This window comes from Harpegnathos saltator, unplaced genomic scaffold (assembly GCF_003227715.2).
Source record: "Harpegnathos saltator strain DR-91 unplaced genomic scaffold, Hsal_v8.6 scaffold67, whole genome shotgun sequence".
In the NCBI taxonomy this organism is placed as follows: domain Eukaryota; kingdom Metazoa; phylum Arthropoda; class Insecta; order Hymenoptera; family Formicidae; genus Harpegnathos; species Harpegnathos saltator.
Genome location: NW_020230504.1, coordinates 3,060 through 67,179, shown reverse-complemented (window position 1 = coordinate 67,179; position 64,120 = coordinate 3,060). Strand labels below are relative to the sequence as shown.

Sequence of the window (64,120 nt, the reverse complement as noted above, 5' to 3'; positions counted from 1 at the left end):
GGGATCCCATCATTCTGAAATCAATCAAAGCAGAATCTCGAACAGGTTTAAACGAGGAAACCCGTAATTGTCTTCTGGCCAAATACGAAGTCAAAGACGACCTTGTAGTATTAGCCCCACCGAAACTCAATAAGGAGATCGCAGCGGCCTTAAATCCTTCTACCTTCAAGAAAGACGAGTATCACTCACTCTTACAAGCACAAGTAGGTGCCTGCCTCAGTGCCTTGTGTTCAGGCATGTCGTTTCTGTTGAAACCGCAGTCTTTACAGAAACTCAACGATGAGACAAAATCTGCCCTGACAAACCTGTCAGAGTGCATACACTTACTCTCGGACCACTATTATCGTCTCTCTTTGACAAGAAGAGCCTTTGTTAAACCTTTGCTCAATATTATCGGCAAGGACGCTGCAAACATAGCGTCTTTGGATGAATTCCTTTTCGGCCACAACTTTGCCGAAACATTAAAGGCAGCTCAGGCCTGTGAGAGGACGAGTCGCGAAGTTGCCAAATCGGCACCTCTTACAGGAGGGAAGACGCTGTAACCTGGTCGCCAGCAGGCGCCTCGTCGTCTGAAAACTCAGACATCCAAACCACAACTTCCGGGAAACCGCAAGATCCCTGTTCGCCTTCCGACGGCTCGGCAAACAGGAGCCTCTTGTAGCAGGAGCCGCCGTCAACGACCTCAGTCACGGACCCGGTCTCGTTATCTATATTAAGTAATGTAAGATTTGCCGGTCGCCTAAGTCTTTTTGCTGAGCAGTGGTCACATATTACCTCAGACCCCTTAGTTTTAAATATCAGGTGTAGTAAAAAGAAATCCATTATTTTTGCATGAAATTGAAGGCTTTAATTGCCATAGTTAGAATGATCCGATTTAGGTCAAATATGCGCCGTTTTGTTTGATAACATGTTGCTATTTTGAAGGTAATTTCATTATGCCTCTCTCATAGAAGCTCTCGTCCCTATTGGCAAAAAATTGAGACAGTCGATTTTCACAAGCCTCTCTTGAAGCGAATTTTTCACCAGCAAAATTGTTCGCCATGGACAGGAACAGATGGTAATCACTTGGTGCCAGGTCCGGACTATAAGGTGGATGCATAAAAACCTCCCAACCAAGCTCCCGGAGCTTCTGGCGAGTCACTATCGATGTGTGTGGCCTGGCGTTGTCCTGATGGAACACAATTCCTCTCCTATTGGTCAAAGCTGGCCGCTTCTGGGCGATTGCTTCCTTCAGACGGTCCAATTATTGACAGTACAGTTCCGAGTTAAGAGTTTTGCCGTAGGGGAGCAGCTCATAGTAGATAATTCCCTGCCAATCCCACCAAACACACAGCAAAACCTTCCTGGCCGTCAATCCTGGCTTGGCCACCGTTTCCGCCGGCTCGCCGCGATTCGACCACGACCGTTTTCGCTTGACGTTGTCGTAAGTGATCCACTTTTCATCACCAGTGACCAACCGCTTCAGAAATGGGTCGATTTTGTTGCGATTCAACAGCGATTCGCCGATGGAAATTCGGTCTATGAGGTTTTTTTGCGTTAACTCGTGTGGCACCCATACATCGAGCTTCTTTTTGTATCCAGCCTTATTCAAATGGTTCCAAACGGTTTTTTGTGCAATCTTTAGCTCTTTTGGCAATCGAAACAGTGCTTACATGACGGTCGGACTCGACAATGTCTATGATTTTATCGATATTTTCGACAATTGGCCTTCCAGTGCGTGGTGCATCTTTGACATCGAAATTACCGGAACGGAATCGACGAAATCAAAATTGCGCGTGATTGGCTGTTACAGTATCAGGACCATAAACACTATTCACATTTTCAGCCGCCTGGCTTGCGTTTTCGCCTTTATCGAAGAAAAACTGTAAAATATAGCGTATTTTCTCTTTGCTAGTGTCCATCTTTGACGCGCGCTCAAACAAAACTAAGTCAACTAATCAGAAAACTGTCAGAAAAGTTTTTTTAGTACGAAATCTCATCTTTCTAACGCCATCTAGTGGAACCCGATCGGACTTATACAACGCGAGATACAGATAACTAAAGCCATTTATTGGGAAAATAATGGATTTGTTTTTACTACACCTGATACAATCCAGGGATACCGCATTTCATGCACGCACCCACCTCCGCCGAGGGCTTCTCTCTCGCAGCCGGTATTTTCGCAATTCACTGCCTTGCTTTGCGATTTTGAAGTAAACCGCTTATTACTCAAGGGTGCTATTGAGTCAGTCGAATCATGCGAAGTCTAATTCTTATCACCATTTTTTCTGGTCGATAAATCATCAGGAGAGAAACGCTTTATACTAAACCTGCGTGATCTAAATACTTTTATTGAGCCTCCACACTTCAAATTAGAGGATTGGCGAACGGTTGTCCGACTCATGTTGCCCGGAACGTTCATGGCTAATATAGATCTCGAAGACGCCTACCTGCTGGTCTCAATTTTCGAGCAGCATAGAAAATTCCTTAGATTCCAATGGCGCAATTTAACTTATCAGTTTACCGCGTTGCCTTTTGGACTGTCCACGGCTACGTACATTTTTACAAAGATCCTTCGACCGGTCTTTACTTTCCTTCGGGAGCATGGTCATCAATCAGTGCCTCGGGGTCGACTTTGGACGCGCGGGGGAGGGACGCGGAGAGGCAGGTGAATGACCTCCTTCTCCCGCACTCCCTCTCGCGTCGGTTAGGTAAGGACAGGGGGGAGTGAGGCCTTCTGGGAAAGGGCCTCGCTCCCCCGCCCCTACCCCAGAGGGAGTGGGGGCGGGGAGGTGGGGTGGGTGTCCCCCCTCCCGAAAGATCACCGGAAGGCCAACCTGATCGGCTCAGCCGACTGGGGCGCCGCGTCCCGAACCTTCTTCTCAAGGGGAAGGGGGGCGCGGCATCTAGGCGTTGGGCTCGACTACGAGCCCTGGGGCCGGGGTGTCGGGGAGGGAATACTGGCGTAGTTCCCCTGACTCCCCCCATCTCGGTCCGACTGGTAGACACCCCGCAGAGGTTTTAGTGAGTAAGAGTCTCACATAACCCTCCGCCCCCCCCCTACCCAGTGGAGGGTACCCATGACGGGTTTCCCCTGCGTTATCAAAAAAAAAAGGTCATCAATCGGTTGTTTACTTGGACGATTTCCTTCTTCAAGCTTCGTCCGCTGAAGAGTGTCGAGCAAATGTAAATGGCTCCCTTAACCTGCTCCCTTCGATCTTTGGGTTTTGTAATTAACTATCAGAAATCTCAATTAGAACCGACCAATAGTTGTACTTATTTAGGCTTCGTTTTCAACTCAAACACACAATCTATATCAATCCTGCCTAACCGCCGGGAAAAATTGTTACGCTTAACAACAAGCATAGTTAACACCTCAAAATGCTATATTCGAGAGTTCGCTAGTTTTATCGGATCGATCGTCTCAATATGCCCAGCAATCCAATACGGGTTGCTTTATACTAAAAGATTTGAGAGAGCAAAATATCAAACCCTTCTTCACTCGGAGGGAGACTATTCAGCTTCAATGAACATCCCTTCGGATCTAAGTGACGATCTCAGATGGTGGATTAATATATTCTCAAATCCCCACTAATCGAATAGAATTCGTTCAGGTAAATTTATCTGAGAAATTTTTTCGGATGCATCTTTGAACGGTTGGGGAGCCTCTTGTGGAGACTCTCGCACACACGGCTGGTAGTCAGCAGAGGACAAGGCCCTCCATATAAACGCACTAGAATTGAAAGCGGCGTTTAATGCTCTTCGAAGTTTCGCAGCAGATCTAAGCGATTGTGATATTCTACTTCACATCGATAACACCACTGCATTGGCTTACATTAATAAGTTTGTTTCTGTTCAATATCTCCGTCTCTCTGCAATCTCAAGGGAAATCTGGCACTGGTGCGAAGAGAGGATTTTCATTTTCGCCTTATACGTTAAATCATTAGAAAATTCTATTGCTGATTGCGAATCTCGATGCAAAGATCCAGACACAGAATGGTGTCTGTCTGACGAGGCTTTCCAGCAAGTAAATAAGGCCTTCGGTCCCTTTGACATAGATCTTTTCGCTTCCGCGATTAATAATAAGTGCGACACGTACGTCTCTTAGTTTCCGGACCCGAGTTCGTTTGTAACAGACGCGTTTACTCTCGCATGGAAGGCACTTAATTTTTACGCCTTCCCACCATTTATTTTATTACCACGCATATTACGGAAGCTAGTAGACGACGAAGTAACGGGAACTCTGGTTGTACCGTGGTGGCTATCACAAGCTTGGTTCCCGCTGTTTCAACGACTCCTGATAACGGAGCCGTTAATTCTATCTCCTAGCCGTCTCTTACTTTCTTCACCTTTCAGAGACCATCATCCATCGTGGAAGACTCTTTCCCTGGGGGTCGCGAAATTATCAACGAGGCGTTTAAGGCACGCTTAGTGCCTCCAGCAGTCATTCCAGCACTACTATCCTCACTTTCGGAAGCAACCATAAAACAATACACCCGTACCTTACGTCTCTGGTGGCACTTTTGTCAGAAAAGTAAAACACATCTGTATTCCCCAACGACTTCTCAAGCACTGTAGTTTCTGGCTCAGGAAGCATTCAACGTTTCTTCCTAGTCGAGTCTAAATACCATGAGATCAGCAATTTCCCTAATCTCTCACAATGAGATTGGGAACTATCCTATGGTCAAGCGCTTCTGCAAAGGTATAGCAACGCTCAAACCACCGCGGCCTCGGTATGACTTTGTTTGGGATCCGGCCCCTGTCTTAACAAAGCTATCTACGATTTATCCATATGATTCCCTCTCTTTGAATGTCAATACTAAAAAATTGGTCATTCTTCTTGCGCTTGCCACAGGTTAACGAGTTCAAACTCTCTCATTGCTTAGAATTTCGCAAATCTCTATAGACGACAAGCTAATTCTTCGCTTTCTAGATCGAATCAAAACCTCAGCGCCGGGCTGTTCTCACCTCTTTTTCTCCTTCTCACGTTTCGAAGACCATGAGAGTCTTTGTGTTTTTCGCCTAGTTCAATGCTACTTGAAAAAGACTAGATCCTTACGACCTGCCGGTTGCGATGTCTTTTTTATTTCGCCTAAGAAACCCTTTAAGGCGGTTACAACACAAACGATAAGTCGCTGGATTCGACAGGACTTAGAGGGCTGTGGAGTTAACAATAACATATTCTCGGCTCATAGTACGCGTTACGCCTCTACTTCGGGCAGTCCAAAAGGGTGTCTCTCTGGACCTGATTAAACGCGCAGCAGGTTGGACGGGTCAGTCTCATGTTTTTGCGAATATCTACGATAAGCCCCTTATCAATATAGAAGATTTTAGTAATGCGGTTCTTTTACCATGATATTTACTTTTTTCTCTCCCTTTCGCTCTCTTGGAAAGAACACGGAATCCGGATAATCTTAGTTTAGTTATCCCTTCCTTCATGTAACCGCTACCTCTGACGAGGCTATGTCATTTTAATTTTATTTAATACACTTGATTGGTACACTTGATTTCAAGGCAAATCGCCAGGATTTAAACAACTACATAGTTCTCCATCCGGACGAGACAGTAGGGGGCATAATTGTTAGATTGAACAAACTTACCAGTGAAGTTCGATCCTAATTATGCCCTCTTGTTTCGTCCGGATGGACACCCTCCCGTTTATTCTGTCTTTCTCCTAATTTTCCCACCCCTATGTGGGCGATTTGCCTCAAAGCTTTAAACTCATGAATATCGATGGCGCGCGCAGCGCACGGAAGCACGAGGCGCCACGGCCAGGCGCGCCACGGCGCAGAGCAGCGTTTTCTTCTGAGTGGGGGTTTTTTGAATTCTGTTGCCAAGGCGCAGGGGCACGACTACATAGTCCCCATCCGGACGAGACAAGAGGGCATAATTACGATCGAACTTCACTGGTAAGTTCGTTCAATCTAACAATTAAAAAAAGAATAATTGATTGAAATATTGGGTGAGTGCAAAAATTCGTGCGGAGTTTCAATAGATGGAGTTATAAGCGTCGTAAAGTGTTGTCATTAATACTTCCATCTACATATTATATAACGTTGGAAAGGTGACGTCTTCAGCTGTTATTAAAAAAAAAATCATTTGTTTTCATACAAACTGCTTCGAGAAATATCACTTTAAAAATGAGTATCGATAAGGTGCATTTACGGCATGTTATGCTTTACGAGTTTCGGAAGGGAATAAACGTTGCCGCAGCCGTAAAAAACATTCAGGATGTTTATCAGGATGAAGCACCAGCTAAACGAACTGTGGAAAAATGGTTTGCTAAATTTCGGCGCGGAGAATTTAACTTTGAAGACGAGCCACGCTCTGGTCGACCTTCTGACATTGATGACGATGTCTTGCGTACTTTAGTGCTCAATAATCCGCGAATTTCAATAGAAGAAGTTGCTACAGCACTAAACGTTGACCGATCAACCGCTTTTCGTTTAAAAAAGATGGGATTCGATTTGAAGCTCGATATATGGGTGCCCCATTTGCTGAACCGAGAAGAACAAAATCAAGCGAATTTCTGCTGCCGTTTCTTTACTCGGGCGGCTCAATAACGAGTCGTTTTTGGATCGACTAGTGACGGGCGATGAGAAATGGGTCCTCTACAACAATGTTCAGCGCAAACGGACATGGAAACAATCAGGTGAGCATGGTGACGCAATGCCAAAGGCCAGTTTGCACCCGATGAAGGTGATGCTCTCTGTTTGGTGGGATTACAAGGGCATAATCTATTTCGAGTTTCTCCCCGCTGGCGAAACGATTGATTCGGACAAGTACTGTCGCCAATTAACCAATCTGAATCGAGAAATAAAAGAGAAACGTCCGATTTTGTCAAATCGCAAGGGAGTCGTCTTTCATCACGTCAACGCCAGACCACACGTTTCGAAAAAGACGCTGCGCAAACTGAAGAGCCTGAAATGGGATGTCTTAACGCATCCACCGTATTCTCCTGATATCGCACCATCTGACTATCACTTGTTCCGGTCATTGCAAAATTATTTAAATGGAAAAAACTTTGACTCTTTGGAGGCCTTAAAAAACGGCGTCTCTTCGTGCTTCGAATCTAAACCGCGCAGTTTTTATAATCGAGGCATCCGTATGCTGCCAGAACGTTGGGAAAAGATTATAGAAAACGATGGAGAATATATCATTGATTGAATAAAGATTTTTGTTTGCCTAATCACTGTGTGACGTTTACTCACAAACTCCGCACGAACTTTTGCACTCACCTAATATAAAAGAATAAAAGAATAAAAATAAAATGTGAAAGAATAAAACTAATAAAATTAAACAGGAAAATATTAGAAACGTGCGGACTATTCGAATTCGAATTGAATCGAATCGAATCTAATGTAATTCGATTCGAATCTGAATCCTTATGATTCGAATCCGAATAATTCGAAAATTTTGAATCGCAAAGACTCGAATACGAATCAAATACATTAGCGTTTGCGGGCATCAGCTATAAAACGGGCCATCTGGGCCTGTATGTTTGAACCCTTAACTTGTAATTAACTTAACTTATAATTAATAACTTAATTATAAATTACTTTAAATATTTAAATATATATTTTATTTTAATATGATATTACAATGGGTGCATTCAGTACTACAATCGCTCACTGAGCGCTCACTGAGCAGCTATTCGTGAGCGCTCAATGAGCGGTTTTCATGTACTAGATCGTATACTCACAATCTATATTACGTGTCTTCTATAGTTGACGCTTAACAGTAGAAGAGCCAGAAATTCTCTTATATTTTTTATTCGCTGTTAATCTTTATTTTGTATATTAGGAGAAAATAATGAATGTGGAACATATTATGTTCATGTTTGAAGATGAAAATTATGATGACATATTACAAATAATCGCACATAATTTATGTATGTATGTATGTATGTACTTTATTGATTCCCCTTGGGGTTACATTTCTTCCCTTTCCCCATCTTTTACAATCTACTTCCTTAAATCTATTCTTACAACTAATCTCCGCCCGCACGCGAGAGAGAGAGAGAACACTCCTTACCCCCTCCTTCCCCCCACCTTGTATACTCCTCCCATATGTACTTCCACGTCTCCTTCCTCCTTGCACACGGGAAAAAAAGGGTAATAGTGCTATTTGTCGACTTAAAGGCAGCATTTGATTCGGGGAATAGGGAGGTGTTGGGGAGGGTGATGAGGGAGAGGGGAATAAGGGAAGGGCTGGTTAGGAGATGTGAAGAGGCGCTGGGGGAGGTAAAGAATAGAGTGAGAGTAGGGGGGAGAGAAGGAGGGAGCTTTTAGACAAAAAGGGAATTGAGACAAGAGTGTCTGCTGAGCCCGATGTTATTCACATTGCTAATAGCGGTTATTCACATTGCTAATAGCGGATATAGATGAGGAGTTGGAGAGAGGGTGATGGGGGGTGAGACTGGGGGAAGGGAAGGTGTACACGTTGGCATACGCAGACGACTTGGCGATTTTGGTGGAAGTTGAGGAGGGCATGAAGAGAATGGTGACAAGATTGGAAGGATATTTTGAAGGGAAGGGGTTAGAGGTAAATATAGAGAAGACAAAGGTAATGAGGTGTAGGAAGAGTGAGGGGGATGGAAGAGGGTGGAATGGAGATGGAAATGGAAGAGAATATAGGAGGTGAAGGAATACAAGTATTTAGGATATGTGATGAGGAGGAATTGAGGGCAGAAGGCACAGGTGAAGGATAGGGTGAGGAAGGGAGCGAGGATAATGGGGCAAGTATGGGGATTGGGGAAAAGGAGATTTGGAAAGGACTGGGGAAAGAGGATATGGCTGTTTAATAAGTTGGTGTGGCTGGTGATAAGTTATAGGGTGGAAATTTGGGGATGGAGAGAGAGGAGGAATGTAGAGGAACTACAGAAGAGGTATTTGAGATGGGTATTGGGGGTAGAAAGATGGACGCCAGGGTACATGGTAAGAGAGGAAATGCAGAGGGAATTAATGAGGAGCAGAGCGGGAATAAGAGCGTGGGGGTATGAGAGAAGGCTCCCTATTCCCCGAATCAAATGCTGCCTTTAAGTCGACAAATAGCACTATTACCCTTTTTTTCCTCTCCACCTGCCTATTTATCAGGTAATTTAGTGCATAAATATTGTCCACTATCCCCTTTCCCCTCCTGAACCCCGCCTGACTCTCCGGTATTATTTTTTTCCTCTCCACCTCCTCTCTCAACCTCTCCACTAGTACCGCTGCATACACCTTATACGCCGTCTGCGTTAACGTTACCCCTCTATACTCCTCCACTCTCTCCCCCTCTCCCTTCTTCCTGATTGGCACTACCACTCCCTCACTCCATTCTTCCGGCCAACCCTTCCCCCTCCATATCCTTTCACATATTTCCCCCAAACATTTCCTCACATCCTGGCCCCCATATTTCCACACCTCGTTTGGTATCCCATTTCTTCCTGCTGCCTTTCCCTCCTTCAATCCTTTTACCGCCCTCCTTATCTCCTCCTGCTCAAGCCCTTCTTCCCCATCATCTTCTCCTCTCCTATTCATCCCCCTCTTTATCTTTCTCTCCACTCCCCCTAAAATTTTCCTAAAATAGTCCTCCCATTCTTTCAATTCTATCCTCTCCTCCTCCTCCTTTCTCTTCTTAGCATCTCCCATATCTATTGGTCTGTCCTCACCCCCTCTAGCTCCTTCACCCACCTCTCTCCTTGCTCCCTCTTCTTCTCCTCGCATATCTTCTTATATTTTAGTCTCTCTTTCAGATATTTTTCTCCATCTCCTCTCCTCTTCCTCCAATCCCTCAGCTCTCCCCTCAACCTCCTCTTCGCCTCTCTACATTCCTCATCCCACTATCCCCTCCCCTCCTTTCTACTCTCTTTCCCTTTCATCCCCCTCAACGTTCTTCTTATTCCATCCTCTAACCTCCTCCATTCTTCTTGTACTCTCTCCTTCCCTCCCTCCCTTCTCCTAAATTTATCCCCGAACCCTTCCAGTTCCTCCCTTTTCCATCAACTTCCCCCCCTCCTCCATCTCTTCCTTACTCCTCTCTCCTCCCTTCTACCCCTTCCCTCTCTTATCCATACTACTACCGGCTGGTGATCCTACTCCACTCTTTCTCCCACCTCCATTCTCTCCACCCTCTCCATTGTCTCTCCATTTCCCAACACATAGTCTATTACCGACGCCCCCTCCCCCTACGTACGTCCACTCCCCCTTCTCATCCCCCTTCGTATTCCCATTTAATATCCACCATCCTCTTTCTCCCAAAAATTCACATAGCTTTCTACCATTCCTACATATTTTCCCATCCTTGGAGTTCCTGCTCCCCTCCTCCCCTCTCTCCTCTTCCCTCCCTCCCACCACTTCTCCTCCCTCTCTTCCTGTCCTCGCATTCCAATCCCCCCACTATCGTTCTCCCTTTCTCCCCTCTTTCCTCCACCCACTTCTTCATCCGTTCCAATTTTACCTCCATATCCCCATTCACGTATAACCCTATTACTCTCCACCATTCCTCTGCCATTCTTACCTTCCTCACCATCACCCCCTCCATCTCTTCCTCCTCCTCCCTTCTCGTCTCCATCCCTTCCCTTACTCTCATCACCATTCCCCCTATCGTCCTCCCCTTCTTACTCCTTCTCTTCGCTCCCTGACATTCCTTTCGAATCCTTATCCTTTTTATATCCTTTCGGCAACTCCTTTCTCACTCTTCCCCACCCCCTCCCATCTAACCACGTCTCCATTAATACCATTACGTCCCACTCTTTCAGTCCTTCCCAAAATTCTCTACCTTTATTCCCCAGCTGCGTTCCAAAAAGCCACCTTATATGCCTCCTCCCCCTTCCCTCCTCTCTTCTCCTTCCTTTCTCCTCCCCCACTCATCCCCCAACCTCCTCCTTCCCTCCTTTCTCACTCTTCCCCACCCCCTCCCATCTAACCACGTCTCCATTAATACCATTACGTCCCACTCTTTCAGTCCTTCCCAAAATTCTCTACCTTTATTCCCCAGCTACGTTCCAAAAAGCCACCTTATATGCCTCCTCCCCCTTCCCTCCTCTCTTCTCCTTCCTTTCTCCTCCCCCACTCATCCCCCCACCTCCTCCTTCCCTCCACTTCAGCCCCCTTCAGTTTCCCTTCATCTCTCACCACTTTTCCCCCACCTTATCCCATCTCTTCATTTTCCCATCCACCCACATCTTCATATATCCCACTTGTACATTTTTTCCCTTTCTTCTCTCTGCCTCCGCCTCTCTTTCTATCCTCCACTTCGTCTTTCTCTCCTCCCTCGTTAAATCGTCCTCTATCTTTTCCTTTCTCCCTCTCAATTTCTTCTTCGCCTCCATCACCTTCCTTTTTTCCTCCGTACTACCTAATTTTACCAATACTGTCCCCTTCCCTTCTCTTTGCTCTTCCCCCAGTCTCCTCACCTCCTTCATATCTACCTCCAGTTCCATTCTCTTCCATATTTCCTTAATACCCTCCTCCATCCCTTTCTCCCCCATTTCTACCCTCCTCACCACCACATTTTTTCTCCTTTCCTCCCTCTCCTTTTTATCCATCCTTATCTCCAGCTCCCTAATCCTTCCTCCCTCCTCCCCTATTCCTCCCTCCTTCCTCCTCTACCTCTCTCGCTTCTCCCATTTCCCCATCCTTTCCTCCATCTTCTTTATTTTTTCCTCCCTCTGCCTCCTTTCTCTCCTCCATTCCTCCCATTCCTTCCTTCTCTCTTCTCTCTTCTTTCTCAATTCCTCCCTTAGTTCCCTATTCTCTCTCTCCCTTTTCTTTCCCTCCCTCTTAACTTCCTCTTTATACCCTCTTACTTCTTCCATCAGTTTCCATACAATTTCCTTTATCTCCTCCTCCCTCATCCATCCTCCTCTCTCCCTTTCCTTCTCCTCCTCCTCTACTTTCCCTCTTCCTCCCTCCCTATCCCCTTCATGATGCCTTCCTACCTTCACATTTCTCTTCTCTCTCCTCTCCTCCTCCTCCTCCTGCTCCTCCTCTTCCTCCGCCTTCCTTATCTTCCTTTTCCCTTCCCACATCATCTCTATAAAACTCCTCACACTTCCTATACTACTCGTGCTGTCTCTCCTCAACCTTTCTGCATTCGTCAATCTCACTCTCCTTCCCCCCTCCCCTCCTCTACACCCGCCTTCCCTCCTTTTCCTCCTTCCTCCATCCTCCTCACTCCTTCCTCCCTTCCTTCACCTTACCTTCTTTCGGATTTCCCGCGACTCTCTCTTAATTCCCGTCTCTTCCACCAGTTCGCACCACCTCTCTCTACCTCCTGCCTCCCTCCTCCGTTCCCTCTCTCCTCGTTTCCTAACCTCAATATCCTGCTCCGCCTTCTCATTCCTCCACCCTCCTTCCTCTGCTACTCCCCCCTCCTGCCCTTTCTCACCATCCACCTTACTCCCTCCCGCAATCTCCCGCACCCTTCCCTTCTGCTCCACTCTCACTACTTCCTGCTAATAACCTTTCCCTATTCTCTCCCTGTCACTCATTATCCTCACTCACTCGTCGCCGGAAACGGAAGTCCCACATAATTTATTTGAAACTGGTATATTAAGGAATAATAGAGGAGTACACATTCGAAATGAAGATTATTTTGAGGTAACAATTCCTCAATATAATTGAAATGACTTCCATGCACATTTTCAGATGCAACGCGCCACAATGGAGGTCAGTATTGCAAAAATAATGAGTATGTTCTAAATATATTTTCAACATTTATTTGAAAGTATAAAAGCAAAAATATAATCCTCTATAGTTATTAAAATCTCTATATATAAGAAATATTTTATAATGTACAAATCATAATAAAATGACTCATATTGAAATATGTTTATTCATAATTTATAGCGGCTTGTCAATGTCATTGGACAGCATATGGATAATAGAGAATATTATGTAGTTCCATTAGAGAAACAAGTAACATTATCTATTTGGATATTAGCCAAAGCAGAATCATTTTTAGCTGTTGGAGAAAGATTTAATATGGCTCCTAGTACAGCACACTATTGTTTTAAAAACGTAATAAGAACATTGGCTTCATTATTAGGCACATATATAAAATGGCCAACCAATGAAGCAAATATATAAAATATTATAACTGTAAGTAATATATTTTATTTTTCTGATTAATAAAATACATGTAGTCAGGAAAATAATACAACTGTTTAATATCTAGATTGAATGCAAAATATATTTTGAAATTAAATTATTACACATGTAGTTACAATTCAAAATGTTTTCGAGTTAAGATATTTAATAATTTTAAACAATTTTACTTTTTTTTTAAACAAAACAGAACATAATAATATAATACTTCGTACATATTAAAAAGTAAAATTTAAAATTTTAAACATATTATAAACATATTAAAAAGTAAAATTTAAATGAATGTAAAATTTATTAGAAAAAAACATTAAAAATAAGAAAAAACAAATAACTTTTAGTCTGTAAATAAACAACTTTTTGTAAGATATTGATATGCATTAAGATCACAATTGGGATCATATGTATATAAATATGACTGATATTAGAATATCTAATAAAACAATATAACTTTTTCCTTAAACGAAGCATAGAACATTAATGTATCACTTGATACATATTAAAGTTAAAATTATTTGAATACAAAAACAACATAAATAACTTCTGTTTTACTATTATAAATAAAATAATATAAATTAACTTTTTTAACTATAAATACACTAATATGTATTGAGATCATATATAATATTGTATATAACGCTTCATAGTTTTCAGATTTCAATCATTAAAACAAATGAAACTTTATAGCATTGGAATTTTTCCCTTTATTGGGATTTGTTATCTAATTTTTGTGATATATTTGCTAATATTTTGTTACGTTCCTTTTACAATGTTACCATTTCTTCTATTGATTTATGTAGTTTTTTACTCTCATTTACTTTCTCTTTTTCCACATCTAACATTTCTTTTCTAAATGCATCATAATTTCTTTTAACAATGTTAGCTTTTTTCTTGTTTGTTCTGTGAGCAATTGTCTCGTTCTCAGCATTATTGCATAAAAAAATATCTACTGTATTTTCTTTATCCATTAAGTCTACAGATTGAGAATTCGTTAAGTTAAGAGGTGGTAAATCCAACATCTCTGGATTCAAAGTTCCATTTTCTGACGTAACTGTCATGCTGCTCAGTACATGATCTATAGCAACAGCTCTATCATTATCAAAAATATTACAGAATATGTTGTAATATTCCCATGAAATTGCACCTCTTCCAGTACTACTTTTGTTATTGTTATCGTGAATTTTCAAATATGTTTTCAAATGTTTTCTTCATATTTCTAAATTTTTTATCTAGAGCTTCTTTACTTATTATGTGACCATGTTTCGCAAATTGGTTTTTAATTTCGGTCCATAATATTTTCTTTTTAATGCACGCATTACGAAATATCACTTTCCTTTTTTCATATTCTTGTAAAAGTAATTGCATTGTATTTTGTGTCCATATAAATGTGTCATCTGAAAAAGAAAAGGTAATTGTATATTAGTTTTACTTACAATTCTGTATTATCTTTGCAGGATTTTCAAAATCGTTCGCGTGAAATACCAGGAGTGATTGATGTCATAGATGGGTGTCATATTCCAATAATGCAACCACAAAATAATGTAGCGGATTATTATAACAGAAAAGGTTTTCATAACATTATTTTACAAGCCGTGTGTGATAACCGAAAACGATTTATAGATGTGCACATAGGTGTACCAGGAAAGATATATGATGCGCGTGTTTTTCGAAATAGCCCTCTCTTTCAAAATATTACACAGCATAATTTAATTCCGGTAACAAATCATTTAATCGGAGATAGTGCTTATCCATTAAATCAATTTTTAATGGTACCATATAAAGACAATGGTCATTTAACACATGAACAAATACACGGTTAAGCTCTATTCGTTCTACAATAGAAAAAGCTTTTGGCTTATTAAAAGGAAAATTTAGAAAATTAAAATATTTAGAAATGTACAACATGGATCTAATTAATTATGCCATTGCATCTGCATGCATCTTGCATAATTTTATCAAAATGGAAGATGATTATGACAATGACATTGATAATGAAGATATGATATAAAAGATGAAGAAAACAACATTGCAAATTTTGAAATAGAAGATGCAAATAAAATGAGACATTTTCATGAAGTTAATAATGAAAAAAGAAATACCATTGTACAAATGTTACAATAAAACAATTGCATACAGCAGCATATATATTAATATTTTATATTAACATTAGCATATTAATATTTCATTAACATATTGACATTTTTTATGTACGTTAGCATATATGAACATGTTCAAATATCATATGCATAAACTGTATAAAATATTTTGTTTAAATATTATACAAATAAAATGGATTTCTTACTTTTCAATTTCTTATTTAAATATAATCAATATAATATATAATTCAAATATAACCAATACAATCTATTTTGCATATAAATTCTATAAAATAGTATTAATTCAATCAAATGCTATATTATACTATTTAACTTACCATTTTGTATTTTTCTATGTATGTCCTCTGTTTCCATAATATTGTATATCATTCTATCAATTAAGTATTGTCCTTCCTTAAAAGCCATATTTCTAGGATTGTATTAAAATTAATATAATTTTATAAAATAGTATATACAGAGTGAATCATTTAACCTGGAATTTTGTAATATCTCGAAAAATACGCATCGTACAGAAAAATTTGCCGATTCGAAACTTTAATATCTCCAAGGGGGGCATCCGCTAGTACTAAATTACGCCCACCCCCACACCTCCTGTGGGCGGGTCGGGCGGCAAATTTGAAATCTTAAATAGGAACTCCAATTTTTTATTGCAGTTTCGGATTCTACGTCGAAAGCTACGTACGATTTGTCCGAAAAAATTTTTTCGATTCGCAACAGATGGCGCTGTAATCGCAAGAAATGGAACAGAAATCAAAAGAATAAAAAAACAGAGAAGCATGTATTTAGTATTTTTCGAAGACTATTCAATGATGTTACGGTTGCCCACCTCCTGTGGGTGGGGTGGTTGGTTACAATACACATACAGCATACATAATGATATGTTGAAAAATATTGATATACAAATAAGTTAGATTAAACTTGACAAAAAAGTTAAAGTTATAAAAGAACTTACTTGTAAATATTTTTTATTAAATATTTAATATTTATTTGAAACTTGCGTACTATTTTCCTCTAGAGACATATCACCATATACTATGTAACTAACTGAGCACAATGTGAACGATAGTGAGCGACATAAAATTACGCTTACAAAAATGGCGACCGCTCAGTGTGAGCATCTTAGTGAGCGTTTGTATTCAGTACATACAAGGGTGGTCCGATAAGTACTTAGCCTACAAAAGAAAAACGAAAATTTTGGAAAAGTGGCGATTTATTTCTCAACATAGTCTCCTTTTAGCTCGATACACTTGACCCAGCGATGCTCCAACTTCTTTAACCCGTCTGAAAAATACGTTTTCTCGAGGTCTGCAAAGTAGGCCTCCATGACAGCGATGACCTCCTCATTCGACTCAAATTTCTGCCCGGCGAGTGACTTTTTCAAGTTTGGAAACAAAAAGAAGTCGCACGGGGCCAAATCTGGAGAATACGGTGGATGGGGCAGCAGTTCGTAGCCCAATTCGATCAATTTGACCGTGGCGAAGGCGGAGGTGTGAGCTGGTGCGTTGTCATGGTGGAAGAGCACTTTTTTCTTCGCCAGATAGGGCCGTTTTTTCTGCAATTCGGCGTCGAATCGGCCCAATAATTCGGCATAGTACAGCCCTGTGACCGTTTTGCCCTTCTCCAGGTAGTCGATGTAGATCACACCTTGTGAATCCCAGAAAACGGTGGCCATCACCTTTCCGGCCGATAGGACAGTCTTCGCCTTCTTCGGAGTACGTTCGCCGGGTAAAGTCCACTGTTTCGACTGTTCCTTGGTCTCTGGTGTGTACCAGTGGATCCATGTTTCGTCGACGGTCACGAAACGACGCAGAAACTCCTTCGGATTGCGCTTAAACAGCGTCAAACACTGCTCTGAAGTGGTCTCACGGTTGCGCTTGTTGTCCGGAGTGAGCAAACGCGGCACCCATCGCGCCGACAGCTTTCTCATGCCCAAAATTTCATGCAGGATATGACCCACGCGGTCTTTTGAGATGCCTACTGTCTCAGCTATCTCGCGCACCTTCAATCGGCGGTCTGCCAATACGAGATCATGGATTTTTGTCATGTTATCCTCCGTGGTAGCCGTTTTCGGGGCACTTGGGCGTGGCTCATCAAAAACCGACGTGCGACCACGTTGAAACTCGTTAAACCAATTTTTGACGGTCGCCATCGAAGGAGAAGAGTCACCGTACACAGCATCCAAGCGCTCTTTGATTTCGCTGCGCGATTTCCCTTCCAAAAACAAGAATCGAATCACCGACCGATATTGCTCTTTTTCCATTTTTCTAAAATCCGCGGACACGCCCGCTTCCACACGCGGTCAAAACAAGACTACGAGTCCGATTCGACTGAAATTTCGACAGTAGCCGTCTACGAGAATGTACTACACGATAGTAAATTTCTCTTGCGATAGTGGCGCCATCGGGCGGTGAGGCTAAGTACTTATCGGACCGCCCTCGTAAATCTAGGGTGCTCACTGAGCACTCAGTCAGCGGTTGTAGTACTGAATGCACCCAATATCAATATTCCCTTTCATATCGTTTCATAAAATCTTCCATCATTATGTGCATGTTTAATAGTCATGTTAAATGTTTTAATGATTCGATTCGATTTCATTCGATTCGATTCGAATTCGAGTGAAATTTCATAGATTCGATTCGATTCAAATTCGAATTTAAAAAATGAGATTCTATTCGATTCGATTTGACATAAAATTCTTAATTCGCACATCTCTAGAAAATATAACAGTTAATGAACATTAATCAATATAATAGAATCACTTATAAATGTGAATAGAATATTTTTAAATGTGCATATGTAAGAAAACGTGGTAAAATGCACATTACATGAAAAATTATTAACGAATTTTAAATGAATATATTAAAAACAATAATAATGAATTTTAGCTTTTTAGAGATGCAGCGCCTAATTATCTATTTTTGAGTATTGATTATCTATTTTTAGTACTTATTGAAATTTTAGATCAGAAACTTTAAAACAGCAATATATAAAAAATCTCGCCAATTTAAGAAGCTTCTCTGGCTGGCTGCACTCTCTACAGGAGTTATTGTAGAGACTAGTGAAGAGCCGCAAAAGAGACAAAAACATTTTTGTTTATTGAGCAAAATATGGATACCTTGTAATTACAATATTTGTATAAAAGAAAAATTGTCTTTATGCTCTACACAGCATTTTTCTACAAAAAAAATGGAAATAAAAACAATGTAGATTATTTGAATGAGTTTGCACAGAAATGATGCATCACGAATCCATATTTTAATTTATTATAAATTTCTAAAGGCCTAATTATAAAATGTAACTTTGAACAGAATTGTGTAAGTTTACTCTTACGAAAAAATACTCAAATATTGAATGTTTACACTCAATTGTTGGAACTTATTCTCGAAACATTCAATATTTGAGTGTTTTTACCGTAAGGATATGTTCGGACTTTCTTATTGGCTACAAAGTATCTAAAGATAAACAAAAGATGGGCTTAAATATAAGACCTAATTATGAATATAGGTCTTAGAGGCACTTAAACAAGATGAGCAGCCGTCTCCATCGCAATATCGTGATTTCCGCTTCTCATTCTTACAAAATGAATAATTGTTTCTGCTGCAACATCGCAGCTGCCACTATTTGACCGTCTGTCAATATCAGATCGTCTCAACAATAGCGGAAGGTATCCTATATTCTGTGTAACCGAGCGATCATAAACTAGAGGTGGAGAATTATCGATCATACTGCCCATAATTATCAATAGTTTCCTATCGATATAGTTTTCCATTGGTAATAATTGAGATTTATTTTAAATTATTAATAATTTTCATTTTTATTTTTAAAATAATTGTAATACAAAATATTTTAATCATTTCATTAACAATTAATAAATTTATTTCGTTTGCTTTAGTTAACAAATAAATAAATAAATAAATAATTTATAAAAAATATATTTGCAAGTGTCTGAAATAGGTGAATATGGGTAGCCACATAACTGAACTGATAGTTCGCATAGAAACTTCTCAATTGTTTGCTATTTATGTATCAATAAAATGCATTTTTATTAAAGGTAACCAAATAATTTCAGAGCACTGTATAATCTAAAACCAAAAAATGTTGATACGCTGATATTTTTAAATGAGAATAAATAGTTGAGTAGAGAATAAATTTCTTAATTTAAATATTTTTGGAGTATTGAGTTTCATCTCCTTATATTTTGTTATTATTAACTGAAATCTACTGAGTTATAACAAATTAATAAAAAAATAAAAAAGGACTAAATAAATAATTAAAGTCTTCTTTTCATTAATATTTTTAAAAGCTATCGAACTTCCGAACAGAACTATCGAATTAATAATTATCAACTTATATATTATAACTTATATATTATACTATAACTTAATAATTATCAATGGTTATATTATAAATTATCATTAACTATGGATGAGATAGAATATCGACAGTTCTCTGCTTCCATCGCGTCTCATGACACTACCGACCGAGCGTCCGTCACAATAAGTTCAAAAATAACTGTAATCATTGTAAATATATAATGTATTTGAATTAAAATATATAGTACAATTTATTCACAAAAATGTGATCTCTTTCTTCCTCTCTTTATTTCTCTCTCTATCCTGATTCTATTCTTCCTATCATCGAATTTGAACACCAGCAAATCGATTTGAATGCAGTAACTCCGTTACAAATTAAATATTTATCAATTCCCAAGATTCCTATGAAAATGCAAAAAAATTGATAATTTGCACCTAATACAGTTTGCATGTAAGAACAATTATGGTTGTCTTTATTATATTTATTACCAGTATTAAAAATCTATAGAAAAAAAGTTAATTTTTTCTATATTATAAATTTTCCGTCCTTGTAGTGTATATCGGAATGCAACCTACATATATTTATGCAGTACTTATTATTCTTAAATAATGAACGTTTGTCATATATTGATTCTTTTTTGTTGATATTTATTGATATTTATTTATTGATACGTTATTATCAGATATTTATCGGTATGTTATTATTAGATTCTTTTTTATTAAAATGTGTAGGGTAAATATGTATAAACCACATACGTTCTATTAACAGAAATTTTGACGAGAGTACTCCATATAATTACAAATAAATATCCTGAAATGAATTTTCATTGACAAAGCAGTTTAATGTCAAAAAGTTTAATTAATGTTAAATATCTTTGATAATATTACATCAAATTTTGAGATAAATTTAATTACATTTACGATCGATTTGTCAATATTAAAATATATCACAAATATCGCTGAATTATTACTGAGTTAAAATTAAACTAAGTTACTAAATTTAAATTAAAAGATAGAGCAATTCTCTCTGTATTGTAGAGCAGGTTAAATTAAGTTAGATTAAAACAAATATTCATTTGTTGTCATGCAAAGTTCGTTTGGAGAAACTCTATTAATGTTAATTAACTCTAAATACTGTTCGCATGAACCTAAATGGTAGCGTTACAAACATAATCATGAAGTCACTAACGTGTACATCTCGTAACTACATTTAAAAGAAAAATGCTTTTCTTATTAATATAAGAACTACTACTATTATATGTACTTAATATATAAATGTGCCTTTATAGGTCATGTCTAGGCACATCGATAAAAGAGGGCTGAAAATATAAGCCTTTATCATTTACCATAATGTGTAAATTTCTTCTTCTTTTTCTTCATTATAATGACCTCGAGCCTTTAATATGAAACAGGCGACACAAACTATAATCAGAAAATTGAGGTTAAGCATGAAGTATTCATATCCAATAAAATTTAAATTGACATCCTGTTACTTTTAACTGTCGGTTAGATTAATTGGAGTCGGTGAAAGTCATCCTTAATTTAGAAAACTATTGGGGACTTGAATAAGTTTTCTCTGTTTCCCGACAGATGGTATTATCTTAGCCTTTTTGCATCGGGCAATACTACAGCCAACTTCATCGTGAAGCTCCACCATTAGGCTCGAAGTGACAGTATATGTTATTCCGCCAAAGCGTAAACAACATATTCTTTCATAGCGTTAAACATGTCGAATTTCGTCCCAAAAAAAGAATATTTGCAGAAAATTTTACCGTATTACTTATTTCATAAAAAATCTGCAGCTGAAGCACATAGAATTCTTGTGGAGACTTACGGCGACCATGCTCTGTCGGAAACAACATGCAGAGATCGGTTTTAACGCTTTAAAAATAATGATTTTGATGTTGAAGATAAAGAACACTCTGGCGCACCGAAAAAGTTTGAAGACGAAGAATTGGAAGCATTACTCGATGAAGACCTATGTTAGACGCAAAATGAACTTGCAGAATCATTAGGAGTTGATCACACAACAGTTGCCAAACATTTAAAAGCATTAGGAATGATTCAAAAGCAAGGAAATTGGGTGCCGTACGAATTGAAGCCGAGAGACGTCGAACGGCGTTTTTTCACGTGTGAACAGCTGCTCCAACGGCAGGAAAGGAAAGGTTTCTTGCATCGTATCGTGACTGGCGATGAAAAGTAGATACACTACGATAACCCGAAACGTAGAAAATCGTGGGATAAGCTCAGCCATGCATGAACATCGACGGCAAAGCCGAATATCCATGGTTCCAAGCTCATGTTTTGTATTTGGTGGGATCAGCTGGGTGTAATATATTATGAGCTACTCAAACCCAACGAAACCATCATGGGAGATCGCTATCGACTACAATTGATGCGTTTGAGCCGGGTATTGAAAGAAAAACGGCCGTAATACGAGGAGAGATATTATAACTTTGCAGCATGATAATACTCGGCCACATGTTGCAAAACCGGTCAAAACCTACTTGGATACGCTCAAATGGGAAGTCCTACCCCACCCGCCGTATTCACCGGACATTGCTCCTTCCGATTAGCACTTGTTCCGATCGATGACTCATGGCCTGGCTGAGCAGCACTTCCATTCTTATGAAGATGCCAAAGAATGGGTCGATTCATGGATAACCTCAAAAAATGAGTCGTTCTTTCGACATGGTATTCGTATGCTGCCAGAAAGATGGGAGAAGGTAGTGGCTAGCGATGGACAATACTTTCAATGACATGTTCTTTACTAATTTTTTTTTAAATAAAGCATTCATTTTCACGAAAAAACAGCGTGAACTTATTCAAGTCCCCAATATTAATTACGGTATACGATATAATTGAAGCACTATCGACATTAACTTTATGGCAATTAAGTATTGGTATTTTCCAGAAGTTTATCTAAAATATTGATATATATTTTTCCAAAGCGAGAACAACATGATATTAAGCCCATCAGACATAGATATTCATATGTGCAACAAATATTGTAATATTTAGAGTTGAGCACTTATACAGATTTTGTTACACTTTTATTTCCTCAAGAATCTTGAAAACATTTAATCTATTGTTTACCACTAGATTAGTGTAAATTTTCAAAAATTGGGGAGAAATAGATTTATAGTTGAGGCTTAGTGAGAACAAGGAGAAAAGAAATATTATAAATTTTAATAGCACTATAAAGAATATATCAATTTTCTTATTCAGTTATGAGCTACAAAATATTACGGAAGCAGGACGAGGTGAGAGGTAGATTGTACGTAGCGATAAGATCACATTAGATTCTAAAGAAAGACAAGGACGGCGATCAATCGTTTATTTAACCAACTGACCTAACCTTTTTGCTTTTATGTACGTGCGAGTGATATTGGTGTGCGCCATATGTATGTAGCAACACAAAGCGATAGCATGTTGTCGTCGTTAGTCGAACTCTTCAAAGTCAACTCAGAATTTGCTTACGGCTCCTATAGACTCTTAATCGAAACTACTTCTACATAAGGTTTATATGAGATACTTCCTGACCAATTTATCAACACTATAAAATTATACTGATTTATGATTAATAGGATTACCATATGATTATTATTCATTTATTAATTTAGTTTCTGGTTCGATTATGCCATTTTTGTGATTAGTATTCAATGAAAACATATGGTTGTGGATTTCGTTTCTCGTTACCGATTATACTATAATATTTCTATACATTATAAAAGAAGACACATGATAAAAGAAGAAAAGAAATTCATTAAAATAGACACTATAATATCTAGTTTCACATATGGTGCACTATATGGTATTTAATATCAAATCCCGAAAAATTATATTCACAAAATTTAAATCCCTTAGTATCCTTGAAATAAGTTGGTCGATAAGTTTGTGGAGATTTTTTGTGAAAAGAACTCTGAACCGATAGACCTAAAGTCAGATATAACTTTATTTTGTTTTATCTTCGTCGATGATATATCATCGAGAAAACGATCAATACATTATTATGTAAAGTTAATTCAACTGTAATAGTATCGGCTTTGGAGTCTGCCAAAATCTACGAACTTATTGAGAATAATCCAATATAACTTAACGGAAACTTTGAAAAATATGCAGTATCTCAAACATGATTACTCGTAATTTTACTGATTCATTTGCCGATAGGAGATTATTATAAAGCAACATTCTTTATTACGCTAAATCTATTATTTAAATCTAAAATCATAAAGCCAATGATCTTTAATGTTACTTTTTCAATGATGAAAGCAAACGCGTTTATCAGTGGAGCCATCCAATGTTACGCATGTAATTGCATCGTCGTCAGCAATTGACGGCTGGGTTAGTGATAAAAAGTACAAAGTAAGAGTAGGGATACTAAAGTACGACAAACGATCGCTCTTTTCGCCTCCCAGCTTTTACGCGCGTCAGTGGCCGCGCTGAGGTTGATCGCGATGGATGTTGCAACATTACGGTTGTTATTATCCATCATAATCTTTGAACTACTTGTCTTGCCATCCACTCAATATCGCAAGCAGGACAGTGAGTAAAATCTACGAAATTTTGTTAACATATAATAATGAATATATATTATTTATATAGCTATATTTGTTTATGAAAATTTGTCATTTTTTCACAGAAAAAATATTGAGCCGTGGATAATTTCTAAAATGATAAAAAACGGGGCTAATAACAAAATTATTTTTTTCTTTTTTATTAATTTCTGATGAACCCTACTTCAACAAAATTTTAATCTAAAACTTGGTTTTATAGATATTATATTAAAAGTTAAAATATTATCATAAATAATAATCTTCCACTACATTATAATTATTCACGATATTTTCACTAAAGAAAAATTGTTAATAATTTTCATGAGAAATAGCGCTGTGTAAATAATGAACGTGATTTACAAGACGTACTGTATAATAAATTTAAAATTAGATTTACTATGAAACAATATTAGGGACTAAAAAGTATGCATGATATCGCATGCATTTAACATTTTTATTGCTAGTTAATTGTGCGTTTAATCTTTCTGTAGGAACTCTGAAAATCTTACAATAAATGAATATGCAATTAGCGTTTCAGAGCACTCTAGGTCATATAAAAGCGCACATCTCGCCGGAAGTCCAGACAGAAGCGGCGAAAGATGTTGTGAGGAGACTGCTGGGCAATAAAACTGCTGAACTCTTTGTTGTGGCTGTGGATAACGATTTAGGGCCTGCCGGTAAAGATACTTTCAAGGTACAGTATCTACTCTCGAAAACAATATATTCTCAAAGAAATAATCTGATATTTGGTATCTACTGTTGCTTTTTAACTCCTTCAGAATTCTTGAACTTTTTTTTATAGGTAACGAAAAATCCTCTAGGCAACATCGAAATTCGCGGCACCTCTGGGGTAGCGATTACTTGGGGGCTGAATTATTATTTAAAGAATTATTGCAACGTTCATGTGTCGTGGGACGGTACGCAAATTTCTTTGCCCAACATATTGCCAGAAGTTCGAATCAAGATCACATCTAACGACAGGTGATGACGCATTTCTACAGGCGAAAGTGAAAAAAATTCATATCTTGTCTAATTTGATGATTTTAAAATTTCCAAAAGTCGATAAATTAACAAAAGTTAGAGCACTATTGTAACAATATATTTTTGAGACCAAATAGAGTAAAAAAGTCAACTTTTTGACAGAAAAAGATGGTATAATAAAAAATTGAGGTTCATTTTTATTGAGGTAAATTTTCATTTAAAAAGGTAATGATCAGTGAATATCTCGAAAGTGGCGCCATCTGTAAACAAAATGATATAATTGTTTTATGTCCCCTTTAGAACCATACAACTTTTGTCTGAAACATTTTTTTTTATAAAATGCCTGGTTTTCGAGATATTGCACCGTACTTTTTATACATTCTATATTTCATATATATATATATATATATATATAAAATAGAAGTAAATATAATTATAAATTATGATTCGAAATTACAAGTTGACTCTCATATGTGTATGTGTCCATAGCGGGGAAAAGACGTACACACATAACTCTTTCGTGACTTCTCCTCAGATTCAGGTACTATCAGAACGTATGTACCGTAGGCTATAGTTCAGCCTGGTGGCAATGGCAGCAATGGGAAAAAAACATCGATTGGATGGCTCTCAACGGCATAAATTTGGCCCTTGCGTTTACCGCGCAAGAAGCAATTTGGCAGAGATTGTTCCTTGAGTTGAATTTTACTCAAGTAGAAATCGACGAACACTTGGGTGGTCCTGCTTTTTTACCTTGGTCGGGTATCACTTATCACCGAATTCTTTCTTTTGAGCAAATAATAGAATATATTTATTGGGTCACTTCAGGGCGAGAATGGGTAACATACGTGGCTTTGGTGGGCCGTTGTCGATAAATTGGCACGAACGCACCGTACGTCTGCAGCATCGTATCCTACGGAGAATGAGGGATCTCGGGATCGTTCCGGTGTTACCAGCATTCGCTGGTCACGTACCACGAGCTTTCGCCAGACTTTTTCCGAATGCTAATATGACGAAGATCGAGCCATGGAATAAATTTGAAGACAAGTATTGTTGGTATGACGCAATATTTTATATCATCTTATTTCGACTGTGTCCCGATAGTCACTACCAGCACTGAAAGTATATAGTTCATGTTATGTATACTACAGATTTTTAAAACTGATATTGAGCATCGGAACGCTTCATATCTTATGATAGTATTTTTTGATTTTTGACTTTGATTTTTTAAATGTAGTTCTCTTCATAAAACGATATTTTTATCAAATATAACATAAAATTAACTTAATTAGGAAAATATGATGTATAATAATATATAACCGATATGAGACATTTCTTTTATATGTAGAGAAAAGTATATAGCGAAGTAATATTTAACAGAATTAATAAATTCTTGAATCCTTAATTTAGTCTCTCGTTTTTAGCCCCTATCTGTTAGAACCGACGGATCCGCTATTTCAGACTATCGGAGAAAAGTTCCTGAGAATGGTGAGTCAATGTATTTCCAATGGAGGCAACTAATTAGGCGTTGGCATGAATATTTCATTGCTACAGTACATCAACGAATTCGGCACTGATCACATTTACAATTGCGACACTTTTAACGAGAATGAACCCGGTAACAGTGAACTTGCCTATTTGAGCAACGTCGGCCGTTCAGTTTTCCAAGCGATGAGTACGGTCGACCCTCAAGCAATATGGTGAGCGAATCACAGATTAACAAACAAAAAATATTTTTAATCTTCCATATATTATGATATATATTACGATATATTAGGTGTGTGAATTAATTCGGTCCATCTGGCGATCAATTGTTGTACTATGTAATTTTCTAACCTCTAATGTCTGCAAAAGGCTTTATTTTTTAGTTTTGATATCTGACAATAATATTCAGTTGATAAACGTTTGGGTTTGTAACAATAACATCGTGTTTATCTGATTCGAAAATGTCGAAATTCGAGCCAAAAAGCATCATTTCCGGGAAGTTCTCATTTTCTGTTTTCATTTGAAGAAAATAGCCGCTGAAGCTCATCGAATGCTCGTAGAGGTTTATGGTGAAAGTACTCCCACCGATAAATCATGCAGAGAATGGTTTCGACGTTTCAAAAGTGATGATTTCAGTGTCGATGACAAACCTCGTCCAGGTTAGCCGAAGAAATTCGAAGACGAGGAATTGCAGACGCTAATCGATAAAGATCTGTATCAATCGCAACATGAGCTCGCGCAATTGTTGAATGTTGATCGATCAACAATTTCTGTACGTTTGGTAGCAATGGGAAAGATTTACAAAGAAGGAAGATGGGTGCCATACGAACTGAAAGAAAGAGACATCGAGAGGCGAAAAGCCATGTCTGAAATTTTGCTTGCCAGGCAAAAAAGAAAAGGTTTTTTGCATCGTATTATGACTGGAGACGAAAAGTGGATATACGAGGGTAGTCCTAGAAGTACTTGACCTAACAAAGAAAACACAAAAAATTTGAGAAAAAATATCTTTATTTCTCTACATAGTCTCCTATTAACTCAATACTTTTCCCAGCAATGTTCAATAGCTTCGATACTCTGTTTATAGGGAGAATCGTCGAGCTCCTCAAAATAGACATCAAGCTACCTTGGTCCATTGTTTTGACTGTTTCTTCGTCTCAGATGTGAAGTGATGGACCCATGTTTCATCCATGGTTATGAATCGACGCAAAAACTCGGCTTTATTGCTGCGAAACTTCGTTAAACACTCGATTGAAACATTCTCACGACGCTATTTTTGTTCCAATCGCAGCACCTATATTGCGCACAGCTTTCTCATGTCCAAATTTTCAGTCAATATGCAATGTACAGCACTTTTTGAAATGCCTACTATGTCTGCTAACTCGCGCACTTTCAGTCGACGGTCATCAAATACCATTTTGTGGATTTTCTTCACCATTTCTGGCGTGATCACCTCATTTGGTCGACCACTGCGATGTTCGTCTTGGCAGCTTGTACGGTCTCGTTTAAACTCTGCCACCCAATATTTTACTGTTGTAAACGAAGGAGCAGACTTCCCCAGAGTAGAATCTAACTCCGCTTTGATATTGGTTAGGCTGAGGCCTTTCAAATGAAAGTATTGTATCACATAACGATGACCAATTTTTTCCATGTTTACAAATTCACCGAGAGCATTCACTATTGATGGCTACCAAACAAATACTAAACAACGTAGCGTCGTCAAACTTCAAACTTAAGCTTTATGAGATTGGTACTTTCTACCATAGTCATTCTTTTCAAACAACAACCGCTATCTATACATCAGGTCAAGTATTTCTGGGATGACCCTCATATTTCGATAATCCCAAACGAAGGAAATCTATTAGCGACCCAGGAAAACCATCCAATCGATACCAAAGCGGAATATTCACGGCAAGAAAGTAATGCTCTGTATATAGTGGGACCAGAAAAGTGTAGTGTATTATGAACTATTAAAACAGTGCCAAACCATCACTGCTGAACTTTACCAACAATTGATTCGTTTAAACAACGCATTGAAAAATAAGCGGCCGAAATATGCAAAGAGACACGACAAAGTGATCTTTCAGCACGATAACGCTCGGCCATAGTTGGAAAGATTGTGAAGGCCACTTTGGAAGCACTTGGCTGGGACGTTTTACCTCATCCGTCGTATTCATCAGACATTGCTCCATCCGATTATCACTTGTTCAGATCGATGGCACACGGGCGTTCGGGCCAGCACTTCAACAATTATGAAGAAATAGAGAAATGGCTCAATGAATCGATTGCTTCGAAGGAAGAGTCGTTTTTCCGTTAGGGAATGCAACAACTGCCAGACAAATGGGAAAAAATAATAGCAAGCGATGGCAAATACTTTGCTTAATGTACTTTTTCATGTTTTTTCATACTAAAGTTTTTTTTTGGAAGAAAAAACGGATCGAATTAATTCACACACCTAATATATTTTTTTATATAACGATCTCTATATTATGATCAACATTCCTTTGAGAACATTTAGGATATGTGCATTAATCAAGTATATTTAACAATATATATATTTCTTATGCAAAATTCGTGCTTGACTATACGAGGTTGATGCAGGGTTGGTTGTTTGTGCACGACTTTATATTTTGGACGGAGCCTAGAGTGAGATCCTTCCTGACTTCAGTACCTACGGTAAGGAATATATTATACAGGGTGGTCTACATAATTTTTAACAGCTGAATATTTCGGAAACTACTTGTCAAATTAAAAAGTTGTTTTTAAGAAAGTTTTATGTATTCAAGGGGTCTTTCTAACTACATAAATAGTAAGTTACTCCCTGCCCTCCTTAAAGGGTGGTAGGGGGTAACTTCGCAATTTCAAACGGAACCCCCTATAAAATGTTAGATGATTGTATTCTACGATAAAAAACAAGTAAATTTTGTTCAAAACATTTTTTGTCAGATGTTTCTGTTAAAAGATATGACGGTGTAAGTTTCGAAGCTACAGGAAATGTAAAAGCGTCGCGTATCCTTGTCTTTCGTCGGTGATTCAAACGTAAACAAACATTCATATATTCATTGAAGTCAATTTAACTATTCATAAAAATCTTGTCAGTTGTATGTTACTATTCAAAAAGTTAGCACTGTGAAAATCATAGGTATTACTATGTTTGATACAGAAGTAAATATGTTATTAGTATTAGTATTAGGTGAATGTCAAAAGAATTATCGGCGTGCAGCAGTAATGTTTTTTAAACGTTATGGGATTAAAAAATCGCACGTCATTTTTTAATGTAGAAAAGCAGCTTCGTGAACATGGTAAATTGCGTACAACACAATAAACGTAAAAATATTACTAATGAGAGAAACAGTGCTGATGTTCTTGGTGCAATTACATTAAATCCTCATGTTAGTCAACGTGAACCAGTCAGAGCATCGGGTATCAGTCGATTTTTTAATCCCATAACGTTCAACAAACATTACTGCTGTACGCCGATAATTCTTTTGGCATTCACCTAATACTAATAACATACTCACTTCTGTATCAAACATAGTGAAAGCTATGATTTTCACGGTGCTAACTTTTTGAATAGTAACATACAACTGACAAGATTTTCATGAATAGTTAAATTGATTTCAATGAATGTATGCATGTTTGTTTACGTTTGAATCACCGACAAAAGATAAGGATACGCGACGCTTTTACGTTTCCTGTAGCTTCGAAACTTTGCACCGTCATATCTTTTAACAGAAACATCTGACAAAAAAATGTTTTGGGCGAAATTTACTTGTTTTTTACCGTAGAATCCAATCATCTAACATTTTATAGGGGGTCCTGTTTGAAATTGCGAAGTTACCCCGTACCACCCTTTAAGGGGCACAGGGAATAACTTAATATTTATGTAGTTAGAAAGGTCTCTTGAATACATAAAACTTTCTCATGAACAACTTTTTGATTTGATAAATAGTTTCCGAAATATTCAGCTGTCAAGAGTTATGTCGGCCACCCTGTATATTGATATGTGTAGAATATCAATCCTCAGACTCACACATACACACACACACCGCACATATAGCTGATAATAAATAAGTGACTGCCAGCATAAATGAGTAATTTTTGCAGCGAGATGCTTTGTATTTCTCATTGTTATTAGATTCATAAAAAGATTGAAATTTTATTTAAAATGGATTTTAACTTAATTTAATTTATATTGATTTTATTAAAATAAAAAAAAAGTTGTTAAAAAAAATATTAAATAGATTTTATAAACCTACAAATAGCAACTCAATATATTAATAAAAAAATTGAAGAAGATTTTTACAAAAATGAATTGAAATTAATTTCTTGGAACAAGAGTAATTATAAAGAGTAATTAATTAAAATTAGTGTCAGGTTAAAAAAGTTATTAATAAAAATTGATATTTATCCAGAGTAACTGTATTATTATTCTCATAGCAAAAATCTACATAAGTACTTACTTTATCATAATCACAAAACACACGTTCAACTTTAAGCTGCTATGCTAAATTCAATCATAGGGACGAATGCTGGTGCTGGATCTGCAATCGGAACAATTTCCGCAATACGGCCGATTGAAATCATATTACGGTCAGCCATTCATATGGTGTATGCTGCACAACTTTGGCGGCACTTTAGGGATGTTTGGATCCGCGCAAATCATTAATCAGGTATATTGTGAATCTGCATTTCTCCATATCCATTTCTCCCTTAGCATGTCGTCTTATAAAACGGCAAAATGGAACAAAAGAAAAAGAAATATAGTAGAGAAATAATCAATCACCTTTCCATGTTCCATCCTAATTTCAAATATATAGCTATATTTAACTGAAGGATTATGACCCTCATCATTTGTTAATTTGACAATGATCCATCTAAAAAGTTTTTAGAATTTAAAAAAATATCTCGGGAAGATAAATTAGATCTATAAGATAATCATTTAAGTCTATTCTTTTTTTTAGCGCACGTTCGAGGGTAGACACATGAATGGCAGTACGATGGTGGGCACCGGTTTGACACCTGAGGGCATAAATCAGAACTACGTAATTTATGAGTTAATGAACGAAATGGCATACCGTCACGAGCCTGTCGATCTTGATGCATGGTGAGAAACGTTTCATTTGAGGGTGTCATCCAACATAGAAACAAAAAGCAGAACGGAAAAAATATAAGAGAGGAGAAGAAATAACAAACTATTGTTTTAATTCCAAGTATTTCGATTCCCTATGCACCGAAAAACAGAAATCCGCAAAAATAAAGTCCATTTTTATTAGTGACATGAATTTAATAAAAATAATCAATGTCTCAAGAAAAATATGTAAGATATAACTACAAAACTATAAAAATATAATTATATACAAGGTGTTTCATTTTAAGTTATCAACGGCTAAAGACATATTCGAATTGATCTTGCCTTATTTGGCCGGATCAGTGATCGGTCTTGCCTTAACTTTTAAGCCTTATAACTCGGAAAGTACCTAATAAAACGTAACTTTATTATAGTGTTTTAGAAAGCTTTCGAGATAAGCCACAAGAATATGTAATAAAAATAGAGGTTTCTATTTAAAAAAACATTAATGACCTTGACCTGATTTTGACAAGGTCACTCAAGGTCAAGTCCATATTTCCATCATGTGTTTCCCTTCAAGCCACGTAACTTTCGTTCGAAAAATTTTTCAATAAAATCTTCAATTCGCGAGATAATCGACCATATCACTTAAAATGAAACACCCTATATATATAGGAGTTGTAACAAGTTTAAGGTTAGAATTCTTCTTTTCCTTTTTTTGGAAAATATACTCCATATTAATTAAACTTGATCATTTGAAATCAAAATGGAATGAAAGATCATTCGATATTTCTTCATTATATTTTTCTGTTTCTCTTCTTTGTTTTATGTGCAACGTGTGCTCTCATTTAGATAAAAGTATGTAAGTAATCATCCACATAAAGTTAGTTAACACTAACATATCGTTTTCTAGATAATATAAATATATGTTACCTTCATGTGCATCTTTATTAAATAAAAAAGATATATTTATAAAAATGATATGCATAGATAATTTAGTCTATATTACTGTCCATACAACACAGAAGTTGCAGCATCATTGCTGCAACGTTACTGCAACATTGCAATATTATTGCAACGTTGCGGTAACATTTTTTTAACTTTGTGTGCAATATGGATGCAAATGCGTAAAATAGGTACTTTCCGAGTTATAAGGCTTAAAAGTTAAGGCAAGACCGATCACTGATCCGGCCAAATAAGGCAAGATCAATTCGAATATGTCTTTAGCCGTTGATAACTTAAAATGAAATATTGAAATATTGAAATATTAATTTTTATAACGGAAATGTTTGCATTAATATCGCATATAATAGACATTATTGAGATTTAGATTTATTTATAATCAATACAAAATGTTGAGAGAAATTTATATATTTCATCTTATTTTTAGTTAATTTTGAAATCACTACAACGACAATTTTCCGTACGGAAATATATCATTTTTAACATGATTCACTTTCTGATTAATTTCCTACCAATCTGTAAATTTATATAAGTCTGTGCAATTTATGATTTAAATTCGGATGCACAAAGAAAATTGCTCGATTAAAGTTTATTTAATTTGCTAATTAAACGTTGCTGAAAAAATCGTCGGTCGTAGGTTTGAAAGTTACGCCACTCGAAGATATGGCGCCTGGAACGAATACGCGGTGGCTGCTTGGAAACATCTCGGCCGAACAATTTATAATTTCGTCGGTATTGAGAGAATCAGAGGCCATTACGTCATTACTAGACGACCGAGTTTAAATATTTCACCATGGGTAAGCACATAACGCGCATGCGCATTTAATATAATTATAATTGATATGTAATCAAAAGAATGTCGCTACGTTTCTTCGAATATCTCAGTTATAAAGGAATATAAGAAATATAAAGGAATTTTCAATTATAAAGAATATTGGAAATTTTAAGTAACAAGATATGCAATTAAATAAAAAATGAAAATAAGTCGAATTACGAGTGCAACATACTCGTATGTATGTCACAATTCTCGCTTATCATTTACATAGCGCTATTCCTCATAAAGATATTTAACAATTTTTTGTTAGCAAACATGTCAAAGAAACCCATGCAGCACACATAGTTGAAAAACGTTGCAACAATGTTTGTAATGTTGTAGCAACGTTGCAGCAATATTGCAACATAGTTGTGCTGTATGGGAATGTCATTATATAGTGTCTTACTAAGAACAATGGTACTAAAGCTCATGGACAACGGATTAAGGCAAACAAAAAAATTCCATGTCGTTTTGCGATATTCGCAATAATTATCGAGGTATTAATTATAGAAATCTGAGGAATGAGCGCGTGTCGAAATGAATGATTTGAAAAGTATTATAGCCACTCGGGTTATAATGCGGCTCAGTTGAACAGCAACTGTTACCGGCACATTTCTATAATTAATAATTCGATAATTATTACGAATATCGCAAAACCTTTTTATTCGCCTTAATTTTTTACGCCTTCACGAACTCTTCTAGTACCATGTTCTGAGCACTATGTACAATGACTTTTTTGTCTTCAACATAACACATATTTGAAGTTAAAATTTCATTGAAGTGAAGTTAACTTGAAATTGATTGAAGAAGATAATTGTCATTCATAATTGTCATTCATTTTGTTTATCCTAAACTTAGTTCATGAAAAGTCTTTTATTAGTGGTCGCTTTTTCGACCACTTATATTTCGAAAACTGTCAATGCATCGACATTTTTGCATAAAAAAAACATAATAAATTTTGAAAAGGTATCGCTATGTAAATAGTAAATACGAATTACGAGATACCATTTATAGATCCAAGGTAAGTTGGTTGAGAAACAGATTATAAAGAGGAAATCAAGCTCGATAAAAAATAAATTTAGTAAAAATAATAATTATGACATGCTCCAATATAGAACATTTTGCTTTTAACATAGGTTTGGTACAATCGAGAAGATTTCTATCATACGTGGAATGTGTTTTTAAAAGCAAGATACGGTAGAGGTAATAATACTCTCTACAGACACGACGTGGTCGATATAACAAGACAAGCTCTCCAACTGATGGCCGACAATATCTATATGAATGTAGTAGATTGTTATAAACGAAAAAATATCACAGGTTTCCAGTGAGTTCCGTGCATCATGATAAGATATTGATATATCTTATCTTTGTGATTATATATATATATATCATACATACTATTTTTGCAACTTTAATCATGCATGTTTTTATTGATTATGAAGTATAATATGATTTCAAAAAATTACGATGGTGAAAAGTCCCTTAACAATATCTCATAGTATCACAGAGCATGTAAATGTTTATAAATATAGCTCAAAGTGATTGATATATAGTAATTTATTATCACTCTCACGATTTCCGTATTTGAAAAAAAAGTAATCTCATTCCCGTTGAAACATGATCTAGGTCGCATGCAGCCGCCCTGTTGGATCTTTTCGATGATATCGAGGCTATCCTGGCATCAGGAAGTAATTTTCTGCTAGGCACCTGGTTGGCTCAAGCGAAAGATATGGCTGTCGATGAGAAGGAGAGGCAGTCTTACGAGTACAATGCGCGAAACCAGATTACTCTGTGGGGACCGAACGGAGAGATCCGGGACTATGCAAATAAGCAATGGTCTGGGGTAGTCGCAGACTATTTCAAGCCCAGATGGGCTTTTTTCCTGAAGGCCCTTGAAAAATCGCTGGTCGAAAGAACCAGATTGAACATGACCGAAATTAACGACAGAATGTTTCTCGAAGTCGAGCAGGCGTTCACTTTCTCCACGAAACTTTATCCAGTAGGAACAAAAGGTATTTACACGTCGTTTTAGTAATTTCCAACGAAAGAAGCCAAGTTTCAACATGCGTTTTAAAATGATGAAAATAATTTAAATTATTATAGAGAAATATATTTGTTCCTTATTTATATAGGCGATACCCTTGACATAGCGGTGAAAATCATTTCCAAGTGGTTGGCAAAGGACAATCATAGTCGAACACGAAGATATGTGATGAAAGAACCGAAGATATAATTTATCTTTCTTGTTTAAGCGATAATTATCATCGGCGTATATAAATATAAGTGATAAAAGGAAGACTCTGCGTATGATAAAGAAAAATGTTGATAATCAGAGCAATGGTTTAATAAAATAAAGTTTTTACAAGCATGCAATAATGATAAAAACAATATTCTTATTTTTATGTTTGTGTAATGTTTAAACCAGACAGCGAAATGTATATAAACTAATGTGTATATAAACTAAGAGAAAGAGTTTAATATTCGTTTGAATTTGACACTATCCAGATGTCTGATTACGTTCGAATTTACTAAGATACCTGAATTATTGAAGTATCTAATCAGAACTCAAATTCAAAGTTGTACCTAAGTTAGCAGCGAAATCGATCAAACAGCGCTAGCATCTAAGTCGCTAGACCGGGAATCGAACCCGGGTCTTTCGCTTGCCGGGCGACTGCTCTAGACCACTGAGCTATCTGACGCTCCACGCTCACGACACTCTCCCCTCCCCAGATAACATTGAGAGATGTCGTTCGGAAGCCACATTTTCAATAATCAAGATCTATTTTACAAATTTGTAATAACAACAAATAAATTAATATTTTATATGCAATTTAACGGCTTAATCTGAGATAACTATGCCTGTCTAACTAACAATTATTTCATATAAGTAATTTTGTCACTAAATCTGTATCTGAATCTGAATCTCTTGTTATTTTGAACTTAATCCGAGTAATTCAGTAATTCAGATTACTCGGATTATCCAAATAGTGCGATTTTAAATTCCGAATGTTCAGATAATCAAATATTCAAACATTTAGGAATTTTATATTAACTTTAATATAAACTAGGAGAAATAATTTAATAAATTTATCAAAACTTTTAGAGACTCAAAATATTAAAAAGCCATATAAAAAAAACTGTACGATCGGTTGCATAACACATGTAAGTATGATTAACGAATAGGGCATAAGCGTAAACGCATACGATGTGAGATATTAAGAAAAATAGTCTGCATCTCATGTTCGTACATCAATTTTTCACCGAAATACAAACAGTATCCTAATTTGACAGTATCCTAATTTATGACAATTGTACCCGTTTTCACAGTACACATACATACAATCTATCCTTTTCAAAGCCAAACGATTGAAGCCCATCAAATAACGCTGATGTTATAAACAAGTCAATATTAAATCCTTCTAATCTCCTAAAGGTATAAAAAACTAAAGAAAACTAAAGAACTAAAGATATAAAGGTCAGTTCAAGGTCACAGAGACACATTGCCATTTGATATAATTTTCGGAAATATTGCGTATTTTGCCTGAAATATTTTCCTATAGAACAATTATTTTGGAAACAATTGGCTGTTTCTGGGCTTTTAAAGTGCTCAGTATAGATATATTTTTACAATTTGCTGTTTCGTTATATATTTCTGACTATAAAAGTACATTAAAGACGTATTGTAGCTTTTTGCATTGTTTTGCAGCGAAAGAGTTCTTGACTGTTATGACATCTGTTCTACTCAGTGTTTTGTTTATATTGTCGGAAAAAAATCACTCCTAAATATTATAAATCATACTTCAACGTTTTTAACGGTTGTTTCAAGATTATTTACTACTTACACTGCAACTATTTATCGATAATATAAATCGATAATTAGTTCTTCACATAACACTATGATTATTTTCCGCTTCAACAAAAAACAAATTATGTATGAGAATTTCTTGTTTTTATTGGAAAAAATTACAAGATCGACGCGATAGCCGGTTTTATACAAGAATTAAGCTGTGTAACGCAGAGGTAACAGACGTCTGAGATCCTTGTTGAGCGCACTCGCAGGATCGTCCAGATCTCGTAATGCCTCCGTTGTCCTCGACTTCGCGTCGTCTCTGGTAAGTTCGCTTCGCTCGACCACTTTCTCCAAAAGTGTCTTCAGCTGCGGCCCGACACCACCCTCGGCGGATGACTGCAGAGCTTGTAGGACCTCGTCAGAGTAGCCAGTGAAACGCGCGAAGCCTTGTTTGCGCGCGTCTTTGCTGAGAGCGTCGTACAAATTCGCCAGTTGTTGGAGAGCACGACTGGGTGGCACTTTAGTACGCCTCAAATAACTATTCAAACTTGGCCTTGGCACTTGAGCCACTTTCTCGCCTAGTAGAGTAAATCTGCGACAGCAGATACAAAGGAGAAAAGACGATTCATTAAGATGAGTCGTTACCATGTTCTTTGTTAATACATCCTCAACTAACATTTATTTCCTAAACGTCTTTGTTATTGTTTAGCAAATCGCTAATATGAAATTTTCATCAAAAGCGGGCGAAAAAAATAATTTTTTCTCTGGCGAAAACATTTAAAGTTTAATTTAACGGTTATATTAAATTTAATGATAGAGAGAAAAGTATTGCGCTGAGAGAAAAATATTGTTATTTATGATTACAATATACCATAATAATTATAATCACGAAAGCTATTTTTGCAATTAGTACTACTGTAGTCTAAATAATAATTTTACGTGCATATTGCTATAACTATTTTTTCAGAGCAAAAAAGTAAATTAATTATTCAGAAGTTCACTGTTATTATAAAATAGTTTTATTAACTTTGATATTATCCAGACTCATAAAAACAAAAGTTAGTAATTTCTTTCTGGTTTTGTATCTTGTATTTTATATTTTATTTATTTATTCATTTTTTTTCTACGAGTAAACCTATTAACATATAGGAATCATTGATTTGATGGTAGAGAATCTAACAATGTATTAAATTATATGGTGTGTAATAAATAATTTGGGATTTTTTAAATAAAATGAAACGGTGAATACCGTTTTATTACATATAAAGAATCCAAAATTACTTATTACATAACCTAATAATATTATACAGGGTGGGACATCTAAAACAGGCCACCTGATAACTCTGACAGTTTTCGAGATAGGAAAAAATGCTTGAAATAAAAGTTGTATGGTATCAAAGGGGACATCTTGTGGAGGTAAACATTTTTTCCTAAGCGGAGATGTTTAGGAAATTTGAGGATCATTTTTTAAATGAGACCATGTATTTTCGAATACCTACGATTGAAGCTAACCTCAAGACGAATACAATGATTATACATGCTCTAGGTCACGAACATAAAAAAAGTTGAAAATAACGTATTTTGATAGTATGATTCTACTGATAGGGTGATTGTGACGACACGTAATTATTATTCATTTTTTATTTATTTACATACTTATTACGTACCACTGCTAACACAAATGCTCAAAATGGTGACCTTGAGCATCGATGCTTTAAAGCGTCTCGATACGGATAACATGGCACGTCGAATTTCATTTGGATCAATCGCGAAGTAGGCTGTAAACGTCTGGTGCGGACTTGTAAATAATAAAATAATTGGTCCCTATTTTATTGATGGGATGTTAAATAGCTGCAAATATTAATAGATTTTAGAAGTTTTGCCACAATTGTTAGAACATATTCCACTGTACATACGATAATCCATGTAGTACCAGCAAGATGGATGTCCTGCTTATTCTGCGCGGATTACTACAGAAATTCTTAACAGAAAGTTTGGAGATCGTTGGATTGGTCGGTGTGGAAATGACAAATGGCCCGCACGTTCCCCAGACTTGACACCTCTGGACTTCTATTTGTGGGGAAAGTTAAAACAAGAAGTGTACTGCGAGATACCAACAACCAGAGAAGACATGAAAGAGCGTATAAGAAGAGCCTGTTTCGCGATTGATCCAAATGAAATTCGACATGCCATGTTATCCGTATCGAGACGCTTTAGAGCATACATCGATGCTCAAGGTCCATTTTGAGCAGTTATGTTAGCAGTGGTACGTAATAAGTATGTAAATAAATAAAAAAATGAATAATAATTGCGTGTCGTCACAATCACCCTATCAGTAGAATCATACTTACAAAAATACGTTATTTTCAACATTTTTTATGTTCCTGACCTTGAGCATGTATAATCATTGCATTTGTCTTGAGGTAAGCTTCAATCATAGGTATTCAAAAATGCATGATCTCATTTAACAAAATGGAAATGACCTTCAAATCTCCTAAGCACCTCCACCTAGAAAAAATGTTTATCTCCACAAGATGTTCCTTTCGATACCATACAACTTTTATTTCAAGCATTTTTTCCTATCTCGAAAACTGTGGGTGTTATTCGGATGACCTGTTTTAAATATCCCACCTTGTATATGCAAATATGACACAACAAAAAAAGAAAAGCAAAATATGTTAAAGCTTTTGTTTCCTAGCCGCGACCATCTTAATCTATGATGTTAAATTAACTCTAAAAATTTTTGCAGAATACATATAAATAAAAACGTATATTAATAAAATGATACTTGCGACCGATCGAACAGATTTTTGAAATATTTTCATATTCAAACGCTTTTTTTGCTCTATACAGAGTGTCTCAGAACTTTGGTACACGAGTTCCGTAGGGATATAGAGCTAAATGAGAGGAATAAAAAAGTCCTCTACCATAATGTGAAAATCATAATAGTTTTTCAGTAATAACCGCGTAAAATTTGGCGTTTTCCACGCCCATCGCGGCCTGTAGATGCTCCGCGGCAAGCTGTGTGCGTAGAGGCTAAGCGATAACGCGGCTCGCGCTGACTATCGTGATGGCGCCTTGGCGCTTTGACGCCGCGCGACGGTCAGCGCGAGCCGCGTTTTCGCTTAGCCTCTACGCACACAGCTTGCCGCGGAGCGTCTATAGGCCACGCTGGGCGTGAAAAAACGCCAAACTTTACGCGGTTATTACTAAAAAACTATTATGATTTTCATATTATAATACAGGACTTTTTTGTTCCTCTCACTTAGCTCTATGTCTCTACGGAGACCGTATCCCAAAGTTCTGAGACACCCTGTATATACAGGGTATTTAGAAGCTTATCATACAGACGAAAGTTGGAGATAGATTGGGTGTAGCCGAGAAGAAAAGTCATGTACCATAATGTCAAATTGGCAATAATTATCGAGTTATTAATTGAAACATGTGAACCAATGAGCGCGTAGAGAGCGCTGGGCGGCCGCCTGTTGCCGCTTGCACTCGCTCGCTCGTCGTTCGCGCTCGCTCGCTCGCTCCTCGTCGCGCGCGCTCGCCTATGTCGTTTACGGTTGCCCCTCGCCGCGCACGCTCGCCTATCGACGCTCGTTGACTTCGCCTATACCAAATATCTACGTGCTTACCGCGGCCACCCAGCGCTCTCTACGCGCTCATTGGCTCACATGTTTCAATTAATAACTCGATAACTATTGCCAATTTGACATTATGGTACATGACTTTTCTTCTCGGCTACACCCAATCTATCTCCAACTTTCGTCTGTATGATAAGCTTTCAAACATCCTGTATAACCGCCCCTTTCAACAAATAACAGTAAAATCAACATAACATATTATAAAAAGTAAAATTAAAATATAGTAAGTTGCATGTTATGTTTGCATCTTAATGATTCATTATGCCTACTATTATTTTTATACATATAATTACATATTGGTATATAATAGAATATAAAATAATATAGCCTTCCTCAAAGGGAGATTTATTTTATACCCTACCAAAAGTATTATTTCTTCGTTAATAGAATAAAATTGAATAAAAAAACTATATACATGGTGTCTGGGATCTTTTGGAAAATTGTGAAGATTAATTAAATTAAACTGAGAAGAAAGTCATGCACTATTTTGTAAAAATCGCAATAATTATCAAGTTATTAATGATTAAAAATGACCACATCTGGAGACTCTTTTAACTGATAATTTGAAAATTTGCGTTATTTGCAAAATGGTAAAGGATTCTTTTAAATTCTTTTCAAACTTCATCATATAATATACTTATATCAATTAATAACTATTGCGATTTTTGCAAAATGATAATTTTTCTTCTCAGTTTGATCTGATTAGTCTTCGTAATTTTTCGTTTCCAAAAGATCCCGGACACTCTGTGTGTATAATTGACGCAGAAAATAGTTATAATTTCATTAAGATTAGCCTCACCTTGTTTCTTCTTCTTCGTCCTCTATGCTTTCCATCTTCTCAATTGAAATACCTGTCGTACCTTTCGACATGTCGGTGATGTTCGAAATATCGATTAACGGCGAGATCGTCGGCTTAACAATCACGTAAATTTCGTCCACGACGCTGTCAATAGTTGGTTCTTTTTTTTTCAGGTTAGCCTGCGTTTCCGAAACGGTTACCTGCTTCGATTGTTGCTGTGACACACCATCATCCAATGAACTGCCGACCTCGGACGTCTGGCCGGAATAATTCTCGATCGTCGAAATCTTATCCTCCTCGTTTACCTCCGATATTTCCTGATTCGGCTCCTGCGTCTCCTGCACCGGTTCTGGCGATTCGTGATTCGTTTCCGGCGTGGCGTAGTTCGTTTCGGCGGTTTCTTCGTTCACTTCGGGCGTCTCTTCATGGTCGTACGAGGTAGAGACGGAAGTGGTCGAAGGTTGAACAGCCTTTGTCAGGTCATTGTAGGTCTCGGACAAACCATGACTCGATGCTTCGATCGGGATCGAAGGCGAAGTTGATGATAATTTGGGAGTTCCCGTCGTCTTGCTGTGCACCGCCGTAGTCGCAATGGTGGAAATCGCGGGGGTTGTTTTGGGCGTCGTTGATTGCAGTTGCTGATGTTTCATCGATTGAGTCGTCGATGAGGATTGAACTGCTGAATTCGTCAGCAGCATTTCCTCTGACTGGAGAAGTTTCAGTTGCTCGACCGCATGGAAAATTACCTGATTCAGAAAACAGGTTTATATAGCTACCTGTATCCGATATTCGATATTTCGAGGACTCGACAGGACTTGAATCCGAAGTAATTTTGTCGAAACACGCGAAGACGCACAATCTATATATGTCTATTGAGCAAACACATATTATATTCTTGTATTTTTATAATAAATTTTATCATATTTTCTGTTACAAATTTTATCGCGCTATTGACATTTTCATAATTATAACTATAGATTCATAATTAACATTGTAGAATTCGATTGATTAATGCATTATTGAACAAGTAAAAATTAGTTGAGAAATGAAAAAGAATCGGCGAATTATCATTAAAAAGCTTGCTACGATGAGAAAAAAAATGCTTAATATCATTAAAATTATATGATTGTTAATGTCGATCATGTCTTGTAACAAAAATATATGTTTTTTTCTAACAAAAAAAAGGAATAGTAGTAGTAATATAACAAAATTAATTATCATTAGCATTGTATTAACGTTTATTACAAAAATGGTTCTCCTAATTATAATTATTTCATTATACGATGGTTATAAATTCCAAGCATTTTTCTCAATGTATCCTTAGATAATACTGCAATCGCAAGTATTAATCTTACTTTTATCTTAAATATTCCATAAGTTTATATATCCACAAATCTATACGATAAGTTTATCATCAAAATTATTCAAAATATAATCTAAATCCTAATCCTAAATCTAAGCTTAATACTTCATTCGAAAGTATCAAATTAAAATAAAAATTTGATTGTTTTTCTTAAGTATAGTATACATTTTTTAATATTCCTGAAATTCCTTTTTTGAGTACATGAAAATAATTTATGAAAAATATGCGGTGAGCATATTTTAAAAGACTACTAGGGAGAAAAATATTCTTTGTTGAAGATAACCATTAATTAAAAGAAGGAAAATAAGTTGAATATAATCACTTCTCTCATACAGCAGTAGAATAATATTGTTCTTTATGTATAGATATTAAATTTATTTTCTAACGCTAATAACTCATATGTAAAATTAATGTTATTATAGGCAAAATATAAAGATCGAATATACGTAAAGACGAAGAGACATGAGCTCGTAAGATATTTCCGGATTATTATTCCAAACAAGATGAACTCTAAACATTCGCAGAGTTTCTTGTCATTAATTTAAATAAAGTCACTCACCTGCATGGCTGCAGGAAGATACGAGTTCGAGTATACTGGTGTTGAAAAGGCCGGCGGCTTCCTAACGATTCCGGCGGTGGCCTGAAGCCGTGAAGGAATTTTAATTAACATTTCTGCTGAAGCGCGCAAAACCTGGCTTTAGTACATGCCGTTAGTCGCGATTATGGAGGTAGCGCATACTTATATAGAAATACTTTACACTAGATCAGCACAAGAGGATCGGACGATAGCGTTATTACTAACACAGCGTTAAATGTCAACCAAATGTTGACCAAGAGTATTGTTTCAAGAACACGAAATCACGCAAATAAAATTTATCGCCTGCGAAAATGGAAACAAAAATAGATTTATGCTAAAGTACGTTTCAGTTTCTGTTTGAGTCATCAAAGTAAATTTCGTACATTCGAAATAAAATTTAACATTCTTCCCTATAGGTCACTTTTCTATAGCTGTTATAAAAATAATAACATAACATACTTGTAACATCCATGCATTGTTATTATATAGTAGAAATTTCTTGGAATTTCTTCAGACATAGTATAGATTCAAAAAATCTATTGAATTCTCAAGTTTGTCCCAAAATTGGTTATCTGATTACGACATTAATTAGGAATCCCATTTTCATTGCAAGAACATCGGTTCTCTGTCTAGAATCAAAATAAATACCATAGGAACTTATACTTTTCTTTAGTAACGTCAATATATTTTTATGTGATAACAAACAAGGATGCCACTTCTATACCAACTATTTCTATACTAACTACTATGTTTGATAGAATAAAAAAATAAATGAGATAAAATAAAATCTAATGTATAATAAAAATAAAAAAAAAAAGTTTTATCCTATGTAGAATTGCGTATTTAAAATATTACATATACCACTTCAGGAATTCGAGTTATCTAGTAAACAATAAATATAATCAATATATAATATCTATGAATTTCCGAATCATATTGTACGTGGCGTAAAAATGATTTTAAAAATAATTTTTATGTTCTTTAGTTATAATAAAATGCCACTTTTAAAAAAAATTAAAAGTAACTATACATGTCTTTCGAAAAAATATAAGTAATGATGACATGTTCCTTTTTAAGTATACGACCTGACAATGTATAGATGTTACAAGCATGTTATATTATTATTTTTAAAACAGCTATAAAAAAGTGACCTAGTCTGTTAATACTCGAGCATCAAGGTGACGTCAAATGATGTGTTATATTAATGACGCATTAATGGTGTCTCTAACGTCAATAATACGTCATACTAATATATTAGACGTCATCAAATACACACACACACACACACACATACATACACAATTTTTAATATTAAAGTAAATTTTTATTTCAGTTTGGCGATCCAATTAAATTCTAAGAAATTTTTTATACGGGCAATTTGTGAATTGATTTAGATATCGGGAAGTCGGATCCTAATAAAATCTCAAGAAATTCTCTATTCTATGTTCAATTTGTCAATGTGTGAAAATATCGATTTATACTTGTAAACATCGTGACAGGAAATAATCACGCAGCAACGATAAACTTACCTGTCGAAGAATGAGGATCACCATGAAGTGGCACCACAACACCTTCATAACGAAATATGATTTCTGTCGTCTAATGAAAATAATCCCCATTTCTTCAAATATATGTTTTGCTAAGGATAACAAAGACCGCTACACGCTGTGGCATACCACCATCCGTCGAAAACAATCAGGAGTGTATTGCGTTATTCTTAAGAAGTCACTGAAGATTCGAGAGATAAGAAACTAATTCTCGATTCTAAAATCTCCGGTTCAAGAAGAAGAAAGAGAAAAACAGGAAGAAGAAGCAAACAATCAGAAGTTTCTACCGTATTTTCGGGGTCGATTTTCCAACTTTTCGTGGAGAAATTCGTCGTCGGTTTTTGCGGTCGATCTTGAGGCACACGGACGATCGTTCGAACGAGACTGGTCTCGAAAAGACCCGTAACGGTTTCAGGTCGTCCTCGGTGTCGCACACCTTTACATTCGCGATCGCATATATGTAAACGAGCGACTCCCTCCGGTAATGTTAATTGCGTGACGAGCCAACTAGACGCACACATGGCCGCGAGTTCGCCGGCTCTCATCGATGCCGTCGTATCGTATAAATAAGTCATGCCATGACGGCTCAACCAAGTCGTCATTGATATACGGTGCACGTCTGGGAACGAGAAGGCGATGTATTTCCCGCTATGCACTCCTCAGGTCATCCTCAATCTGTATATCGATCGTACAATTCTCATCGCTTCCTTTGCCATTAGGAGCTTTCTCGAAGGATTCTAGAGGCCATTCAGGCTGAAATTGTTCCGAGGAAAAGCATCGAGAATGGCAATTATTTCTCATTGTACTTTGTCATTTTAAATTTAATAATAACTAATTTATATTGAAAGATTTAACAAATATACTACCACTTATTTTTTTTTTTTAAATCGATGTCAAACATAATGAAACGGGTAAAGCAGGCATGATTTTTATGGCCAACTGTGACAATTTTCTAATTTAATTATGACGATAACCTAATCTAAATTTTTATTTGATATTTTTGTATACACCTGTCTACGGTTTTGCTTCATATACATATTTTAAGTATTATATTAATTATTATATTATTAAGTATTATATCAAATATATTAATAAATTTCCTGTTGAATAAAAATATCATTATCATTATTAGTATTATTGTGCAATTTGATTTATCTTTGATAAGAAATCATAGTTATCTTTTTTCAGCCATATTTAAATGAAATACTCGTATACAGACATATTTATTTTCGATATAAATTAATTAAATCAATTTATCCTTCACGATCAGCAACATTCAAACGTCACGTTACAAAGCGAACATAATAGTAGCAAGATTTTTAGGAAAGCAGTTACGTGCAAATTTTCTATATAAAATTTGTAAATTTTTTGTAGTTTCCTTCTTACATTAGCCTTCTTTTCCTCGTCTTACCGTCATCCGATAGCCTTGAACTTTTCTTACCCAACTTCTGAAACTTTTGCGCATTTCCTTAAAAGCTTCGAGTCTGCATTGGATCTGTTTTACATCCATCATGAATTGTTCACCGGCTTTGTTTGACCTTCTTTCCCGAAGAGTGGACATGACAATTTCGCGCGAACTCCAATAAGAGTAAAATTTCGTGGCCGAGGACAACTCTTTCAAGGCAAGTCAGTATCGTGACATTTCGCCCTAAATTCTAAAAAAAAGAATAAAACGCAAAACAGAAAAAAAGAAATAATCCAACCGGTTTTTCGAGCGATTTCTACTTCATGCGTTCCGCGACTTTAAAATTACCGCTTGTCTCAACGGCCGTTGTAAAATTTATTTGTAAAATAAGTATATAAAATAAGTAAATAAATATAAAATTTAAAATAAAAGTATGTATTTATAAAATAAGTACGGATCCATATCAACTGATTTATTAATGAAAACGGATATAATTGTGGCAAATTGCGAAACATTACTATTAATTGCGACATTCACCTTACTTCGGAAGAAAAAGACTAATTGAGGAGGAAATTACAATTTGTTGAATCAAATTCGCTGATATATATTTACTCTTCGAAACACATTGATTATATTCATAAGAGCAGAAAGATTCATTTATGGTTATGATATTTTTTTCTTTTTTTATCAGTGCAATTAATTCTGACATGTCGAAAGATAAAACAAGAGCATTATTCAAGACTCGTCCGTTTCTTCGCTGTTACATTTTCAATCAGTCCGACAGTAAAATTACTGCGCAAAATTATTACAAAGCCCGTTCTTAAATCAATTAAGTCATCATTGACATTAATCGATATTCATAGACAAACTCAAGGGTCAGTTCCTTGGCTTATTCTGTTTTCAGTAGATAATGCATCATTTTCATAGCATGCGTGCAAAATCTATCTTAAGTATTGGGTGAGTGCAAAAGTTCGTGCGGAGTTTCAATAGATGGAGTTATAAGCGTCGTAAAGTGTTGTCATTAATACTTCCATCTACATATTATATAACGTTGGAAAGGTGACGTCTTCAGCTGTTATTAAAAAAAAAATCATTTGTTTTCATACAAACTGCTTCGAGAAATATCACTTTAAAAATGAGTATCGATAAGGTGCATTTACGGCATGTTATGCTTTACGAGTTTCGGAAGGGAATAAACGTTGCCGCAGCCGTAAAAAACATTCAGGATGTTTATCAGGATGAAGCACCAGCTAAACGAACTGTGGAAAAATGGTTTGCTAAATTTCGGCGCGGAGAATTTAACCTTGAAGACGAGCCACGCTCTGGTCGACCTTCTGACATTGATGACGATGTTTTGCGTACTTTAGTGCTCAATAATCCGCGAATTTCAACAGAAGAAGTTGCTACAGCACTAAACGTTGACCGATCAACCGCTTTTCGGCGTTTAAAAAAGATGGGATTCGATTTGAAGCTCGATATATGGGTGCCCCATTTGCTGACCGAGAAGAACAAAATCAAGCGAATTTCTGCAGCCGTTTCTTTACTCGGGCGGCTCAATAACGAGTCGTTTTTGGATCGACTAGTGACGGGCGATGAGAAATGGGTCCTCTACAACAATGTTCAGCGCAAACGGACATGGAAACAATCAGGTGAGCATGGTGACGCAATGCCAAAGGCCAGTTTGCACCCGATGAAGGTGATGCTCTCTGTTTGGTGGGATTGCAAGGGCATAATCTATTTCGAGCTTCTCCCCGCTGGCGAAACGATTGATTCGGACAAGTACTGTCGCCAATTAACCAATCTGAATCGAGAAATAAAAGAGAAACGTCCGATTTTGTCAAATCGCAAGGGAGTCGTCTTTCATCACGACAACGCCAGACCACACGTTTCGAAAAAGACGCTGCGCAAACTGAAGAGCCTGAAATGGGATGTCTTAACGCATCCACCGTATTCTCCTGATATCGCACCATCTGACTATCACTTGTTCCGGTCATTGCAAAATTATTTAAATGGAAAAAACTTTGACTCTTTGGAGGCCTTAAAAAACGGCGTCTCTTCGTTCTTCGAATCTAAACCGCGCAGTTTTTATGATCGAGGCATCCGTATGCTGCCAGAACGTTGGGAAAAGATTATAGAAAACGATGGAGAATATATCATTGATTGAATAAAGATTTTTGTTTGCCTAATCACTGTGTGACTTTTACTCACAAACTCCGCACGAACTTTTGCACTCACCCAATAATATTGATATATCGTGTGATCGTTTATTCTCAGCTAACACGATGTGGTTCGTAGATAATTCATGATCATAGCATATATAAGCAATTTTAATTTTTTTTCATATATGGTTAAAAACTTGAGAAAAGATTTTCTTCATTATTTTTTTAGAAATTGTTGTTTAGAAATATTGTTCTCAATATTTATAAATTTTGTTTTCTTTTTCAGCGGAACACAAGAAAAAATAATTTTCTTAATGTTAAGAAAAAAGTTTCCCTTATGTTGAAAAAATATTCGTTTAGGATTACATCATTAAGAAATGATTTACAAAAGAATTGGTTTAACAATATCAAGTAAAAAGAGTATAATTATTTTACAAACAAAAATTATCATTTTCCGATATCAAACAAAAACAGTTTTTTAAAAGATAAAATAAATAAATTTTATTTGTTTCAAATAGAATATATATGGAATAATAATAACAAATAAAAACTTATAAAATATAACTGAAAATTATATTTTATCAGCAATTGGGAGAAAAATTTTACATACAACAATTTCTTAGAATATGATAAATAATTATAATAATAAGACTAATTTTTATTACTTTATGTCATATTTGTACATAAATAGGCTCGTACGAAAAAATATACATAATGTAAGAGTCTAGCGAAGTAAAATTGGTAAAATGTATCTTCAAGATAATTTGTCATAGCAATTTTCTAAAATTAGCTTATTGTAGATAAATATATTATGCAAACTCCCAACCTCTAGGATTCCTTATATATCAAAATATTATAAGAATGAAAAAATAAAGGAGTTGTGAAAAAACTGAATTATTTTATATTTTGCGAACGAGCAAAATAATAAATGAAGATTCTTAGAAAAAATATTATATATAATATATATATATAACACATCGATCAATAAGTCCCGGACTAACCAACAGATGGCGCCTCTAATAACAAGTCCATACCATTCTCAGTTAGACCAACCTTTAAGAAGTTACGTGTCAAACTTTATGACATTCCGACATTGTGTCATTGAGTTACAGTGGTTTTAGTGACGCTACTTTTGCTATTTGAAAACAATGGAAAAAACCGAATTTCATGTGTTAATAAAACATTGCTTTTTAATGAGAAAAAATACCGTTCAAACTCAGCATTGGCTTGAAAAGTGTTATCCGGGCTCTGCTCCGTCGAAACATTTGTCGGTGGTATGCTGATTTCAAAACGCGTCGTACAGACACAAATGATGCTGAACGCTCTGGTCGTCTAATGAGGCTGTTACACCAGAAAACATAAAAAAACCCTCAAAATCGTGATGAAAATCGCAAAGTAAAGTTGCGTGAGATAGCTGACATCCTGAAGATATCATTTGGTAGTGTTTACACTAATTTTGCATGAAAAAGCTTTTTTCGAAATGGTGCTGCCGTTTGCTCAGAATGGAACAGAAACAACAACGCATCGATGATTCAGAGCGCTGTTTGGCACTGTTTACGCGAAATAAACAGGAGTTTTTGCGTCGATACGTGACAATGGATGAAACTTGGATCCATCCACTATACTCCGGAATCAAATCGGCAGTCAGCTGAGTGGAGAGCAGCAGGTGAAAGTCGTCCGAAGCGACCAAAAACTCAACAGTCGGCCGGGAAAGGTTATGGCTCCGTATTTTGGGATGCGCATGGTATAATACATATTCATCGATTACCTTGAAAAGGGAAAAACCATCAATAGCGAATATTACATAGCGTTATTGGAGCGTTTGAAGGCAGAAATTGCAAAAAAACGGCCTCATATGAAGGAAGAAAAAAGTTCTCTTTCATCATGACAATGCACCGTGTCACAAGTCGATGGTAACGATGGCAAATTGCATGAGTTGAACTTCGAATTGCTTCCGCACCCACCGTATTCTCAGATTTGGCCCAGCGATTATTGGCTGTTCGCAGACCTCAAAAAGATGCTCCAGGGAAAGAGATTTGGCTCCAATGAAGAAGTGATTGCCGAAACTAACGCCTATTTTGAAACCAAAGATAAATCGTTCTACACGGCTGGCATAGAAAAAGTTAGGAAAGCGTTGAAATGAATGTATCGCTCTTGAAGGAGACTATGTTTGATGAATAAAGAAGAATTTTGGCAAACAATGTTGTTTTAGTAGTTAGTCGCAGGACTTTATTGATCGATGTGTTATATTAATAACAGGGTGCACGATTTATCTGAAGACATTGAAATATCTCGAGAACTATGCATTGGATAAAAAAAAGTGGTTAATGAAAGTTGTTAGTCTCGAAGGGGGACATCCAATGATACCAAACTCGACCTCCCACCCCACCCCTGAGGGTGGGGGTTGGGGCAAACTTTGAAATCTTAAATGGAAACCCCATTTTTTATTGCAGATACGGATTCTACGCCACAAAATACGTAAATTTTGTCCGAAACTTTTTTTTCGATTCGTGATAGATGGCGCTGTAATCGCAAAAAATTATATTTTCCGCAATTCTCCAGAAATGATCATTGGATTGAGAAATAAAATACCTGTTCATATTTTTAAAGAACATAGAGATGTTCAATATTTTTAAAGAACATACATAAAGAACATTTTTAAGAAATTTGAACGCCGGATTTCTTTCTGTGGGTTACTAAAAATAAGGTTTATCAACAAGTGCCAACAACTCGTGAAAACATGGTAGAACGCATAAGAAACGCTTGCGCTGAAACTCCCGCAGATATGCTTCTATCCTGTGTACAGTCATTTGAAAAAAGGATCAATAAGTGTATTGAAGTTGAAGGTAAAAATTTCGAACACTTACTCTAATTAATTGAACAGTGAGAGGCAAGGGGACTCACATTAAAAAAGCACCCCGATCTGTGAGAGGCAAGGGGACTCACATTAAAAAAGCACCCGAAGGGCATAAAACTACGTCCTCGTCGTTGTTCCTGTGTAACGCTAAAAGTAGTTTCTCGGAAAAATTCAACGCTATCTATCACGAATGAAAAAAATTGTTTCAATAAAAATTTCACGTACAATCTAATTCTGCAATGAAAATGTGGGTCCCCATTTGAGATTTGAACGTTATCACCCACCTACCCCGAGGATGGGGGGGAATAACTTTTGTTCTTTAAAAATATTGAACAGGTATTTTTTATTTCTCAATCCAATGATCATTTCTGGAGAATTGCGGAAAATATAATTTTTTGCGATTACAGCGCCATCTATCACGAATCGAAAAAAAAGTTTCGGACAAAATTTACGTATTTTGTGGCGTAGAATCCGTATCTGCAATAAAAAATGGGGTTTCCATTTAAGATTTCAAAGTTGCCCCCAACCCCCACCCCCACGGGGTGGGGTGGGAAGTCGAGTTTGGTATCATTGGATGTCCCCCTTCGAGACTAACAACTTTCATTAACCACTTTTTTTTATCCAATGCATAGTTCTCGAGATATTTCAATGTCTTCAGATAAATCGTGCACCCTGTATATAATTAACACATCGATCAATAAGTCTGCGACTAACTACTAACAACATTTGTTTGCCAAAATTCTTCTTTATTCATCAACATAGTCTCCTTCAAGAGCGATACATTCATTTCAACGCTTTCCTAACTTTTCTATGCCAGCCGTGTAGAACGATTTCTTTGGTTTCAAATATGCGTTAGTTTCGGCAATCACTTCTTCATTGGAGCCAATCTCTTTCCCTGGAGCATCTTTTTGAGGTCTGCGAACAGCCAATAATCGCTGGGAGCCAAATCTGGAGAATACGGTGGGTGCGGAAGCAATTCGAAGTTCAACTCATGCAATTTGACCATCGTTACCATCGACTTGTGACACGGTGCATTGTCATGATGAAAGAGAACTTTTTTCTTCCTCATATGAGGTCGTTTTTTTTGCAATTTCTGCCTTCAAACGCTCCAATAACGCTATGTAATATTCGCTATAGATGGTTTTTCCTTTTCAAGGTAATCGATGAATATGTGTATTATACCATGCGCATCCAAAATACGGAAGCCATAACCTTTCCGGCCGACTGTTGAGTTTTTGGTCGCTTCGGACGACTTTCACCTGCTGCTCTCCACTCAGCTGACTGCCGATTTGATTCCGGAGTATAGTGATGGATCCAAGCTTCATCCATTGTCACGTATCGACGCAAAAACTCCTGTTTATTTCGCGTAAACAGTGCCAAACAGCGCTCTGAATCATCGATGCGTTGTTGTTTTCTGTTCATTCTGAGCAAACGCAGCACTCATTTCGAAAAAGCTTTTTCATGCAAATTAGTGTAAACACTACAAATGATATCTTCAGGATGTCAGCTATCTCACACAACTTTACTTTGCGATTTTCTATCACGATTTTGAGGGTTTTTTTATGTTTCTGGTGTAACAGCCTCATTTAGACGACCAGAGCGTTCAGCATCATTTGTGTCTGTACGATCGCGTTTGAAATCAGCATACCACCGACAAATGGTTTTCGACGAGCAGAGCCCGGTAACACTTTTCAAGCCAATGCTGAGTTTGAACGGTATTTTTTTCTCATTAAAAAGCAATGTTTTATTAACACATGAAATTGGGGTTTTTCCATTGTTTTCAAAATAGCAAAAGTAGCGTCACTAAAACCACTGTAACTCAATGACACAATGTCGGAATGTCATGAAAGTTTGACACGTAACTTCTAAAGGTTGGTACTAACTGAGAATGGTATGGACTTGTTATTAGAGGCGCCATCTGTTGGTTAGTCCCGGGACTTATTGATCGATGTGTTATATATATATTATATATATAATATTTTTTCTAAAGAATCTTTCATTTATTATTTTGCTCGTTCGCAAAATAAAATAATTCAGTTTTTCAAACTCCTTTATTTTTTCATTCTTATAATATTTTGATATATAAGGAATCCTAGAGGGTTGGGAGTTTGCATAATATATTTATCTACAATAAGCTAATTTTAGAAAATTGCTATGACAAATTATCTTTGAAGATAATTTTACCAATTTTACTTCGCTAGACTCTTTACATTATGTATATTTTTTCGTACGAGCCTATTTATGTACAAATATGACATAAAGTAATAAAAATTAGTCTTATTATTATAATTATTTATCATATTCTAAGAAATGTTGTATGTAAAATTTTTCTCCCAATTGCTGATAAAATATAATTTTCTAGTTATATTTTATAAGTTTTTATTTGTTATTATTATTCCATATATATTCTATTTGAAACAATAAAATTTATTTATTTTATCTTTTAAAAACTGTTTTGTTTTGATATTCGGAAAATGATAATTTTTTGTTTGTAAAAATAATTATACTCTTTTTACTTGATATTGTTAAACAATTCTTTTTGTAAATCATTTCTTAATGATGTAATCCTAAACGAATATTTTTTAACATAATGGGAAACTTTTTTCTTAACATTAAGAAAATTATTTTTTCTTGTGTTCCGCTGAAAAAGAAAACAAAATTTATAAATATTGAGAACAATATTTCTAAACAACATTTCTAATAAAAATAATGAGAAAAATCTTTTCTCAAGTTTTTTAACCATATATTGAAAAAAAATTAAAATTGCTTATATATGTATGATCTATGAATTATCTACGAACCACATCGTGTTAGCTGAGAATAACGATCACACGATATATCAATATTATTGGGTGAGTGCAAAAGTTCGTGCGGAGTTTGTGAGTAAAAGTCACACAGTGATTAGGCAAACAAAAATCTTTATTCAATCAATGATATATTCTCCATCGTTTTCTATAATCTTTTCCCAACGTTCTGGCAGCATACGGATGCCTCGATCATAAAAACTGCGCGGTTTAGATTCGAAGAACGAAGAGACGCCGTTTTTTAAGGCCTCCAAAGAGTCAAAGTTTTTTCCATTTAAATAATTTTGCAATGACCGGAACAAGTGATAGTCAGATGGTGCGATATCAGGAGAATACGGTGGATGCGTTAAGACATCCCATTTCAGGCTCTTCAGTTTGCGCAGCGTCTTTTTCGAAACGTGTGGTCTGGCGTTGTCGTGATGAAAGACGACTCCCTTGCGATTTGACAAAATCGGACGTTTCTCTTTTATTTCTCGATTCAGATTGGTTAATTGGCGACAGTACTTGTCCGAATCAATCGTTTCGCCAGCGGGGAGAAGCTCGAAATAGATTATGCCCTTGCAATCCCACCAAACAGAGAGCATCACCTTCATCGGGTGCAAACTGGCCTTTGGCATTGCGTCACCATGCTCACCTGATTGTTTCCATGTCCGTTTGCGCTGAACATTGTTGTAGAGGACCCATTTCTCATCGCCCGTCACTAGTCGATCCAAAAACGACTCGTTATTGAGCCGCCCGAGTAAAGAAACGGCTGCAGAAATTCGCTTGATTTTGTTCTTCTCGGTCAGCAAATGGGGCACCCATATATCGAGCTTCAAATCGAATCCCATCTTTTTTAAACGCCGAAAAGCGGTTGATCGGTCAACGTTTAGTGCTGTAGCAACTTCTTCTGTTGAAATTCGCGGATTATTGAGCACTAAAGTACGCAAAACATCGTCATCAATGTCAGAAGGTCGACCAGAGCGTGGCTCGTCTTCAAGGTTAAATTCTCCGCGCCGAAATTTAGCAAACCATTTTTCCACAGTTCGTTTAGCTGGTGCTTCATCCTGATAAACATCCTGAATGTTTTTTACGGCTGCGGCAACGTTTATTCCCTTCCGAAACTCGTAAAGCATAACATGCCGTAAATGCACCTTATCGATACTCATTTTTAAAGTGATATTTCTCGAAGCAGTTTGTATGAAAACAAATGATTTTTTTTTAATAACAGCTGAAGACGTCACCTTTCCAACGTTATATAATATGTAGATGGAAGTATTAATGACAACACTTTACGACGCTTATAACTCCATCTATTGAAACTCCGCACGAACTTTTGCACTCACCCAATACTTAAGATAGATTTTTGGCAGCGCATGCGTTAGTGAAAATGATGCATTATCTACTGAAAACAGAATAAGCCAAGGAACTGACCTTGAGTTTGTCTATGAATATCGATTAATGTCAATGATGACTTAATTGATTTAAGAACGGGCTTTGTAATAATTTTGCGCAGTAATTTTACTGTCGGACTGATTGAAAATGTAACAGCGAAGAAACGGACGAGTCTTGAATAATGCTCTTGTTTTATCTTTCGACATGTCAGAATTAATTGCGCTGATAAAAAAAGAAAAAAATATCATAACCATAAATGAATCTTTCTGCTCTTATGAATATAATCAATGTGTTTCGAAGAGTAAATATATATCAGCGAATTTGATTCAACAAATTGTAATTTCCTCCTCAATTAGTCCTTTTTCTTCCGAAGTAAGGTGAATGTCGCAATTAATAGTAATGTTTCGCAATTTGCCACAATTATATCCGTTTTCATTAATAAATCAGTTGATATGGATCCGTACTTATTTTATAAATACATACTTTTATTTTAAATTTTATATTTATTTACTTATTTTATATACTTATTTTACAAATAAAATTTTACAACGGCCGTTGAGACAAGCGGTAATTTTAAAGTCGCGGAACGCATGAAGTAGAAATCGCTCGAAAAACCGGTTGGATTATTTTTTTTTCTGTTTTGCGTTTTTATTCTTTTTTTTAGAATTTAGGGCGAAATGTCACGATACTGACTTGCCTTGAAAGAGTTGTCCTCGCCACGAAATTTTACTCTTATTGGAGTTCGCGCGAAATTGTCATGTCACTCTTCGGGAAAGAAGGTAACAAAAAGCGGTGAACAATTCATGATGGATGTAAAACAGATCCAATGCAGACTCGAAGCTTTTAAGGAAATGCGCAAAAGTTTTCAGAAGTTGGGTAAGAAAAGTTCAAGGCTATCGGATGACGGTAAGACGAGGAAAAGAAGGCTAATGTAAGAAGGAAACTCAAAAATTTACAAATTTTATATAGAAAATTTGCACGTAACTGCTTTCCTAAAAATCTTGCTACTATTATGTTCGCTTTGTAACGTGACGTTTGAATGTTGCTGATCGTGAAGGATAAATTGATTTAATTAATTTATATCGAAAATAAATATGTCTGTATACGAGTATTTCATTTAAATATGGCTGAAAAAAGATAACTATGATTTCTTATCAAAGATAAATCAAATTGCACATAATACTAATAATGATAATGAATTTTTATTCAACAGGAAAATTTATTAATATATTTGATATATCTTAATAATATAATATTAATATAATACTTAAAATATGTATATGAAGCAAAACCGTAGACAGGTGTATACAAAAATATCAAATAAAAATTTAGATTAGGTTATCGTCATAATTAAATTAGAAAATTGTCACAGTTGGCCATAAAAATCATGCCTGCTTTACCCGTTTCATTATGTTTGACATCGATTTAAAAAAAAAAATAAGTGGTAGTATATTTGTTAAATCTTTCAATATAAATTAGTTATTATTAAATTTAAAATGACAAAGTACAATGAGAAATAATTGCCATTCTCGATGCTTTTCCTCGGAACAATTTCAGCCTGAATGGCCTCTAGAATCCTTCGAGAAAGCTCCTAATGGCAAAGGAAGCGATGAGAATTGTACGATCGATATACAGATTGAGGATGACCTGAGGAGTGCATAGCGGGAAATACATCGCCTTCTCGTTCCAGACGTGCACCGTATATCAATGACGACTTGGTTGAGCCGTCATGGCATGACTTATTTATACGATACGACGGCATCGATGAGAGCCGGCGAACTCGCGGCCATGTGTGCGTCTAGTTGGCTCGTCACGCAATTAACATTACCGGAGGGAGTCGCTCGTTTACATATATGCGATCGCGAATGTAAAGGTGTGCGACACCGAGGACGACCTGAAACCGTTACGGTCTTTTCGAGACCAGTCTCGTTCGAAACGATCGTCCGTGTGCCTCAAGATCGACCGCAAAAACCGACGACGAATTTCTCCACGAAAAGTTGGAAAATCGACCCCGAAAATACGGTGAAACTTCTGATTGTTTGCTTCTTCTTCCTGTTTTTCTCTTTCTTCTTCTTGAACCGGAGATTTTAGAATCGAGAATTAGTTTCTTATCTCTCGAATCTTCAGTGACTTCTTAAGAATAACGCAATACACTCCTGATTGTTTTGACGGATGGTGGTATGCCACAGCGTGTAGCGGTCTTTGTTATCCTTAGCAAAACATATATTTGAAGAAATGGGGATTATTTTCATTAGACGACAGAAATCATATTTCGTTATGAAGGTGTTGTGGTGCCACTTCATGGTGATCCTCATTCTTCGACAGGTAAGTTTATCGTTGCTGCGTGATTATTCCTGTCACGATGTTTACAAGTATAAATCGATATTTTCACACATTGACAAATTGAACATAGAATAGAGAATTTCTTGAGATTTTTATTAGGATCCGACTTCCCGATATCTAAATCAATTCACAAATTGCCCGTATAAAAATTTCTTAGAATTTAATTGGATCGCCAAACTGAAATAAAAATTTACTTTAATATTAAAAATTGTGTATGTATGTGTGTGTGTGTGTGTGTGTATTTGATGACGTCTAATATATTAGTATGACGTATTATTGACGTTAGAGACACCATTAATGCGTCATTAATATAACACATCATTTGACGTCACCTTGATGCTCGAGTATTAACAGACTAGGTCACTTTTTTTATAGCTGTTTTAAAAATAATAATATAACATGCTTGTAACATCTATACATTGTCAGGTCGTATACTTAAAAAGGAACATGTCATCAATTACTTATATTTTTTCGAAAGACATGTATAGTTACTTTTAATTTTTTTTAAAAGTGGCATTTTATTATAACTAAAGAACATAAAAATTATTTTTAAAATCATTTTTACGCCACGTACAATATGATTCGGAATTCATAGATATTATATATTGATTATATTTATTGTTTACTAGATAACTCGAATTCCTGAAGTGGTATATGTAATATTTTAAATACGCAATTCTACATAGGATAAACTTTTTTTTTTTATTTTTATTATACATTAGATTTTATTTTATCTCATTTATTTTTTTATTCTATCAACATAGTAGTTAGTATAGAAATAGTTGGTATAGAAGTGGCATCCTTGTTTGTTATCACATAAAAATATATTGACGTTTATAAAGAAAAGTATAAGTTCCTATGGTATTTATTTTGATTCTAGACAGAGAACCGATGTTCTTGCAATGAAAATGGGATTCCTAATTAATGTCGTAATCAGATAACCAATTTTGGGACAAACTTGAGAATTCAATAGATTTTTTGAATCTATACTATGTCTGAAGAAATTCCAAGAAATTTCTACTATATAATAACAATGCATGGATGTTACAAGTATGTTATGTTATTATTTTTATAACAGCTATAGAAAAGTGACCTATAGGGAAGAATGTTAAATTTTATTTCGAATGTACGAAATTTACTTTGATGACTCAAACAGAAACTGAAACGTACTTTAGCATAAATCTATTTTTGTTTTCCATTTTCGCAGGCGATAAATTTTATTTGCGTGATTTCGTGTTCTTGAAACAATACTCTTGGTCAACATTTGGTTGACATTTAACGCTGTGTTAGTAATAACGCTATCGTCCGATCCTCTTTGCTGATCTAGTGTAAAGTATTTCTATATAAGTATGCGCTACCTCCATAATCGCGACTAACGGAGTACTAAAGCCAGGTTTTTGCGCGCTTCAGCAGAAATGTTAATTAAAATTCCTTCACGGCTTCAGGCACCGCCGGAATCGTTAGGAAGCCGCCGGCCTTTTCAACACCAGTATACTCGAACTCGTATCTTCCTGCAGCCATGCAGGTGAGTGACTTTATTTAAATTAATGACAAGAAACTCTGCGAATGTTTAGAGTTCATCTTGTTTGGAATAATAATCCGGAAATATCTTACGAGCTCATGTCTCTTCGTCTTTACGTATATTCGATCTTTATATTTTGCCTATAATAACATTAATTTTACATTGGTTATTAGCGTTAGAAAATAAATTTAATATCTAATACATAAAGAACAATATATTCTACTGCTGTATGAGAGAAGTGATTATATTCAACTTATTTTTCCTTCTTTTAATTAATGGATCTTCAACAAAGAATATTTTTCTCCCTAGTAGTCTTTTAAATATGCTCACGCATATTTTTCATAAATTATTTTCATGTACTCAAAAAAGGAATTTCAGGAATATTAAAAAATGTATACTATACTTAAGAAAAACAATCAAATTTTTATTTTAATTTGATACTTTCGAATGAAGTATTAAGCTTAGATTTAGGATTAGGATTTAGATTATATTTTGAATAATTTTGATGATAAACTTATCGTATAGATTTGTGGATATATAAACTTATGGAATATTTAAGATAAAAGTAAGATTAATACTTGCGATTGCAGTATTATCTAAGGATACATTGAGAAAAATGCTTGGAATTTATAACCATCGTATAATGAAATAATTATAATTAGGAGAACCATTTTTGTAATAAACGTTAATACAATGCTAATGATAATTAATTTTGTTATATTACTACTACTATTCCTTTTTTTTTGTTAGAAAAAAACATATATTTTTGTTACAAGACATGATCGACATTAACAATCATATAATTTTAATGATATAAGCATTTTTTTTCTCATCGTAGCAAGCTTTTTAATGATAATTCGCCGATTCTTTTTCATTTCTCAACTAATTTTTACTTGTTCAATAATGCATTAATCAATCGAATTCTACAATGTTAATTATGAATCTATAGTTATAATTATGAAAATGTCAATAGCGCGATAAAATTTGTAACAGAAAATATGATAAAATTTTATAAAAATACAAGAATATATGTGTTTGCTCAATAGACATATATAGATTGTGCGTCTTCGCGTGTTTCGACAAAATTACTTCGGATTCAAGTCCTGTCGAGTCCTCGAAATATCGAATATCGGATACAGGTAGCTATATAAACCTGTTTTTCTGAATCAGGTAATTTTCCATGCGGTCGAGCAACTGAAACTTCTCCAGTCAGAGGAATGCTGCTGACGAAATTCAGCAGTTCAATCCTCATCGACGACTCAATCGATGAAACATCAGCAACTGCAATCAACGACGCCAAAACACCCCCGCGATTTCCACCATTGCGACTACGGCGGTGCACAGCAAGACGACGGGAACTCCAAATTATCATCAACTTCGCCTTCGATCCCGATCGAAGCATCGAGTCATGGTTTTCCGAGACCTACAATGACCTGACAAAGGCTGTTCAACCTTCGACCACTTCCGTCTCTACCTCGTACGACCATGAAGAGACGCCGAAGTGAACGAAGAAACCGCCGAAACGAACTACGCCACGCCGGAAACGAATCACGAATCGCCAGAACCGGTGCAGGAGACGCAGGAGCCGAATCAGGAAATATCGGAGGTAAACGAGGAGGATAAGATTTCGACGATCGAGAAATTATTCCGGCCAGACGTCCGAGGTCGGCAGTTCATTGGATGATGGTGTGTCACAGCAACAATCGAAGCAGGTAACCGTTTCGGAAACGCAGGCTAACCTGAAAAAAAAAGAACCAACTATTGACAGCGTCGTGGACGAAATTTACGTGATTGTTAAGCCGACGATCTCGCCGTTAATCGATATTTCGAACATCACCGACATGTCGAAAGGTACGACAGGTATTTCAATTGAGAAGATGGAAAGCATAGAGGACGAAGAAGAAGAAACAAGGTGAGGCTAATCTTAATGAAATTATAACTATTTTCTGCGTCAATTATACACACAGAGTGTCCGGGATCTTTTGGAAACGAAAAATTACGAAGACTAATCAGATCAAACTGAGAAGAAAAATTATCATTTTGCAAAAATCGCAATAGTTATTAATTGATATAAGTATATTATATGATGAAGTTTGAAAAGAATTTAAAAGAATCCTTTACCATTTTGCAAATAACGCAAATTTTCAAATTATCAGTTAAAAGAGTCTCCAGATGTGGTCATTTTTAATCATTAATAACTTGATAATTATTGCGATTTTTACAAAATAGTGCATGACTTTCTTCTCAGTTTAATTTAATTAATCTTCACAATTTTCCAAAAGATCCCAGACACCATGTATATAGTTTTTTTATTCAATTTTATTCTATTAACGAAGAAATAATACTTTTGGTAGGGTATAAATAAATCTCCCTTTGAGGAAGGCTATATTATTTTATATTCTATTATATACCAATATGTAATTATATGTAATAAAAATAATAGTAGGCATAATGAATCATTAAGATGCAAACATAACATGCAACTTACTATATTTTAATTTTCTTTTTATAATATGTTATGTTGATTTTACTGTTATTTGTTGAAAGGGGCGGTTATACAGGATGTTTGAAAGCTTATCATACAGACGAAAGTTGGAGATAGATTGGGTGTAGCCGAGAAGAAAAGTCATGTACCATAATGTCAAATTGGCAATAGTTATCGAGTTATTAAATTGAAACATGTGAGCCAATGAGCGCGTAGAGAGCGCTGGGTGGCCGGGTAAGCACGTAGATATTTGGTATAGGCGAAGTCAACGAGCGTCGATAGGCGAGCGTGCGCGGCGAGGGCAACCGTAAACGACATAGGCGAGCGCGCGCGACGAGGAGCGAGCGAGCGAGCGCGAACGACGAGCGAGCGAGTGCAAGCGGCAACAGGCGGCCGCCAGCGCTCTCTACGCGCTCATTGGTTCACATGTTTCAATTAATACTCGATAATTATTGCCAATTTGACATTATGGTACATGCTTTTCTTCTCGGCTACACCCAATCTATCTCCAACTTTCGTCTGTATGATAGAGCTTCTAATACCCTGTATATACAGGGTGTCTCAGAACTTTGGGATACGGTCTCCGTAGAGACATAGAGCTAAGTGAGAGGAACAAAAAGTCCTGTATTATAATATGAAAATCATAATAGTTTTTTAGTAATACCGCGTAAAGTTTGGCGTTTTTTTCACGCCAGCGTGGCCTATAGACGCTCCGCGGCAAGCTGTGTGCGTAGAGGCTAAGCGAAAAGCGGCTCGCGCTGACCGTCGCGCGGCGTCAAAGCGCCAAGGCGCCATCACGATATCAGCGCGAGCCGCGTTATCGCTTAGCCTCTACGCACACAGCTTGCCGCGGAGCATCTACAGGCCGCGATGGGCGTGGAAAACGCCAAATTTTACGCGGTTATTACTGAAAACTATTATGATTTTCACATTATGGTAGAGGACTTTTTTATTCCTCTCATTTAGCTCTATATCCCTACGGAACTCGTGTACAAAGTTCTGAGACACTCTGTATAGAGCAAAAAAGCGTTTGAATATGAAAAATATTTCAAAAATCTGTTCGATCGGTCGCAAGTATCATTTTATTAATATACGTTTTTATTTATATGTATTCTGCAAAATTTTTTAGAGTTAATTTAACATCATAGATTAAGATGGTCGCGGCTAGGAAAAAAGCTTTAACATTTTTGCTTTTCTTTTTTTGTTGTGTCATATTTGCATATACAAGGTGGGATATTTAAAACAGGTCATCCGAATAACCCACAGTTTTCGAGATAGGAAAAAATGCTTGAAATAAAAGTTGTATGGTATCGAAAGGAACATCTTGTGGAGATAAACATTTTTCTAGGTGGAGGTGCTTAGGAAGATTTGAAGGTCATTTCCATTTTGTTAATGAGATCATGCATTTTGAATACCTATGATTGAAAGCTTACTCAAGACAATGATGATTATACATGCTCAAGGTCAGGACATAAAAAATGTTGAAAATAACGTATTTTTGTAAGTATGATTCTACTGATAGGGTGATTGTGACGACACGCAATTATTATTCATTTTTTTATTTATTTACATACTTATTACGTACCACTGCTAAACATAACTGCTCAAAATGGACCTTGAGCATCGATGTATCTCTAAAGCGTCTCGATACGGATAACATGGCAATGTCGAATTTCATTTGGATCAATCGCGAAAGGCTCTTCTTATACGCTCTTTCATGTCTTCTCTGGTTGTTGGTATCTCGCAGTACATTCTTGTGTTTAACTTTCCCCACAAATAGAAGTCCAGAGGTGTCAAGTCTGGGAAACGTGGCGGGCCATTTGTCATTTCCACACCGACCATCCAACGATCTCCAAACTTTCTGTTAAGAATTTCTGTAGTAATCCGCGCAGAATAAGCAGGACATCCATCTTGCTGGTACTACATGGATTTCGTATGTACAGTGGAATATGTTCTAACAATTGTGGCAAAACTTCTAAATCTATTATATTTGCAGCTATTTAACATCCCATCAATAAATAGGACCAATCTATTTATTATTTACAAGTCCGCACCAGACGTTTACAGCCTACTTCGCGATGATC

At 36.2% G+C, this 64,120-nt stretch overlaps 2 protein-coding genes and 2 pseudogenes across 7 annotated transcripts; 3 read left to right on the top strand and 1 right to left on the bottom strand.

Annotated features, from left to right (window-relative positions):
- The first annotated feature begins 8,572 nt into the window (after window positions 1-8,572).
- Window positions 8,573-12,195, top strand: LOC112589950 (leucine-rich repeat extensin-like protein 3; annotated as a pseudogene).
- Window positions 12,196-23,915: 11,720 nt separating this feature from the next.
- Window positions 23,916-35,705, top strand: Naglu (N-acetyl-alpha-glucosaminidase). The gene is made up of 14 exons (XM_011154566.2): window positions 23,916-24,042; window positions 24,584-24,747; window positions 24,856-25,034; window positions 25,570-25,788; window positions 25,860-26,087; window positions 26,456-26,519; window positions 26,586-26,731; window positions 29,105-29,189; window positions 31,037-31,186; window positions 31,478-31,620; window positions 33,185-33,344; window positions 34,498-34,688; window positions 34,991-35,376; window positions 35,497-35,705. Exons 1-14 carry the CDS (start codon window positions 23,955-23,957, stop codon window positions 35,595-35,597), a joined length of 2,304 nt encoding a protein of 767 aa, XP_011152868.1. The 5' UTR covers window positions 23,916-23,954; the 3' UTR covers window positions 35,598-35,705.
- Window positions 35,706-37,299: 1,594 nt separating this feature from the next.
- On the bottom strand, window positions 37,300-45,506 carry LOC105191279 (Ecdysone-inducible gene E3). Of its 6 annotated transcripts, none has more exons than XM_011154571.2 (5): window positions 45,070-45,506; window positions 43,523-43,603; window positions 41,906-42,346; window positions 41,601-41,815; window positions 37,300-37,746 (listed from the first exon to the last, which is right to left on the bottom strand). In XM_011154571.2, exons 1-5 carry the CDS (start codon window positions 45,157-45,159, stop codon window positions 37,365-37,367), a joined length of 1,209 nt encoding a protein of 402 aa, XP_011152873.1. In that variant the 5' UTR covers window positions 45,160-45,506; the 3' UTR covers window positions 37,300-37,364. The 6 variants fall into 6 exon arrangements, with proteins under 6 accessions (XP_011152873.1, XP_025160834.1, XP_011152870.1 ...); XM_025305049.1 differs by having other exon boundaries at window positions 41,601-42,346; window positions 45,070-45,139; window positions 45,375-45,504; XM_011154568.2 differs by having other exon boundaries at window positions 41,601-42,346; window positions 45,070-45,268; window positions 45,375-45,497.
- Window positions 45,507-57,626: 12,120 nt separating this feature from the next.
- The window catches only part of LOC112589949 (uncharacterized), a 7,960-nt pseudogene continuing 1,466 nt past the window's right edge, over window positions 57,627-64,120 (top strand).

What these genes read in the sequence shown, in the direction of transcription:
- Naglu (XM_011154566.2), top strand. Translation starts at nt 23,955, where the DNA reads ATGGATGTTGCAACATTACGGTTGTTATTATCCATCATAATCTTTGAA. An exon ending in AAGATCACATCTAACGACAG is followed by an intron (nt 25,035 to 25,569) that starts GTGATGACGCAT and finishes ACTTCTCCTCAG; the next exon opens with ATTCAGGTACTATCAGAACG. An exon ending in CCTGTCGATCTTGATGCATG is followed by an intron (nt 31,621 to 33,184) that starts GTGAGAAACGTT and finishes CGTCGGTCGTAG; the next exon opens with GTTTGAAAGTTACGCCACTC.
- LOC105191279 (XM_025305048.1), bottom strand. Translation starts at nt 45,159, where the DNA reads ATGGGGATTATTTTCATTAGACGACAGAAATCATATTTCGTTATGAAG. An exon ending in ATCTTCCTGCAGCCATGCAG is followed by an intron (nt 42,347 to 43,522) that starts GTGAGTGACTTT and finishes TTTCTGAATCAG; the next exon opens with GTAATTTTCCATGCGGTCGA. An exon ending in GACGAAGAAGAAGAAACAAG is followed by an intron (nt 37,747 to 41,600) that starts GTGAGGCTAATC and finishes CTGCTGTCGCAG; the next exon opens with ATTTACTCTACTAGGCGAGA.